The sequence below is a fragment of the Lathyrus oleraceus genome, chromosome 1, assembly GCF_024323335.1.
Source record: "Lathyrus oleraceus cultivar Zhongwan6 chromosome 1, CAAS_Psat_ZW6_1.0, whole genome shotgun sequence".
Classification (NCBI taxonomy): Eukaryota; Viridiplantae; Streptophyta; class Magnoliopsida; order Fabales; family Fabaceae; genus Lathyrus; species Lathyrus oleraceus.
The window spans coordinates 348,782,215-348,854,303 of record NC_066579.1 but is presented as its reverse complement, the minus strand read 5'-3'; the positions used below and the strand labels follow the sequence as shown (position 1 = coordinate 348,854,303).

Sequence of the window (72,089 nt, the reverse complement as noted above, 5' to 3'; positions counted from 1 at the left end):
ATTGAGGGGGAGTGAGTAGGAACTATGATCTTAGTGTAAGATTGAAATTGCATTGGGTAGGTATTAAGTGATAGGATTAAATAGTTGGTTTAAGGTCTGAATTAATACTAATAATAGTGGATTTCCTCCCTGGCTTGGTAGCCCCCAGACGTAGGTGTGTGTGACACCGAACTGGGTAAACAATTCCTTGTGTTATTTACTGCACTTACTTTTTAAGTTCTGCATAATTCTTGTTTGCGCAGAGTTGGATATCATAACATCCCGTGTGACATCGAAAGTCTGTTAACTAGAATTTCACTACACATACCTCTTGCTGAAGCTCACTAGTTAAAAGTATAGGATTTTAACAGGAAAATAACCCAAGAGACTCTCGTCGCCCCTAACATTGAGTTGAACAAGGTTTAATCCCTAGAGTTCACCCATGAGTCGAGTTGGATGTCGCCTATACTACGATACATGTAGGAGGACGAACTTCTGCAAGATTATGGGGAAGCAATGAAGGTGTGGAAGCAGGCCACAAAGCAAGCCCTTCAGGATGGAAAAATTTATAAGATGCGGATTTTGTTGATGAACTAAGAGAAATCGCCTATATCCGAGAATTCATCTCCAAGCATAAAACTTTCAAAAGCTACAATTCCAAAGTCATACGAAGGGAAATGTGAGACGACAACCTTATCTTAAAGCAAGTGGTTTTACCCGCATATTCTATAGGTTCCCCCATGGGGCATACAAGCGACAAGAATTTGAAAGACAACTTCTACCCAAAACTTGGAATGCTATTCATCTTAAATATTATAACATTTAGGTTTATGCAAATTTTAGGTGGATGATTGCCCGCCTGTGTTGAACCTTTGAATGTTTATGAACAAGGAATACATGTTTTATGATATTATGTGTTCTGGAATTCCATGTGAAGATCTTTTCCGTCCTAAAAGGCTATTTGAACATGTTGGACTTCCACAAGAAGATACTTGCCTCCTTTTAGTGAAATATATGTATGCTTGACTTTCAGAGGAAGATCCTTGCTGCCTCTTAAGGAAATATTTGAATGTTGGACTTCAACAAGAAGATCATTGCCATCTCTTAAGGAAATATTCAAATGCTAGACTTCTGTGTGAAGATCCTTGAGTTCTTTTAAGGAAATATGTGAATGCTAAACATCCACAGAAAGATCATTTCCGCCTCTTAAGGAAATATATGAATGTTGGACTTCTACAGGAAGGTCCATGCTACCTCTTAATGCAATATTCAAATTTTGGACTTCCAAAGGAAGATCCTTGCAACCTTTTAAGGAAATATATGAGTGCTACACTTCCACAAGAAGATCCTTGTCGCCCTTAAGGGTAATACAATCGTACTAACCATAAAGGACCATCCCATTTTAAAGTCTCACACAAGGGATGCAATTGGACTATAGCTCAAGAGACTTAACTTAAATTCATGTATGAGGGCTTGATATAGGTCCTTCCTGACAAGTCTAACACCTCGCCTAAAGGACTAAAAGTCCCATCATTAAAGCTCAACATAACCTTTCCTAAGAGAATAAGATTCCCATCGAACATGCCTATCTAAACACTCTACTTAAGGGACTTAGAGTTTCGTCGGGAGGGATCCTGCATAAAATATCTCTCATGGGACACGACTGAAGCCTAGCCTAAGGGAATTAAATTAAAGTCTTGTCTGAGAGCTTAATAAAATTCCAGACCAATAGGTCTAATGTATCTCCCAAGGGACTTGAAGTCCCATCATCCAGGCTTAACATAACTATCCTGAGGGACAAAGAGTCCAATCGAACATGTTTGTCTAAACTCCTCGCCTGATGGACTTGGAGTTTCCTCTGGAAGGACCCTACATAAAATCTCACCCAATGGATGCGACTAAAGTCTAGCCAAGATATTTAACTTAAATTCTTGTTTGAGATATTAATACAAGTCCCGCAAAAGAGGTTTAACACCTCGCCTGGGGAACTTGAAGTCTCATCAGTCAGGCTCAACTTAACCTCGCTTGAGGGACTAAGAGTCCCATTGAAAAGCCTATCTAAACTTCCCGCTCGAGGGACTTGTAGTTTCCTTGGGAGGGATCCTACCTAAAATCTCGCCCAACTAACATGACTGAAGTCTAGCCCAAGAGACTTAAATTAATGTCTTTTCTTAGGGCTAGACAGAAGTCTCGCCCAAGTGTTCTAATGCCTCGCTAAATGGACTTCAACTTTCATCAGCTAGGCTCAACATAACCTCGCTGGAGGGACTAAGATTCCCATCGAACAAGCCTATCTAAACTCTCCCCTAAGGGACATGGCGTTTCCTCGAGTTGGATCCTACATAAAATCTCGCCTGGGAGACGCGACTAAAGTCTAGTCTAAGAGACTTAACTTAAAGTCTTGTCCAAGGGTTATACATAAGTCTCTCCTAAGAGGTCTAAAGCCTCACTAGAGGGACTTGAATTCTCATCATCCCAGCCTCAACATAATCTCACCTGAGGGACTAAGATTCCCATCGAACACACCTATCTAAATTCCCCCTCTTAGGGACTTGAAGTTTCCTCGAGCGACACCCGCCCAAGGGGCGCGACTGAAGTCTAACCCAAGAGAATTAACTTAAAAGTATTGTCTGAGGGCTTGGTAAATGTCCTGCCCAAAAGGTCTAACGTCACGCCTGAGGGACTTGAGGTCTCATCATCCAAGATCAATATATAAATCAACTGGGAGACTTAGGGGCTAGTGGTGCCTCAACGCCCTGCAGTTTAAATGTACTTCTCCCATTGTCAAAGCCTTCGTTCTTGAGAGACAGTGTAGTGATTGTCGCATCTTGAAAAATACAATTCCTCGGGATGGTCGCGGAAAAATTTAGTTCGAAAAGAGTCTCCACCGAACTTTATTTATTCCAATGAAGGAATAGGAAAATATCGATAAAACCTTTAAAATAGAGAATAGTTGTCGTCACAACCATATTCGGGTTCAGGAATCGATTACGCAAGGGGAAGGTTTGAGCACCCCTCACGTCCGTTGTACTCAATGGAAACCTTTTAGTTTAATTTGTGATTTGAATGTTAACTTATGTTGTTTGTTTTCTTCGAGTGATAAAAATATTGAAAAGAGATGGATGGAAACCTCAAAAGAGGGAAAATGGAGGTATTTTATTAGTGTGCTCGCCAAGATCTCGCAATCTCGTGCCTACGTATCCTTATGGTGCAATAAGGAAATCAGAGCATTCGTAGTTCGGGGAACTACGGTTGGTTGTGTCTTTTGGTGAACAACTTGTTTAGACTGCGGTCTAAAGGCTAAATGTTGGCTTGTTTACTCTCGACGGAGGCTTAAGCACTAGTTTATTGTACGTGTTAGATGGGATTAAACAGTGTTCTTTCTGAAAAGAGTTTTGGTCACACGAGGGTGACAAGTTGAGTTAATATGTTGAATGTTTGGTTTGATTGGTTTCGATCGCATGTGGGCGAGGAAAGATAGATTTGATGTGTTAAGATATTTTGGTTGGATGATGATTACTCGGATAGTCGAGTAAGACAACTCATATCCTAATAGTCGATGAGAGGAATCGAAGGCTCTAGACCATCTCCCTTTTCATCCTTAACTGTAAAAGGATTTGATAATAGTTAAGGTGTTTTAAATGGATGACGAATACTTGGATAGTCGAGTAAGGCAACTCGTATCCTAATAGTCGAGGAGAGGAATCGAAGGCTCTAGACCATCTCCCTTTTCATCCTTAACTGTAAAAGGATTTGATAATAGTCAAGGTGTTTTAAATGGATGACGAATACTCGGATAGTCGAGTAAGGCAACTCGTATCCTAATAGTCGAGGAGAGGAATTGAAGGCTCTAGACCATCTCCTTTTCCATCCTTAATTGTAAAAGGATTTGATAATAGTTAAGGTGTTTTGAATGGATGACGAATACTCCGATAGTCGAGTAAGGCAACTCGTATCCTAATAGTCGAGGAGATGAATCGAAGGCTCTAGACCATCTCCCTTTTCATCCTTAATTGATTATGAAAATAAGTTTGTGTATGGTTGATGTGTTTTAAGATAAACGACAAATGATCAGATAATCGAGTAAGGCAACTCGTATCCAAGTATTTGAGGAGAGAAATTGAAGGCTCAAGACCATCTCCCTTTTCGTTTAGCTTATTATGAAAATTATTGATTTAATCGTGTTTAGAAGTTTTTAGAGAAATGAAAATTGTCTGACTAACCGAGTAAGAGAACTCGTATTCAAACAATCGAGGAGAGGAGTTGAAGACTCAAAACCATCCCCCTTTTCATTTCTAAATGGAATAGTATTTAATCGTGATTAGGTATTTTAATTTGATTTGAATAAAAATACATGATATTGGATCGAGGCTTTAAATTTGTGTTTGTGGATGAATTGAATTATAATTAGTGAATCAATCATCTACTCAATTAATTAAAATCGAATAGGTCTCATTGTAAGAAAGCCCAAGAGTAAACTATGTGAGGTTGATGGCGATGCTAAAAGCAATCGACTTACAAAAGTGTTGAAATTGACTTGATATTGAATCGAGAATTGTTTGGTATTGAATTGATGAGGAAATGGAATGAAACTGAATTTGTATTATGAAATGATAGTGGAAAATGATGGTGAAATAAGTCGGTCAATTTTTAATTAACAAAATTAATTTACACGCAATGATAATCAAACAATCAATAACATAGATTCATTACAAATTATAGGGGTACCATTAGTAAAACAAAAGTGCACCAAATACATAAAGAAAAAAAACGGGCCTATATTCCGAACATTCAAAATGACCCAAATCTAATTTTTTAACACCTACATACTACCATAAAAATAATAGTAATAATAATGATTCTAAATGATATTAATGTTTACTTTAAAAGAAGATTAAAAATATTCACATAAACATTATAATAAAGTAAGAACACAGGTTGACTTTTCTAAATTCCATCACACATTCGTTGGAAAAAGTTCTTCATAAAACCAAACACGACAACATCCATATTTCTACAAATGAAACAATAACACTTCCACAAGCTCATAAGGACGGCTCAGGTACTTGATAAAGAAAATATCACACTTAACAAATTCATAAAAAAAACGGTTCATTAATTCATTAATGAGACCTTTAAAAATTGTTTTTATATGTTCATTTGGTCACTATAAAGAAGGGATAGAACTTTAACTATCATTTTTAGATAAAATGCAGAGCCATTTTCTAAATAACATCATACACCAAAATTAAAACAAACATGTTTCTATTATTCAACAGCAGGATATTCATTCTTCACAATTTAGGATTTTATAACTTAATCACAACTTTTAGCTTATCATAAGAGGCACATAAATTATAAAAAATGTAAGAAACTCGATACCGTAAATGAAGCGGTGACCCAAAGAGAAGCAAGTCGTAGCTGCAACATGTACATCACAACATTAATCGAATCGACATCCTTCTGGTATCCCAAGCTGGTACAGAAATTAAACTCATCCTGCACAAAAATGGACAACACCCAAATGGAATAGAAAAAAGAAAACTTCTCAATTTCAACAACGAAAAAACAGAGTTGAGTTGGAAATGCAAGTTCATTTGTTGTTGTCGGCATGGTAATGGCGGAAGAACAATGTTGTACCAAACAAATCATTTTGCCGTTGTTGTTCTGAGTTTGTTGTTGTTGTTCAGAAACAATGATAAGCCAAATTAATGCAGTTGATGTTGCCGACCTCGCATTGTTGTTGTTTTATTGGAATGTGTCATGACAACCGATGAACAATGAAGCGGTGTTATGGATATTTGTGCAACCGGAGCGATAGTTCAAGTAGAATCAAGTCGTAGAAGTAGCACAATTGTTTAAACATCCAAATCTACATATCCACAACATTCCCAAAATGCGAGACCAAATCTGAGCTATGTTACGAAATCGAAAAAACACAATACTACTGCTACTTGGTGTCATTTTTGCATTGCTAGTGTTGTATGCATAGAAAGTGCAATTGAAATATTATCGTTTGCAACGACAGTCGAAAATGATGAGCGGTTGAAAGTTGATTCTTGGTTTGAAGAAAAGGACTCCAATGGAGAATTTTTTGGGTTTTATATGGTTAAGAATGAGTGAAAGTGAGATTGTGAGGCGACTGAATAATGAGGTATGTGGGTAATGGAAAACGAAGTGTTTTGTGAAGTTGGATTCAAGTGGTTGAGCTGATTTAAAAACAGATCCAGATTTGGTGCGGGATTGATCTTACATATTCGGTGGTGCGGTTGGTTAAAGGGAGAACTGAGGTTTTACTTATGGTGTAGTATGGAGGTTTTCTGGCGGCGATTTTTAGATCCGGTCGTGGGTCTGTTATTATGTTTGGTTATTTGCTCTGATGGGTATTTTTAACGGTTTGGAGGGAGTATCAAAGGTGACTGTAAGGATAGCTTAAATGGAGGTAGGCGGTGGTGAGTGTCGAAGATGGTACAGAGGCGGAGTGAAGGTGATGTTATTACATGGTGATTTTGTGGTTGCTGTTTGAAGAGAGGAAAACAAGTTTTTACCGGTTCATGTGAGGATCTCCCCCGTCTCTTTTTCCGAAAAAGGAGAGTTTTTAGTGAGGGATGCTTTTCCTCTCTCTCCTCTGAGGCGTGTTTGGATCATGGCTAAACCATTACTTTTCCTTTCCTCTAGTAGGACACGTGTCCCTTAATTATTGGAGAAAGAAATGATTTTTGGACTCTACGGATAATTCGAGAGAGGAATATGCAAGCTGGCGTGAGTTGTTACTTGTGGTCCATTTTGTTATTTTTATTTCATTCTTTTTTATTGGTGGGTAGGAATGCACATGGATAGCTAACATGGACCATTGATTATTTTGAATTGATGATCTGGATTGAATCAAAGAAGCACAAATAATTCAAAATGTAGAGTTTATCCCTTCTAGATGATTTAATTGATTTAAAACAATTTAAATCAATTTAATCAAATAAATTTCGCAACTTTCTAAATAAACATGATGGTTGACCAGACGAAGTCAACTGATCAAAACTGGGTCTCCCTAGACCCTATCTCCTACAATTTTCATCATATGAAAATGATTCCAAGAGCAAAGTTACTCTAAAGTACATTCCAAGCAACTTTCACGTTGAGTTCTAGAGCTAATTTTGCTTGGAAAGTCATTTTCTATGTTGAAACATTATAGGTCATTTTGTCTAAACTCTAATTTGAAAGTAAACTTCGCAAGGCCGTAACTTGCTCAATTTTTATGAGATTAAAGATTTCCAAGTTGCACAATCTAATTCAAAATGTCTACTTTAACGTTTATGTTTGGAGTGAGAGCTAAATCAACTTTTATGAGTATGTGATATGAGGATACATTATAGGTCATTTTTTACCAATACCATTGAACTAGTGATTTTCCTCAACTTCAAAAATGCATAACTCACTCATTATAAATCCAAATGATGCCAAATTGGTGATTATTTTGAAGGTCTTTGAAAGAGCTACAACTTTGATGAAGACATTTTTCTCATTTGGAGCTCACATAAAAAGTTAAGCAAGGTGGAATAATGAAGTGTGTGACTTGACACTTAGAAATATTTTCAACATGTTGAAATTTCCAAACTTCCACCACAAAATTCACCATGATACAAGTTCCAAATGGAAAAGTGTTCAACATAATACTTGTTCCTCTTGATCTAAGCTTTCCAAATAGTCCTAATTCATACAGTTTGGATAAAGTTTGATAGGGATGCACATGGTGTTAACAGGCCTGCATCAGTTGGCAAAATCAAATCTTCAAATGATCACATAACCTTGCCTTGTCATTCAAGCTTGATTCAAACCTCAGCACAATTGATTTTGGACCTAATTGCATTGCTTCATGGGCTTGCACACGGCCATGCAGGAATGAACATGGCATTGCTAAATTTGGACAAATTTTCAAGTGTGCAAATAAAATTCCATTTTGCTATAAATAGAGACCCTGTGTGCTCATTTTAAGGGATCTTGGCGCGCCAGCTTTGCCTCCACTCTTCAAACCCTCACATTTGAAAGGAAAACCTGATAATTTTCACTTGAAAATTGAGTTTGAATCTCATTGTTTGGAGATTCAAAAACTCCAGGATCCAAAGCTTTGTACCAATCCTAAGCCACTTCTGCAAGCTATTGGAGCAAGATCAAACACGAATTGAAGCAAGAGAGATCAAGTTCTGCACAACATTGAAGGTATTTTCCAGATTTTTTCTTCTCTTCGATTCTCACTCAGTTCTCATCAATTCTCTTGGATCTTTGGTTGTGTGAAGTCCTACCAATATAGGCAAGAAGATTGAGTTGCTGTGAGGTCAAATCGAAGCAACTCAGTTGACACAACTCAAAATTCAACTCCACATATCTCTCTATATATTTGTAGTTAAAATTGAGGTGATATTCGTGATCTACGCCATTTTATCTTTCATATCATGCCCTCTTTTTTCATTTTAGTCATGGTGATGATTGAACCAGTCCGACCAGGGTCATCGGAGAAGATGACCGACCTTTGGCTCTGGCAGTGATGTGGCACGGTTCAGAACCATTGATTTGGTTTAAAATGTTTTAATCATAAGCGTTGGTTTGGATGACCATTGTTGTGGCGCGCTGACTCAAGACCATCGTGGATTGCGCGTTTCAGACCACTTGATCTGTCACCTCAATTAATGAGGGAGATCAAGTGGTCCACATCTTTTTGATATTTGGATTTTAGTTTTTATTCCTTTAATTTTCATTAATTCATATTAATTTTAATATTGATCCAAAAAATATGAGAGTTTCACCAAAAAATTAAAATAAAATCCTATTTCATATTTTGAATTAAAATTATTTTTTGGATCATTATTAATATTTTTCATGATTTAATTGATTTTGTGAATATTTTTAATTGTTTAAAAACACTTTTAAGTTTCCAAAATTTCTGAAATTTTTTCTCCAAGGTCCTTTGACCTTGTTTGACCTATGATAAATCTCAAGGCCATTTCTTTGGTGTTTTGATGAGGTTTTAGGAAATTGACCAATCATATTTAATTTAATGTATTATTTTTAGTATTTTTAATTGAATAAATGTCAAATAAATTTTGTAGAGCCATTTTGTTTGACTTTGTAAGTTTGACTTGTGTTGTTGGGCCTTGGTCAAGGTTGATTTTGAAGGAGAATTGCGGTCCAAAACGCAGCGGAAATTAAAAAATTTCTCCTTTAGAGATCCTTACGAATGGTCATGATCAGTGATAGAATATTTACCTCTTGTGACGGTTGAATCCTTTGGTGCAGATCTCTTGTGACGATCAAACCCTTTGATGCAGATCTCTTGTGACGATCAAACCCTTTGATGCAGATCCACTAAACGATCACGAACGTTGAACGATGACAACGTCTCTACTCAGTCCACACGAACGGGTTCCTTCAATCTCAGTGCTAGCTGGTACGAATGAAGGCTTTGAGTGAGAGAGAGAGAGTGAGAGAGAAAACGAAAATAATGCAACCGCAAATTTTTGCTTCTACACAAGGGTTCTATTTATAGAACCACTTGTGTGGGCTTCAAGCTAAAAGCCCACTTAAGTGTATTTTGGCCCATATCTTATAATATGCCCAAAATCACTTAAGCCCATGGTACCTTACCATATTTCGTATTCTACTCAAGTACATCGTACCTTACGATGTTCTATAATTCACTTAAGGGCACCGTACCTTACGGTATTCCTTAGTTACTCTATCTCTCATCAATCCATCCTTTGTGTGTGACCCTGTAGGTTTTCGTGACGTTGGCAATTATACTAAATCACACATTTAATATAATAAACAGTGAGCGGTATCTAGCAACACATCACTGCTACCCAAGACACGAAAATGTCATGTGATCTGACAAAACCTTTCTGTGATAATAATTATGTGTATAATTACCCTTTTGCCCTTATGTCTATATTGAACACAAGGCATAGACCGTGTCATCCTTGTCCAGTTCAATATTGGGCCCGTAGACATTTATCCTGTTATGCAGGATAGGCAAATTCCATCTAGGTCACTCATGTCCCTCAGCATGCTTCGTGGAGTACCCATCAACTGTCTTTATGGTTATCCAGTTACGGACAACGTTGGATCAGCAATAAAGCACTCGACTCTACATCTAGGATCCATAGTGGTTTCAGGTCGAAGAGTGGAATACACTATTATCACCATGAGAATAACTTATGACACCTTGCATAACTTTCTATATAGTATTCTCATAGCGGGTCAATCCGGTATAAATATTACTCCTAATATTCATACCTATGTTTAAGACTTGATAACTCTTTATCCATGATCCATGAGATGTGATCATCAGTCTACAAACATAATAGTCTTAATGCTTTAATGTTATCCCACTTCACACTAAAGCTCGACTACGGATACTTTAGGAATAGTGCCCTTATGTTTAATGTGTTCTCATGATTAAGACACACTTAATACATTAAACGGACTATCTATTCCAGGGACTTTATTAATCGACCATAATAAAGAGAATGCCTTTTTATTATTCGATACAAGTACCAAAATGTATTGGCCTCTAGGGCTTACACCAACAGATTTGACTTTGTTAAGTTAAGGTCATTGGATTTAGGGGATTGATGGAATGTACATTCCATCTCCCAAAATGAATGAATGATCTTAATTTGGTAAAAGTCCTCCTTTTTCCAATTTGAGTTTGATCCATTTCCCCTCCCTCTTCATTGCATTCCCCTTCTTTATGCATTCATGTCATGGACCTATGATATCCCAATATCCTAAGGCTAGTTGATTGCAAAATCAACATAAGTATGGATGAGATTAGGCCCCCACTTTTGCATAATTCTCTTTGTGTGTGGTATGTTTCATAAGCATAGTCCATTATACTATGTCTCTAACATGCATTAACACCAAAATTCTATTGCCCAACCTCAAATAGTTGTGACTTCTACATAAGTCCAATTATGATTGCTTAACATAGCACTAAATTTTTGACACCAAAAGGCATAGTATTCTAGTTAGTGAGATTGTAAATCTCCCCCCTTTCATGGTATTGTATGGAAACTTGGCCTTTTTTCCTTCCTTTGGAAGATGTCTTGGTTCAAGGATTCATGCTTGTGATAAGTGGGTTGAGTGTTCTCCAAAGAATGACTTAAAAAAGCAAAAGCAATACTAACTTCTAACTCGTTAACAACTAACATTTAATTTCAAGTCATTTACTTTTAATGCACTTTATTTTTAAGCCTTATTCATTTGTCATTATTCATACCATTATAATTGATTATGTTAATGTCATTTTCATTTTGTCCACTTGGACCATATTTTGTGATATATTTTGTTTGTGTTTGTTTGTGTGGTCTTTGACTACTAATGTACATAATAAGAACAAAAACCTTAAAAAACTTCTTGTCTAGACTGTTGGTTTGATCTGAGACAATTGGACTTAGAATTTAGGCAACACTCCCTATGCAAAGGACTTGGCCAATGCCAAATTTTATGAAACCAAGTGCTTGTAATCTGAAACTTCATCTGATACATCCTTGAAATATCCATTTGAGTTCATCTGTAACATGATCATTGTGAAGTTGTTATTGTGAACCTGTGACTTGTGTATTGTGGAATTCATCTGCTACATGGGCAAATGGGAAGAAGATCATGGAGTTGCTAAGCTTGGATGTGGCTATATTTATTTGATGCCTTTCTCTTCAAGTTGATATCTTGTGCATTATTTGTTGCTTGATTCTAAAGTTCAAGGGAATTTGGGTTTCTATAATACATTCTTGTCTATTGGATTGCAGCCCATTGATCCGATCTTTTCAACTCTCGACTTTTAAATTTATGCTTTGGAATAGTCTCATCATCTCCTCCCCATTTATTTAATTTCAAAATCTCTCCCTCCTTTTAAAAAACTTCTTTGCTTGTGCTTGTTTTTTAAACTTAGACCATATTGCAAATTAGAAACTTCGGCCTTATGTCATTGCATTTTTAAAATTCTTTTCTTTATCAAACTCTTAAATAGACTTAACTATACTTGACTTAAAATTTTCAAAATCCAAAAAGAACTAACACTCATTCAAACCATTTTAGGCCTTTGTGCCTTTCAAACCTAATTTTTATTAAAAGCAATACATCCACTTTGAAATTTATACCACGAACTACGAGGTTTTGATCCCTCATTTTTATGTTGGTACGTAGGCACGTGTCCGAAGGTCTTGTCAAACACAATAAAGTATAATTAATTAATTCTTTTCTCATCCCCCCATTCTATTTGCTTGCAAACATCATTTGTACAAAAACGCATATGCACACAAGAAAGGGCTCCCTAGGATTACCTAGGACACTTTCGGTGCTAACACATTCCCTTTATGTAACCAACCCCCTTACCTGTAATCTCTGGAATTTTATTAGTTTTGATTTGAAAACTTCTTATTTGTGAGTTTTGTTTGTACTTTTCCCTTTTCCCTTGGAAACAATAAAAGCGCGGTGGCGACTCTTGTTATTTGATGCCTTTCTTATCCATAGCTTGATGATCATGAGTTTACCGCTACAGAAATTAAGTGGCAACTCTGCTGGGGAGTAGTATCCAGTGGGTTTAGCCTACTTTTTTATGTGTATATAATTGTGTATTTGATGTATGTATATTTGTTTGTGTGATATAATCTTCTTGTTGTGCTTGGTGATCTCTGAGTAGATAAGTTCTAACCCGAACTTGAGTGCAATTAAGATAGGAGGATGGTATAGTCATGTTTGACTTGTGTGGAGTAGTCTTTAATAAGTTGGCGTGAGATTCATCTACTCAGTGGAGACCCTTTTGGATTTGGAAATGTCACACAAGTATTTGTGGTTAGGCATTACTATCTCTAATTTGGGGTCCGAGAAGCTGAGGACCGTAGAACATTTAACCCCTCTTGGCCCATTTAGGACGTATTGCGGAGACTGTCCAAGTGTAGACTTGATCACAGTTGTTACACAATACTAAACTCAGACGAGATTCTCTTGAGAATATTATGGGTTGATGACTCAGTCATCCTAACCTGTAATATCCGATAGATGGAATTAAGACTCTGGGAACTTTTAAGAACATGATCTACAGGTTTTTTATCCTTAGTTCACTCCTTTGGGATGGTTCTTACCCAGATTCCATGCTCGTGACTCACAACAAACCCTTAATTCTTGGTTGATCCAATCAAGTCTTGTCAATATCAATGGAACTTAGGTGTTGATAAGGTGTAAACCATAATCCACCAAAAATGGATGATTGATCTTGACAATGACTTGATTCATCCCTTGACCTTTGTTTGTTTACCTTGTGTGTGATCCCTTATTTGTGATTGTTGCACTCATGCATTCATGCGCATCATAACATTCATCACACGAAAATTTCAAGGAACTGAGGTATTATTTGCAAATATTTTCAGACCATGGATTATGGATGAAGGAACACTAAGAAGTACACTTTTAGATGTTTGGACTTGAAAGAGTTAAGGAAACTAGAATCTTTTGTATTAGATCCCTTGGACTTCAAACAACGTCATGGGAAGCTTTTGTCCATCTTGTCTGCTGATGTGGTTGAAGGACTGTTGAGTGTGTTGGTGCAGTTCTATGATCCTTTCTACCGTTGCTTCACTTTTCCTGATTATCAGCTAGTGCCTACGTTAGAAGAGTATGCCCATCTCTTGGGAATACCCATTTCTAGAAAAGTGCCATTTAGTGGATTAGAAGAGATCCCTAGATCTCATCTTATAGCTGAAGCTCTTCATTTGAAGAAGTCTGAGATAGAGGCTCATTGGGTGAAGAAAGGAGGATTGTTTGAGTTGCCATCTGATTTTCTCATCAAGGAAGCTACTTCCTTTGCTCAAGCCGGTAGTGTGGACGCTTTTGAAGCTATCTTTCTGTTGCTCATCTATGGGTTGGCTTTGTTCCCTAACATTGAAGGTTTTGTCGATGTTAACGCCATTAGAATTTTCTTGATTGGGAATCCTGTGCCTACTTTGTTGGGTGATATGTACTTCTCTTTGCATCTAAGGAGTTATAAGGGTGGTGGAACTATTATCTGTTGCATTCCTCTTTTGTACAAGTGGTTTATTTCGCACTTGCCTCAGACACCTGTTTTTGTGGAGAACAAACAATGTCTACGGTGGTCTTAGAGACTTATGTCTCTCACCAATGATGATATAGTTTGGTATGATCATTCTTTGAGCAGTTTGGAGTTTGTTGATAGTTGTAGAGGAGTTGGAAGACGCACTCGCCAAGATGAAGCGCGAGAAGGATATGTGGGAAGAGCGTTTCCATGCTTTGAGCAAAAAGCATGAGGAGTTGCAGCTTGAGTCTAAGGACAAATATGCACTTATTGAGCTTCTTGAAGATCGAGTGACAAAGAGACAAAGAGAGCCAGAGGTTTCATCTTCCTCTAGTATGCCTCAGCCTTCCGTTGCTTGGAAAAAGATAGTTGACCAGCTTGTCCTCGAGAAGACTCAGATGAAGGCTTCTTTTGAGATCGAGATTCGACGCATTCTAAGGAAGTACGCGCCTACAGCCAGATCTTCCGGCGTTGTTGTTAGGGATCCTTAGGATGACTAGTCTCCTTTTATCTTGTATTTTTCATTTGGTTTCTGAAATTGTATTCAGTGTAATCCTTCCAATTATATAAATAAAAGAGATTTTTATGGTCATATCAAATTGTTGCGATTATTGTTATATATATATATATATATATATATATATATATATATATATATATATATATGTATATATATATATATATATATATATATATATATATATATATAATTTGCAAATAATATAGTAAGTTACTTGAAAATAAAAACAATCAAGCATTGTATTTCGTGCATCATTTGCATAAGCAGGTTTCTCTTTCGCCAGATGTCTCATTGGTGTTTCTTCTGTGCTTCAGCCAAGCTGACTCATCGATACAATAATCGCGCCAATCACTCCAGAATTATGGAACATCTTGAGCAAGAGAATAGAGACTTGAAAAAGGAGATCGCCCTCCTGACTGCCATGATGGAGTCGGTTCTAGCTGCACAGAGCCAATCTTCTCCAACGCCCGCAACTCCTCTTCCTCAAAGGATTGTCATTTCAGAGGTGGCTACCTCTACTGTTCCTACAACTGCTGCTCATTTCGCACCCAACATGCCTGCCGGATTCCCGTGGGGAACGCCGCCAAACTTTGTGCCTGAAGGATTTGCTCCTACATTTGCTTCTATGCCGACATCTAGCCCGGTCATGTCTGTGCCACCGCCTGTTGTGCATACTTTGCCTCGTGTGTAAGACACCATTTATCATTCCGAGCCATCTGAGGGCCCGAATGTGTATGAAAAAATGGATGAAAAGAAGGATCAATTTCTTGAGTTGCGCAAGGAGTTGAAAACTTTGAGAGGTAAGGACCTATTTGGGAAGAGTGCTGCTGAATTATGCTTGCTGCCGAATGTGAAGATTCCAGTGAAGTTCAAAGTGCCTGACGTTGAGAAATACAAAGGGAACACATGTCCGCTCAGCGATTTGGTGATGTATGCCCGTAAGATGTCTACCCAAACGGACAATGATCAGCTGTTGATCCACTACTTTCAAGATAGTCTGATCGGCGCTGCATTAAAATGGTATATGGGGTTGGATAGTGCAAGCAAGCACACTTTCAATGATTTGGGTGAAGCATTTATAAAGCAGTAAAAGTACAATGTTGATATGGCTCCCGACCGAGATTAGTTGAGATCATTGTCTCAGAAAGACAATGAGACGTGTAAGGAGTACGCTCCGAGATGGAGAGAACTCACTGCTCAGGTCAACCCTCCTTTAGAGGAAAAGGAGATGACCAATTTTTTTTTGAAGACCCTTAGCTCATTTTACTACGAGCAGATGATCGCCAGTGCCCCCAGTGATTTTTGCCGAAATGGTAAACATGGGGATGAGACTAGAAGAAGGTGTTTGAGAAGGACGGTTGTCTAGAGAGGAGGTATCGTCCAGCAAGAGGTACGGCAACAGTTTTGGTAAGAAGAAGGAAGCAAAAACTAATGCAGTTTCGAGTGGGAGGCAAAGGAGGCCTCAGATCAAAAGAAGCCAACCACCCCGTCAACATCATCATCAAGTATCTTCAGTAATTCCTGTATTTTCAGCAAGTCAATCAGCACCAATTCAACAACAACAACGTCAACAACAACAACCACAACAACAAACAAACACCTACAACAACAACAATACCAACAATCATCAGCAACTGAATTTTGAGAGGAAGAAAGTCTCTTTCGACCCTATTCCGATGACATATGCAGAGCTATTCCCATCATCGGTTCTTAAGAACCTGCTACAACCAAGAAATCCTCCGCAAATCCCTGAACCACTTCCATGGCGGTACAAGCCAGAACTCCGGTGTGCTTTTCATTAAGGAGCGCCTGGACATGATATTGAGAACTGTTACCCACTCAAAAATGAAGTTCAGAAGCTGGTAAAAAGTGGAATGGTGTCCTTTGAGGACCGTGCACCAATGTGAAAGCAAACCTACTACCTACCAATAGAAATTCATCTGTTAATATGGTGGACGGTTGTCCTGGGGAGTTCAAAGTATTCAACGTCTGATTCATTAGAAGATCCTTGGTGACAATGCACAAGGATATTTTCTTGGTGAGCGATTGTGAGCATGACCATGATGGTTGTGCTATCTGTAGTGTTAATTCTTGAGGTTATGAGATTGTGAAGAGGGACATCCAGCGGTTGATAGATGAAGGCTTAATCCATATTGTTCAATCCCGCCACATAGATGATGATGTCAATGTAATTCTGCCAGTATTCAAGACACTAGAGAGAGTGGTAATTTCATTTGATAGCAGCAGTAGTAACAATATCAACAAGAGATCGATATCGCCGTTAGTCATACGGTTGGAGGGTCCAGTCTCGTACGCATCCGATAAGGTTGTTCCTTATCAGTACAATCCAACTATGGTAAAGGATGGTCAAGAGGTTCAATTACCTACGACCAGTTCTGTCGTAAGCATTGCTGATGTTACCAAGGTGACTCACAGTGGTCGAGTGTTTGGGTCGGTGTTCCTAAAAGATGAAGAAGATGGTTCAGTTGGTAAGAAAGTAGAAGTGCCTGCAATAGATCCGATTAGTACTCCAAAGCGTCAGTCTGGTGAATCCAGCAATTTGAAGACTAACAACGGTGATGAGGTACTTCGGTTGATAAAGAGAAGTGAGTTCAATGTGGTGGAACAACTGCTCCAAACCCCCTCAAAGATTTTAGTATTGTCTCTGCTTATGAATTCAAAAGCACACAGAGAAGCACTTCAAAGAGTTCTTGAGCAAGCTTTTGTGGAACATGATGTTACGGTGGATCAGTTTGATCATATTGTAGCTAACATCACTTCCTATAATAATCTCAGTTTTTTTGATGAGGAACTCCCTAAGGAGGGTAGGAATCATAACTTGGCTTTACATATTTCCATGAATTGCAAAGATGACGATTTATCCAATGTGCTAGTTGACACCGGATCCTCGTTGAATGTGCTGCCAAAGTCAACATTATCAAAGATGTCATATCAAGGAGCGCCTATGAGATATAGTGGTGTAATCGTCAAAGCTTTTGATGGTTCGCGCAAGACTGTGATTGGCGAAGTAGACCTTCCAGTAAAAATAGGTCCGAGTGACTTCCAAATTACTTTTCAAGTAATGGATATCCACCCGGCCTACAGTTGTCTGTTGGGAAGGCCATGGATCCACAAGGCGGAAGTTGTTACCTCCACATTGCATCAGAAGCTCAAATTTGTCAAGAATGGGAAGCTTGTTATCGTTGGCAGGGAGAAGACGTTGTTGGTTAACCACCTATCATCTTTCTCTTATGTTGAAGCTGGGGATGAGGTTGGAACTCCGTTCCAAGCCTTATCTATTGCTGTTGAAAAGAGAGTTGGGGCACCTATGTCCTCATTCAAAGATGCAAGGAAGATTGTCGAAGAAGGAATTGTTGATCAGTGGGGACGAGTGGTAGAGGTCTCCGATAACAATAACATAACCGTTCTGGGTTTTCAGCAAGGTTCTTCAACTGCTAGATCAGAGGATATGCCACTCAGCTTTCGTAGCGGAGGGTTCATTCATGGCAATGAGCAACACTTAGCTGCTGTGCTAGAGGACGACGGAGAGGAAGACTGCACCAATTTTGTGATGCATGGAAAGGCTTGCAACAATTGGACTGCCGTTGATATTCCTATCATTGTGCATCGATTTAAGTAATTGCTTTTATTTGTTTTCAAAAATAATTCTCCTATGCCTAAGGGAAAAGTGAACATTGTTTGGGCATTTCAAATTGATCATTAATAAAATTCAATTCTATTCATCCCCATCTATGATGTTTTGTTTTTACTTTTTGCTTTATTCTGAAAATGGTAATCACAAAAAACATAAATAAATAATATAATTATCCATCTGCATAATATTTGGTCACAAATTCACTTCTCTAAAATCAAAATATCAAATCATTATGCAGGTTGGTTTCTAACCCCATTGAATATAATGATCATTCTCCTTCTCCAAATTTTGAATCCCCTGTGTTTGAGGCTGAAGAGGAAAATGACGAAGACATGAGTGATGATTTGTCTCGTCTTCTTGAGCATGAAGGAAAAGCCATTCAGCCATTCGAAGAGCAGATTGAGTTAGTCAACTTGGGTTCCGAGGATGATGTGAAAGAAGTCAAGATTGAGTCTCGACTATGTCCAGATGTTAAGAAGGGGTTGATTGATCTTCTTAGAGAATATTCAAATGTGTTTGCTTGGTCCTATCAAGACATGCCTTGTTTGGATTCTGAGATAGTGGAGCATAGATTGTCGTTGAAGCCAGAATGCCCGCCAGTCAAGCAGAAGTTGAGAAGAACACATCCTGATATGACAGTAAAAATCAAAGAAGAAGTGAAGAAGAAGTGATTATTACTCCTCAAGGCGCTCATTTTCCATTGACATCTAGATTGACTTTCAAGTGTATGAACAATATGGCAGAATATGAAGCTTGTATTATGGGGTTTGAAGAAGCCATCGATCTCAAAATCAAGCATTTAGATGTCTTTGGAGATTCAACTTTGGTGGTAAATCAAATCAAATGTGAATGGGAGACGAATCAACCCGGTTTGATAGCATATAGAGATTATGCGAGGAGGATTTCAACTTTCTTTACAAAGGTTGAGTTTCATCATATTCCTCGAGATGAAAACCGGATGGCAGATGCTCTTGCAACATTGGAATCAATGATTATAGTGAAGTATTGGAATGAGGTTCCCAATTTGACTGTGATATGTCTTGATAGGCCAGCTCATGTGTGTGTTGTTGAAGAGATCAAAGACGAGAAGTCGTGGTATTACGACATTAAGTGTTTCCTCCAAAATCAGATTTACCCGCCTGGGGCATCTTTGAAAGATGAGAAGACTTTGAGAAGATTATATGGCAACTTCTACGTGAATCGTGATGTTTTGTACAAGAGAAACTTTGATATGGTATTTCTCAAATGCGTGGATAGATACGAAGCAAACCGGTTGATGGCTGAAGTCCATGAAGGTTCCTTTGGTACTCATTCCAATGGACATGCAATGGCAAGGAAGATGTTGCGAGAAGGTTACTATTGGATGACAATGGAATCAGACTGTTGCAAGTTTGTGAAGAAATACCACAAGTGTCAAATATATGCGGATAAGATTCATGTTCCTCCGACACTGTTGAATGTTATTTCTTCCCCATGGCCCTTCTCCATGTGGGGAATTAGTATGATCGGCATGATTGAGCCCAAAGCTTCGAACGGACATCGTTTCATTTTAGTGGCAATCGATTACTTCACAAAATGGGTTTAAGCGGCATCATATGCAAATGTGACCAAGCAAGTCGTTGTAAGGTTTATCAAGAATCAGATCATATGTCGTTATGGTGTGCCAAGAAAGATCATTACTAATAATGGATCGAACTTGAATAACAATATGATGGAAGCTCTTTGCAAATACTTCAGGATAACATATCATAATTCTTCTCCCTATAGACCCAAGATGAATGGGGTTGTTGAAGCTGCAAACAAGAACATCAAGAAGATTATTCAAAAGATGGTTGTAATATATAAGGATTGGCATGAGATGCTCCCATTTTTGCTTTGCACGGGTATCATACATCCATCCGCACTTCAACAGGGGCAACCCCTTTCTCTCTTGTATATGGCATGGAAACAGTTCTCCCAGTAGAGGTGGAGATCCCCTCATTGTGTGTGCTCATGGAAGCCAAGTTGACAGAGGCTGAATGGTGCCAAACCAGGTGTCGCATTACGCGAAAAAACCGGCGGGAAAAGAAGAAACAACAGAGCCGCCACCGTGCGTTATTTATCCCAAAAGAGGGAAAGGAAACGCTCGAAGTAAACCTGGAAAAGACATGGTCTCGCGACCAAAGAGAATGGGATCGGGAGTCGGTTATGCGAAGGGAAGGTATTAGCACCCCTACGCATCCGTAGTACTCTACGGGATCCACGCACAATAGAAAGGAAAATGGTTGCTATAACACTGCTCAAAACACACACACACACACTGGCTGAAAGAGACACAAGAAAACAAACAAGACTGAAACTGACTCGGCAGGATATCGCATCCTGGGCCTACTTAGTCTATCAGGCATAGACATCAGAGTCGAAGTAGTTCGGGATGGGGAAACGACACATGCTCGCTAGGATATCGCATCCTATGCATACGTATCTTCTTAGACGAAAGAAGAATCAGAGCATTCGTAGCTCGGCTGACACGCACACGAACAAACACGGGCAAAGGCAAACGTGGAGCCCGAATGCCAATCACTGGACTTACATCAGCATCCGAACCAAACAAACCCACACTGGAACCCGAATGCCACTCGATGGTCTTACATCAGCTTCCAAGCACACAACAACACAACAAGTTAATAGGGAGTCGGGGACTCGAGCCTATAACTGTCAAGCACACACAAAAAAGAAAAAGGGCGCCCGGAGAGATCAGCTCATCTCCTGCCTACGTACCTCATCTGGTATGAGGATCAGGGCGACGTAGTTCCCCTACGCAGGGAAAAAAGAAGGACTAGCCTAACCAGATAACAGAGGGAGACACAACTCTAGGGAGACTACGACTCGAGCCTAGATGTTGTCATGCAAAATCAACCCTAAGTTAAGGTTTCTAGCTAAATGGCACAAGGGCCAACCTATCCTAGACACGACTTGCACAGGAAGCAAGCCACACCTAACCTAACTTGCACAGGAAGCAAGGGTCTCGATTGCAACTAGGGCAAGAGAAAGGGGAGGTCTCAATCGCAACGAGGGCGAGAGAAAAGAATTAGTGTTAGTTGTTAGTCAAACTCGACAAGACATCGCATCTCGTGCCTACGTATCTCATCTGGACATGAGAATCAGAGTTGCCGTAGTTCGGCCGGACTATTTCTGTTGGTTTGTGTCTTTTAAGTGGACAACGTCACTGCACAATCTACCTGATGCTCGACCTTGAGAGACTTACTCATCTGTAGTAGAAGGAGTTGACGTATCCTTAAGAGGGGATGATGTTTGTTTGTGTTTTATGAAAGCTCAAGCAAGAAAGGAAGTCCTATACGAAGGAACCGTGCTACCTTAATTGACATGCAAACGAGACTACGCGGAGTCTAACAAACCTAGGGGATACAATCACACCACACAGACATACACAAGCACATACAGCATAAAATAGACACACCAACAAGGGGCTCAAACATGGGTTAGGTTTTAGTCGAGGGGTCATATCAACCTCAACAAACAAACCTCTGGAACTGGGGTGAAGGGTGCTCTTAACCTTGCCATTGAGGGGCTAAGGTGAAGCAGATGAAAGGAGATGAGGGGTGTGCCTCATTGCTCTTATCCCTGGTCAGGGAGAGCATTTGACAAGAATGTGTGGGTTCAGAAAGTGGGAACCCTTCTACACATTTGATACTGACTCAACTGTACAATTGTACAAGATCTTGGGTTTGTATCTGCAATGCATCAACACAGTGGTGTGAGCAAAGCAGAAGACACACAGAATAGCAGGGGATAGGTTGCTTATCCCTTGGTTCTGCCAATTGCCTCTTCACTTAGGAGGACTTTCATATGTACAGGGACAAATTAAACATATACAAACATTGCCTCTTAAGGAGGACTTCAGACAGTTGCCTGGCCAAGTAACAGGCCAGGTCTTCCAGACTACATGAAGATTAAGGGATATACCTCAATGCAAATTGCTTATACAAGCAAAGCAAAGCAAAAAGTTCACAAGGAACTAAGCAACTAAAAGCACCTGAAATAGTCAAGCAGATGTTAGTATGCAACTCAAAAGTTTAAGCAAAAGGAAGTAGGAATGAACAGTTAAATCAACAGACAAATGTGCAAAAGCACAAGACCCAAATCATATGAGTCAAGCCACCTACAAAACAAAGGTTAGCTCATGATAAACAGATAAACCCAATCAACTTGCAAAAGTTTCTTTGAAGCACTTGTAGCTTAACCTGAAACATGAACTCAATTATAAGCCACAGGACCACTAGGACAAGCCTAGGGTCACAAATGAATGAGAAAGCCAAAACAGCAAGCAATATCCAATCACAATCAAATTCAAACATTTAAGAAGCAAACCCAATTGGTTTCAAGTTCATATCATGCATCATCATCATTTCATAGACAAAAGAAGTCAAAGCATGGCAAATGAGGGCTCATAAAAGTCAACAGAAAGACTTAGCTCAAAAGCAAACATAGACAATTCAAAAAATTACCAAATAATTCATGCTTAATTACAATCCACATAATGACATGCATATAAAATTTCAGCTCATTTGGATCATGGGAAGATAGTCAATGAAAATCATAAAGTCAAACAATTTCAAACATGCTCAAAGAAGTCAAACAAACATGTATCAACTTCAAAAAAATCATAACTCAATGATAACAGATGAGAAATGAATGGGATCAACACCATGGCAAAGCTTAAGATGTCTAGTATTCACATGTAAAATTTCATGATCATCCAATAAAGTATGAGGATTTCCCAAATGGAATGGCAAGAAGTGTCACACAAAGTCAACATTTGACTAGGCAGGGGAGAAAAATCTCAAACAGTTAGGAAATGGCATAATTAATTCCAAGAAAATTCACACATAAACTAGACATATGAGAGAAGATTCATGCAAAATTTCACATCAATTGGAGGTCAGGAAGCATGTCAACAAAAATCATGAAATTGCATATCATTGGTGTGACACAAATTGTCACACCCTACTTCAAAAATTCATATCCTGACAACCAGATAAGATAAAATCATGAACTCTACATCAAAATAACCATGGATGAGTGTAGATTAAGCACAAAAAGTTTCAGATCCAATGGGCAATGCATCACAATTTCACAATTGAATTGGTAAGATGTACAAAATATGCATACATGAGCAAAACCCTAATTCCATTTAAAACTCGACCATGCAAAAATTCTGGAAAAATCATGATAAAATACTAGACATCAATCAGAGCACAATGGAAAAATTTTCATGAATTTTGGATTTAATATGAAGATGCTATGATTTTTGTAAGATGTATAACCAAAATGAAATAAATATTGAACAATTAAAATGAATTAATTCAAATAATTGGGACCAATGGCATTATGGTAATTCGGGTGGAAATTAAATGAAACGGTGCGTATGGTTATGCAGCGCGGCAAGCGATGACTTGTTATGGCAATACAACAGTAGCATTTCTCATGCAGAAACACAGGACAGCAGCCAAACGCGTTTGAAAAAAAGAAATCTGGAAAAAATGAACTAGGGTTTGTGTACAGTAACGGCAGCATCTTGTTCTTCATCATCAACCAATCGTGAAAAACAATTTATCCCAGAAATGAACAATAGACATATCATTGTAACCAGCACGCAATGCATATCAACATGCTACCATCAAAATTCATTAACTCGAGCTAACCATCAAGAAATCATGCAAAACAATAATAACCAACAAACTTTAAATTCAGATTTCTCCCAGCACAGTTAACCATTTTCAATGATTCAAGGTTCACAATACTCAGCAAGGTAAGATCTACCAGAAACATCTCATGATTTTTGAAATAGAGAGGGTCGAAAACTTACTTGGATTTGAAGAAAAGAGTGAACCAGTGGTTATTTGGATGATGCAAGCTCAAACAGGTGCTCCTTATGCTTTGAAATGATGAATGGAGAAAGACTTGTAGCTTAAAGACCCTGGGAATAGCTCAGATTGAAAATCACCATTGATGAACTTGGAAAAAACAGAGCTCGAAATGAGCTTCCAGCTGGGGTTGGATGCTCCAAATAGCCTCCAAGTGATGGCTAGGTGATGAAACAATGAAGGTGGTTCGTGGTCTTTTTGAAGTTTTTGAGCAGAAATGCAAAGATGTGAAAATGTTGATTTTGAGAGAAAATGATTTTCTGTGTGTTTTCAGGCTGCAGCTCTAGGGTTTGAATGACAGAAAATGTGTCTTTATACTTCTGTTTAATGAGCTAAGTAAGAATGCTAAACATGATTATCTTAAATGAAGCCAATTGCACCTTTTGCTAATTTTCACCAAGTGCACATGGAGGTGTATGGTTCTGCCCGAGTTTGGGCCTTGGACAAGCTTCAAATATCAATTCAAACAAGTTCCAAATGGCCAAATGTGTTAAAAATGTCTAATTCAAAAAGTCAACTTTGCACCACACTTGAATTTAATTAAGACAAGTCCAAAAAGGCCATTTTGCATGGTGAGGTTTTGGTGAATGATGAATGCATTTTTGGAAAGAGGGGAACAAATAGAGTTTGTAGGAAAAAACCCCACCAAAATTGGCCAAGTGGTTCTTGAGATATGGCCCTTTGAAGTTCACAAATTTTTGAAATTGAATTGATCATATCTTGCCAACCATACATGGGAATTGAGAGTTCTTGGACTTTTTGGAAATGGGAGAACAAGATCTTCAACTTTCATGTTGGGCAAAAATTCATTTGAAGCTTGTATCATGATGTAAGCTTGGGATCAAGAAGTTTCCATTTTTGGCAGTTAAAAATTACAGGTCCAGTTTCTATTTTTGGAAATTTTCTGATTGGCTTCAAATTTTTCAATGATGTTGATTTCCATGATATATGAGGCCTATTGGGACATGAATAAGCTCTCTCAAACCAAATCCATCCATCAAAACCATAAAATCAACCACAGTTGACCAAGTTTGACTTTTTAGGGTTTTTGACTGATTGTACATGAACTGATGACTTCTGAACATCCCATCTTTGACCTAAACACTTCAAATGGACCTCCAAGTCATGTGAACAAATTGGACCAACCCTAGGGCCTTGGCTCAATGAAAAACACACTTGCTTGCTTGATTGACTGATCTCCTGATCAGTTTGACCTAATTTCTCTTGATTTGCTTGCACTTGAGGCAAATGGATCAATGCAATGCTATGCAGTGGACCGTGATATGCTATGACCTAATATGAGAATGTATGTACAATGATAGGTGCAAATTTGAGGTGCTACAGCTGCCCCTATTCAATCAGCTGGGAACCCGAATGGATGATAGCAACGGCTGTCAGACTTTCAGGGTAAACAGGGATTGAATCCCAAGAACCGTAGAATTTGCACAATGCAGGGATCCAATAATGGAAACGTCCACTGGGATCTGATACTTATTACTGGGTATTTTTGTTTTTTTGTTTTGTTTTCAAAGGACACGGCCACATCCAGACATCGCAACGACGATGAATGGGAAAAGAAATCACAACTAGATGCCAACGGACAACTAGGAAAAACTCAGCGTTCACCGGAACCAACGGAGAGGTAACCAGTCATTAATGAATGACTGGAAGGGATACAACCATACGTCAACAGACGAAATGGGAAAAACTCAACGTTTACCAAGACCAACGGAGAGGTAACCAGACATTAATGAATGACTGGAAGAGATATACAACCATACGTCAGCGGACGTAATGGGAGAAACTCAACGTTTACCAAGACCAACGGAGAGGTAAATCCACATGGGGACAGGTACAACTAGACGTCATAGGACGAATAGGAAAAACTCGACGTTTACCAAGACCAACGGAGAGGTAAATCCACATGGGGACAGGTACAACTAGACGTCATAGGACGAATAGGAAAAACTCGACGTTTCCCAAGACCAACGGAGAGGTAAATCCACATGGGGACAGGTACAACTAGACGTCATAGGACGAATAGGAAAAACTCGACGTTTACCAAGACCAACGGAGAGGTAAATCCACATGGGGACAGGTACAACTAGACGTCATAGGACGAATAGGAAAAACTCGACGTTTACCAAGACCAACGGAGAGGTAAATCCACATGGGGACAGGTACAACTAGACGTCATAGGACGAATAGGAAAAACTCGACGTTTATCGACACCAACGGAGAGGAGGAAAACTCAACCAGACATCATAGGACGAAACGGAGACTCACGTTTATCGACACCAACGGAGAGGAGGAAAACTCAACCAGACATCATAGGACGAAAGGGAGACTCACGTTTATCGACACCAACGGAGAGGAGGAAAACTCAACCAGACATCATAGGACGAAAGGGAGACTCACGTTTATCGACACCAACGGAGAGGAGGAAAACTCAACCAGACATCATAGGACGAAAGGGAGACTCACGTTTATCGACACCAACGGAGAGGAGGAAAACTCAACCAGACATCATAGGACGAAAGGGAGACTCACGTTTATCGACACCAACGGAGAGGAGGAAAACTCAACCAGACATCATAGGACGAAAGGGAGACTCACGTTTATCGACACCAACGGAGAGGAGGAAAACTCAACCAGACGTCATAGGACGAAAGGGAGACTCACGTTTATCGACACCAACGGAGAGGAGGAAAACTCAACCAGACGTCATAGGACGAAAGGGAGACTCACGTTTATCGACACCAACGGAGAGGAGGAAAACTCAACCAGACATCATAGGACGAAAGGGAGACTCACGTTTATCGACACCAACGGAGAGGAGGAAAACTCAACCAGACATCATAGGACGAAAGGGAGACTCACGTTTATCGACACCAACGGAGAGGAGGAAAACTCAACCAGACATCATAGGACGAAAGGGAGACTCACGTTTATCGACACCAACGGAGAGGAGGAAAACTCAACCAGACGTCATAGGACGAAAGGGAGACTCACGTTTATCGACACCAACGGAGAGGAGGAAAACTCAACCAGACGTCATAGGACGAAAGGGAGACTCACGTTTATCGACACCAACGGAGAGGAGGAAAACTTCACTGGGGAAGGGAGGGCGACGTTATGAACATCGAAAGAGGATGTTTACCGACATCAAAAGAAGACCAGACACTTACGCATGACTGGAAATCACCGAAGGATGGTGTTTACCGACACCAAAGAAGACCAGACACTTACGCATGACTGGAAATCACCGAAGGATGGTGTTTACCGACACCAAAGAAGACCAGGCACTTACGCATGACTGGAAATCACCGAAGGATAGTGTTTACCGACACCAAAGAAACAACACACGCGGGTGCTGACGGGATACTGACATCCACAAGATGACAGGGCAAGGCTGAACACTTGCAGGGGGTCTCACTGGGGATCAAGGTCACGACAGCGAGCAAACAGGAAGGAACACCAAGGATACCGGGTTGTAGGTATGAAACGGGTGACCGACCAAACGTGAATTGGTTTGTGTTCCAAAACACTCAACATCCTGAAGAGGGCTAGAAAAGCAGTCTTGTTAGAGGATGAACATTCGATTCCACAAGGAATACGAATCTTACTCTGCTGGAGATAACAATCGAAAGATTGACCAAAGAGTGCATGACATATATTATCTATAGCCGTCAAAACGTAGATAATACACTCGCATGGAAGATTATCCATAACCTGGTTGTAGGTTGTTAAATGAATAATCGACCGACAAGAAAGGCATCGGTACCAGGACTAGGTATGCAAAGATGACCAATCAAAAGAGGATAAAGTTGCTAACTCGGAGCAAGTATCCAAAGGGGAAAGAATATCAATACCGCAAACCGGATACTGATAACTGCAAAGAGGGGATTACATCTACTGGTCTGTAGGTAGAAAACCACGGAAAAGTAACCAGTCATCGATAGGATGAGCACACAGGGTTAATTTCAACAAGGGGATGAAAGTGGGATTTTACAACTACCAGCTTGTGGGTAGAAAACCACAAAGATAGGACTTACAACTATCGGTTAGTAGGTAGAGGCCAACAAACAGAATGAACCACAAAGGTTACCTCTGCTAGGGGGTGAAAGTGGGATTTTACAACTACCAGCTTGTAGGTAGAAAACCACAAAGATAGGACTTATAACTACCGGTTCGTAGGTAGAGGCCTACAAACAGAATGAACCACAAAGGTTACCTCTGCTAGGGGGTGAAAGTGGGATTTTACAACTACCAGCTTGTAGGTAGAAAACCACAAAGATAGGACTTACAACTACCGGTTTGTAGGTAGAGGCCCACAAACAGTCTGCTGAGAGACAGAGTGAGAAAAAGGATTTACAACTACCGGGTAGTGGGTAGAAGACCGTAAAGAGAGGACTTACAGCTACCGGTTCGTAGGTAGAGGCCAACAAATTCCGCTGAGGATAAGATGAATGAGTGCCGGTTAGTGAGCGACTATTCATTTATGCCCCAGGGAAGCACAAGAAACAGCCAACAGGAAGCCAATTTAGGATCGATCCAAAAAGGCAGACTGAATCAGGACTCATCCTAATGAGGAAAGAACTCAATAGGGAAAACCCATCCCAATGTGTGTTGGGAGGGAACGGAAACAACCGTCATCCACGAGGATGTATCTCAGTGGGGAAATGGCAGGAAAGGATAGACACTTTCTGCTTAAGGGGTTGGCTCTACATGGAGAGATCAGACGCACCCAACTCTGCTAGGAGGATCTACTGGAGAGATCTGTAAATAGCAGGAGACAACCATCAACAGATACATGGCAACAGCTGCATCATGAGTATCCGAATGCTATGATTATGCATGTATGCATTATGCATGATGAATGTATGATGAATGCTGACAAACAGACATGTAAACACACGCAGGTCCGGGAATCAACCGTCCGGAGAGAAAACCAAAGCCACCAGAGAGCAAAGAAAATCCACTGGGGACTGGGATATCAGGGAACATTTATCCTGCAGGGGAGGAAGGCCACCGGAGGCTTCCGGAGGGATCGTCAGTCACAACCGGAGAACAGAGTTCAACATACAGGCGTATGCGCCACAACAACTCGTGATGAAAATCTGAGATACCGAGAAGCAACCAGATCTCTGATGAGAAATACAAATGCATTGATAAAGCTCCTTACGCGAACAACTCCACTGGGGGATCTATCTGAGGGAATGCCGGATTACGGGGATGTCGATCCTCCAAATACTGAATCTTCCAAGAAAAGCACCCATGCTGGGGGGAGATGAAGACTGCTCTGCTGGAGAGGCGAAAGTTGAAGTCTTCAGTAAACACTCTGCTAGGGGAGCTGCCCCACAATAATGTCCGAAACAGCAAACTTGCTGGGGATGCCCCACGATAGGGCTCAAACAGCACTCTACCGGGGATGCCCCATAATAGAGCTAACAGGGATTTGGAGGAAGAATCTGTACTGCCGGGAACATGAAGATGAATAACTTCAAACGACACTGCATCGGGCAACTTCACTGAGGAGAGACCATACGAGGTTCTGCAGGACAAAGATACAGTCATGCTCGAGATACGAACAATTGTCTTACCTGTTGGTAATCATACCACCCCCGGGAGAGCACTGTGGGTCTCCTAAGTATTCTTCCATCATTGTGAATGTTCACTTTGTTTAAGAACATTTTTTTTTGAAAAATTTGTTTATTTTGAAAAACAATGATACTTTATCAATTAAAGCATGCAAAACATTTGTTGAGTTGAAACAAATAAGAGTGCAAATAATTGGATAAAAGCTCAAATTGATGTGATGGAATGGTAGTCTGCAAAGGGCGAGACTCCATAGATCTGTACAAGTTTGAAATCGGTGATATATATTGGAGAGGGCTATATTGAACATAATGACCTTTCCTCTACCATTCTGAATTTTCGATGTATTCGGAGCTTCAGTCGACGACGAATCGAGAATCCCTGACGGATGACAGATATAGAGCACAGTCTTGTCAAGATGCAGTTACTTGCCAAATCCCTAATTTTTGCCTAGATTGCCCCAGTGTGAGGTGATCAATCTAGCGGGATGCAAATTCTTTTTTTTTCAATGTCTCTAACTTTTGCCTGGATCGCCCTTTCGGGTTTTCAATCCACCGAGACGCTCCTTTTTGCCTAAGTCGCCCTTTGGGGTGTTCGACTTAGCGAGCTGTTCTGTTTTTTTCTTTTAGGCGAAGTATTTCTTGACTGCATCTGGGTTCACAGGACGAGTGAACTTCTCCATCCATTGTTGTAAGTGTCAAAACATTGCCTGAAGAGGTTGGACGTTCATAGCTTGGAGTCCACTTGCCCCTGGACTTGGGCACGAAAGACAAGACTTTCTTGAGCACAAGGTCCCTCGGAACACACGAGGCTTGACCCTCTTATCGCGTGCTTTCGTCACTCTCTGCTGATGTAACTGACCATGCTACATGGCAGTTGATCTCTTCTTTTCGATCGAATTCAGCATCAGTCTACTTGGGACTTTGAGGGTGCTATTTTTCTTTTGTTTTCTTTTGATTTTGCTTTTGATTTCTTTTGATTTCTTTTGATTTTGCACCCTCTCCTTCTTTGTTTTTTTTTTTTTTTGATTGACTTTTTTTTTTTTTTTTATATGCCCCAGTTGGCTGTTCTGCTGATTCTCGAGACGCAGCTGAGTGATCTTCTTTTCTCGCTCAAGAAGTCGGGAAATACCGTCAGGAATCCCTTTAACATCATCTTCTTCCGCTTCGAATACAGGGAATTCAAAATTGGGAGATGACGTCCGATCATTATGTTCAATGGGTTTGAGAAACAACCTGCATAAAGATTTTGAGATGAAAAGCTTTTTGAAAATCAAACAAGACAATCGTTATGCAGATGAAAAAATTGCTTTTATTCTTGTTTTTAGGGTTTTTTGTGATCACCAATTTCATGCAAAAAGCGAAAAGGGAAAACAAATGGAAAAACAAATGTTCAAACATGAATTTATTTGAATGAAAATATCATTGCACAAAATGTTGCCAACAATGTCATCACTTCTCCTTTTGGCATGGGAGAAGGGTTTTTAAACAAAGTGATTATTTCTCTGACTTATGAACAACTGTAGGAAAGCCCACAGTGACCCAATTGTGATAGATCCCACCGGGGATGACAACCGTCAGTATCTCTTGCATCAGCAGCTTCTGTTTTCTGAACAACCCTTCTGAAGAAAAAGTCGGCGCCAGCCCAGGACTTGTTATCTTCAAGCTTGATTAACACGGGGACCTAAATCCTCCAAGATCAGAATACCTGACCTCACAAGGTCTTGAACCTTCATCTTCAGCTAGAAACAACTATCCACATCATGACCAGGAGCACCCGAATGATACACACAATGCTGTTTAGGCCTATACTACCACCGAGGGTTGACAGGTATGGGCGGCGGGTCTCTGGGGGTAATCAAATTCCGCTCTATCAGAGATGGGATACAGTTCGGCGTAGGACATGGGGATTGGATCAAAAGTGATCTTCTTCCTCTCATTACTTGTACCAGCTTGATTATCAATGGGAGGCTGGTAAGCCTGCTGCTGAGGACGATGTTGTGGAGTCTGATATTGCTGAGTTGGCCTTCTCTGCTGCTGTTGAGTTGCTGGAATAGTCACAGCGGCCACTTGACGATTCTGTCCTCTGTTTGCACTCCTCCGACGGTGCACAGCATTTGTTTCACTCTCTCCCCTTTTGGGTGCCCCGGAGTATGTCTTCTTAGAACCGGAAGAACTTGAAGAGCCAGGATGGCGAATCGGAGCGCGGGTTGCTCTGACATTAACAGTCTCTGCAGCAAGAGGCTGTTCACTGATTCTGATCCCCTTCAATTCATCACCCACGACATGATCATCGACGAGAATAGTGACAGCAGCATTCTCATGAACGGGTACATCCACTGGTGGAGCACGGTGGACTGGTGGAATCACGGCTTCCAGTCTCTGGGCTAAGGCACGCAGCTCCTCTTGCCCCTGAACAACTCCTTGCATCATTGTCATGAACTGGGCCATGTTTGCCCTCATCTCAGCCAACTCTGTCTGAACCTGGTCCATAATCCTCTATTGATTCAATCTGGTTGAGTAACGATGCGGTCGGCGGTCAGCAAATCCTGTCTCAGTCAAGAACCGAAGTGAGAAGTCTCTCCCAAACATGTCTGCAATGCAAGGATGTGCATGATATGCATGATATGCATGATATGGGTACTATTTTGTCATGAATGATCCTGATAAAGGATATGCGTATGCGAGTTAACTTTTTTTCTTTTTTCATGCATTATTTTTTTTGAAAATAAACATGCTATGATGCAAATGATGCAACATGACTGGTCAGGCTGTGCGTCTCAAGGCACAGGGTCAAAGCTTCGGCTCGAACTCTGATCACAAACATCTGAAACCCAAAGTCAATCTGATCAACTGGCATCTGAACCCATGTCTGGAGAACTGAGTCACCATCTGAGCGAGTACCCTCAAATTCAGCCCAGGGATCCGAAATAAACGGAACCCTCTGATCAATACCAGGGTTAAACCTCCGGCGTCCAGAAATAAATGTCCATAACTCGTAGTCACCATCAGTACCAGGAGTCACCAACTGTACCTGTTAAGAAGATCATTCCCGCCCCACTCACGGGTGTCGTCTAGGCCAGGGTAAGGTCGAGAGAAACGCAGCATAAATAACCTTTCGCAGAATATCATCCTGTGCACACCCGATGTATGCACCGATAATATCCCACCAGGGTCTGAACTGCTCGTGATATCAATGTTCCGCTAAGTGGCGTACACCACCCGCTTCCCATGAATCACTCTATTCCTAGGTTTCCTAGATTTCACTCATAGCCTGGGTATTGGGCCTTTTACCTCGAGTAACTCCCACCCCAAACAGAGAAACACAGCCAGATGAACAGATGAATATGAATGCAAACATCAATGCAAACAATAAATGCAAATAATAAATGCACATATATACAATGAATGCAATAAATAACAGCACAAAGCAACCAAAGCCCTAACCTAGAGAGCGCTAGGAGAGACTCGCTCAGGGAAGATGGACCAGCAAGAGGTCAACTTCTCTATTATCCCCAGCAGAGTCGCCAGTTGTCGCATTACGCGAAAAAACCGGCGGGAAAAGAAGAAACAACAGAGCCGCCACCGTGCGTTATTTATCCCAAAAGAGGGAAAGGAAACGCTCGAAGTAAACCTGGAAAAGACATGGTCTCGCGACCAAAGAGAATGGGATCGGGAGTCGGTTATGCGAAGGGAAGGTATTAGCACCCCTACGCATCCGTAGTACTCTACGGGATCCACGCACAATAGAAAGGAAAATGGTTGCTATAACACTGCTCAAAACACACACACACACTGGCTGAAAGAGACACAAGAAAACAAATAAGACTGAAACTGACTCGGCAGGATATCGCATCCTGGGCCTACTTAGTCTATCAGGCATAGACATCAGAGTCGAAGTAGTTCGGGATGGGGAAACGACACATGCTCGCTAGGATATCGCATCCTATGCATACGTATCTTCTTAGACGAAAGAAGAATCAGAGCATTCGTAGCTCGGCTGACACGCACACGAACAAACACGGGCAAAGGCAAACGTGGAGCCCGAATGCCAATCACTGGACTTACATCAGCATCCGAACCAAACAAACCCACACTGGAACCCGAATGCCACTCGATGGTCTTACATCAGCTTCCAAGCACACAACAACACAACAAGTTAATAGGGAGTCGGGGACTCGAGCCTATAACTGTCAAGCACACACAAAAAAGAAAAAGGGCGCCCGGAGAGATCAGCTCATCTCCTGCCTACGTACCTCATCTGGTATGAGGATCAGGGCGACGTAGTTCCCCTACGCAGGGAAAAAAGAAGGACTAGCCTAACCAGATAACAGAGGGAGACACAACTCTAGGGAGACTACGACTCGAGCCTAGATGTTGTCATGCAAAATCAACCCTAAGTTAAGGTTTCTAGCTAAATGGCACAAGGGCCAACCTATCCTAGACACGACTTGCACAGGAAGCAAGCCACACCTAACCTAACTTGCACAGGAAGCAAGGGTCTCGATTGCAACTAGGGCAAGAGAAAGGGGAGGTCTCAATCGCAACGAGGGCGAGAGAAAAGAATTAGTGTTAGTTGTTAGTCAAACTCGACAAGACATCGCATCTCGTGCCTACGTATCTCATCTGGACATGAGAATCAGAGTTGCCGTAGTTCGGCCGGACTATTTCTGTTGGTTTGTGTCTTTTAAGTGGACAACGTCACTGCACAATCTACCTGATGCTCGACCTTGGGAGACTTACTCATCTGTAGTAGAAGGAGTTGGCGTATCCTTAAGAGGGGATGATGTTTGTTTGTGTTTTATGAAAGCTCAAGCAAGAAAGGAAGTCCTATACGAAGGAACCGCGCTACCTTAATTGACATGCAAACGAGACTACGCGGAGTCTAACAAACCTAGGGGATACAATCACACCACACAGACATACACAAGCACATACAGCATAAAATAGACACACCAACAAGGGGCTCAAACATGGGTTAGGTTTTAGTCGAGGGGTCATATCAACCTCAACAAACAAACCTCTGGAACTGGGGTGAAGGGTGCTCTTAACCTTGCCATTGAGGGGCTAAGGTGAAGCAGATGAAAGGAGATGAGGGGTGTGCCTCATTGCTCTTATCCCTGGTCAGGGAGAGCATTTGACAAGAATGTGTGGGTTCAGAAAGTGGGAACCCTTCTACACATTTGATACTGACTCAACTGTACAATTGTACAAGATCTTGGGTTTGTATCTGCAATGCATCAACACAGTGGTGTGAGCAAAGCAGAAGACACACAGAATAGCAGGGGATAGGTTGCTTATCCCTTGGTTCTGCCAATTGCCTCTTCACTTAGGAGGACTTTCATATGTACAGGGACAAATTAAACATACACAAACATTGCCTCTTAAGGAGGACTTCAGACAGTTGCCTGGCCAAGTAACAGGCCAGGTCTTCCAGACTACATGAAGATTAAGGGATATACCTCAATGCAAATTACTTATACAAGCAAAGCAAAGCAAAAAGTTCACAAGGAACTAAGCAACTAAAAGCACCTGAAATAGTCAAGCAGATGTTAGTATGCAACTCAAAAGTTTAAGCAAAAGGAAGTAGGAATGAACAGTTAAATCAACAGAAAAATGTGCAAAAGCACAAGACCCAAATCATATGAGTCAAGCCACCTACAAAACAAAGGTTAGCTCATGATAAACAGATAAACCCAATCAACTTGCAAAAGTTTCTTTGAAGCACTTGTAGCTTAACCTGAAACATGAACTCAATTATAAGCCACAGGACCACTAGGACAAGCCTAGGGTCACAAATGAATGAGAAAGCCAAAACAGCAAGCAATATCCAATCACAATCAAATTCAAACATTTAAGAAGCAAACCCAATTGGTTTCAAGTTCATATCATGCATCATCATCATTTCATAGACAAAAGAAGTCAAAGCATGGCAAATGAGGGCTCATAAAAGTCAACAGCAAGACTTAGCTCAAAAGCAAACATAGACAATTCAAAAAATTACCAAATAATTCATGCTTAATCACAATCTACATAATGACATGCATATAAAATTTCAGCTCATTTGGATCATGGGAAGATAGTCAATGAAAATCAGAAAGTCAAACAATTTCAAACATGCTCAAAGAAGTCAAACAAACATGTATCAACTTCAAAAAAATCATAACTCAATGATAACAGATGAGAAATGAATGGGATCAACACCATGGCAAAGCTTAAGATGTCTAGTATTCACATGTAAAATTTCATGATCATCCAATAAAGTATGAGGATTTCCCAAATGGAATGGCAAGAAGTGTCACACAAAGTCAACATTTGACTAGGCAGGGGAGAAAAATCTCAAACAGTTAGGAAATGGCATAATTAATTCCAAGAAAATTCACACATAAACTAGACATATGAGAGAAGATTCATGCAAAATTTCACATCAATTGGAGGTCAGGAAGCATGTCAACAAAAATCATGAAATTGCATATCATTGGTGTGACACAAATTGTCACACCCTGCTTCAAAAATTCATATCCTGACAACCAGAGAAGATAAAATCATGAACTCTACATCAGAATAACCATGGATGAGTGTAGATTAAGCACAAAAAATTTCAGATCCAATGGGCAATGCATCACAATTTCACAATTGAATTGGTAAGATGTACAAAATATGCATACATGAGCAAAACCCTAATTCCATTTAAAACTCGACCATGCAAAAATTCTGGAAAAATCATGATAAAATACTAGACATCAATCAGAGCACAATGGAAAAATTTTCATGAATTTTGGATTTAATATGAAGATGCTATGATTTTTGTAAGATGTATAACCAAAATGAAATAAATATTGAACAATTAAAATGAATTAATTCAAATAATTGGGACCAATGGCATTATGGTAATTCGGGTGGAAATTAAATGAAACGGTGCGTATGGTTATGCAGCGCGGCAAGCGATGACTTGTTATGGCAATACAACAGTAGCATTTCTCATGCAGAAACACAGGACAGCAGCCAAACGCGTTTGAAAAAAAGAAATCTAGAAAAAATGAACTAGGGTTTGTGTACAGTAACGGCAGCATCTTGTTCTTCATCATCAACCAATCGTGGAAAACAATTTATCCCAGAAATGAACAATAGACATATCATTGTAACCAGCACGCAATTCATATCAACATGCTACCATCAAAATTCATTAACTCGAGCTAACCATCAAGAAATCATGCAAAACAATAATAACCAACAAACTTTAAATTCAGATTTCTCCCAGCACAGTTAACCATTTTCAATGATTCAAGGTTCACAATACTCAGCAAGGTAAGATCTACCAGAAACATCTCATGATTTTTGAAATAGAGAGGGTCGAAAACTTACTTGGATTTGAAGAAAAGAGTGAACCAGTGGTTATTTGGATGATGCAAGCTCAAACAGGTGCTCCTTATGCTTTGAAATGATGAATGGAGAAAGACTTGTAGCTTAAAGACCCTGGGAATAGCTCAGATTGAAAATCACCATTGATGAACTTGGAAAAAACAGAGCTCGAAATGAGCTTCCAGCTGGGGTTGGATGCTCCAAATAGCCTCCAAGTGATGGCTAGGTGATGAAACAATGAAGGTGGTTCGTGGTCTTTTTGAAGTTTTTGAGCAGAAATGCAAAGATGTGAAAATGTTGATTTTGAGAGAAAATGATTTTCTGTGTGTTTTCAGGCTGCAGCTCTAGGGTTTGAATGACAGAAAATGTGTCTTTATACTTCTGTTTAATGAGCTAAGTAAGAATGCTAAACATGATTATCTTAAATGAAGCCAATTGCACCTTTTGCTAATTTTCACCAAGTGCACATGGAGGTGTATGGTTCTGCCCGAGTTTGGGCCTTGGACAAGCTTCAAATATCAATTCAAACAAGTTCCAAATGGCCAAATGTGTTAAAAATGTCTAATTCAAAAAGTCAACTTTGCACCACACTTGAATTTAATTAAGACAAGTCCAAAAAGGCCATTTTGCATGGTGAGGTTTTGGTGAATGATGAATGCATTTTTGGAAAGAGGGGAACAAATAGAGTTTGTAGGAAAAAACCCCACCAAAATTGGCCAAGTGGTTCATGAGATATGGCCCTTTGAAGTTCACAAATTTTTGAAATTGAATTAATCATATCTTGCCAACCATACATGGGAATTGAGAGTTCTTGGACTTTTTGGAAATGGGAGAACAAGATCTTCAACTTTCATGTTGGGAAAAAATTCATTTGAAGCTTGTATCATGATGTAAGCTTGGGATCAAGAAGTTTCCATTTTTGGCAGTTAAAAATTACAGGTCCAGTTTCTATTTTTGGAAATTTTCTGATTGGCTTCAAATTTTTCAATGATGTTGATTGCCATGATATATGAGGCCTATTGGGACATGAATAAGCTCTCTCAAACCAAATCCATCCATCAAAACCATAAAATCAACCACAGTTGACCAAGTTTGACTTTTTAGGGTTTTTGACTGATTGTACATGAACTGATGACTTCTGAACATCCCATCTTTGACCTAAACACTTCAAATGGACCTCCAAGTCATATGAACAAATTGGACCAACCCTAGGGCCTTGGCTCAATGAAAAACACACTTGCTTGCTTGATTGACTGATCTCCTGATCAGTTTGACCTAATTTCTCTTGATTTGCTTGCACTTGAGGCAAATGGATCAATGCAATGCTATGCAGTGGACCATGATATGCTATGACCTAATATGAGAATGTATGTACAATGATAGGTGCAAATTTGAGGTGCTACACCAGGTATGATCAGTTGAATTTGATAGAAGAGAAGAGATTGACTGCCATGTGTCATGGTCAGTTGTATCAACAGAGAATGACGAAAGCTTAAGGTCAGACCTCGCGTGTTCCGAGAGGGTGATCTTGTGCTAAAAAATATTCTATCTTTCAAACCAGATTCTAGGGGAAAATGGACTCCTAATTTTGAAGGCCCATATGTTGTTAAGAGAGCCTTTTCAGGCGGTGCTTTGATCCTTACAACTATGGTTGGTGAAGAGTTCACTTGTCATGTGAACGCCGATGCAGTCAAGAAATACTTCGCCTAAAAAGAAAAGAACAACTCGCTAAGTTGAAAACCCGAAAGGGCGACTTAGGCAAAAATGAGCGTCTCTGTGGATTGAAAACCCGAAAGGGCGATCCAGGCAAAATTAGAGACATAAAATAGAAAAGAATTATCCCGATGAATTGAGTACCCCACCTTGGGGAAATTTATGCAAAAGTTAGGGATTATCGCAAGTAACTGCATCCTGCTGATCTTCAATGTTGAAGTCGTTTTGAGTACAATGGTCGATGGTGATTCATGATGCTCAGTAGCAGTCGAGAGAACAGTAGATATCAAGAGTTGGTAGAAGGATTAGTGATCATTGTATTCAATGTAACCATTTTCCATGAAAATTACCATTTTTAACTTTGTAAAGATCTACGGAGTCTTGTCATTTATAGACTACCTTTCCAATAAATAAAGTTGAGCTTTTATCCAATTGTTTTCACTCTTATTTATTTTAGCCAAATAGTTTTAAATTTTATTATGATCATTTTTGAAATTAAAGTTTTAAATCAAAATCATTTTTTATAAACATATAAAAGCATGAATTGTAAGCAATCGATTTCATTTAAAGGAATATCAACAATGGTTCGAAAGCAGTAAGCCCTAAATGTGGAGCATTATTGGTTCTCCCCAAGCAGTATGCGCATTTCTCTTTCGTCCCCAGAAGTATAGATGCAGTGCTCAGTCGTTGTTGATTTCCCCGAGCAGTTTTTGTTCACTATTTCCCCAGTGGAGTAGCTAGCTAAGTTGATTGATCGGTCCCCCTGCGGAATTTAGTATGCATTCCCTGGCCGATTTTTGGCTCTCCAGCAAAGTGAGAATAGTGTCCTCATCAGTTCATGTAGGTGCGAAAGAACTTCGATTTCCCTACCAATCGTCGTCAGATTCGCTCTCAGTCAGAGTTTTCTCCTGGTTCCTAAGCAGTTGTTTGTGTTTATCCTCTGCATGGTTGTCTCCCATTTGATATGGTATTGACCTAAAATTCCCCGCCAAGTTGGTAGCAGTTTTCCTCACAAATCTCCTCCTTCCCCAGATATGGTTGAGCCTTTGGGATGTTGATCTCTCTTTCCTTCAGCAGTTATCTCCCTTTTTGTGGATTGACCAAGAATTGTATCGATGATTCAAATCTGCTACACCTTTGTATCCTTTGCGATCGTTTTGTCAGCATAATCATCATATATACATATACATATACACTCATATAATCTCATTATCGCATAATTATATTTGTTGATTCTTTCTTTTGATTATTATCCTCTGTTATGGCGGTACTTTATCCCCATACGAATTAGATGTCTATCCTACTTCACCATGCATCATCTAGTCTTAAGTGCCCCCTAAGCGCCCCATAATGGGAAACATGGGAAAAGATATTCCTTAGTCAGAGAAAAGTTAGGGTCAACTGACTGGTCCACATGTAGGATTCAACAATCCACTTTTGATTGAGTGAAAGATTATTAATCCTTGTAAACCCATAGGCATAAATTCCTTTATAAATACCTTTTCCCCAAGGGGATAAATGACATAGCATTAAACTCTTTGCATAATTTACTCAACATAAATAAAAACAGAGTCTTTCACATCACATAAGCTTTACCTTCTTTTAGATTTTATTAGTTTGTTTTCTTTTATTATTATTATTTTTTTTTTTTGGGTAAAGCATAGTCCCCTTGTTAATATTTTCATTTTCATTTTATATATCTATGAACTACAAAGAAGCACATGAGTGCCTACATAGGTGAGATTCTTATCTCTCTTTCTCTATAATGCCAAGATGCTCTTAATTCTATAAAAAAAATCACATTTTAATTTATTATGGCATATTTCCATTTACATTTTAACTATATTTTTGCTTTTAAATTTCAAATACATTTATTTTAATTTGTAATAAACCATATTTATCAATAACCAATTATTATTAATTATAACTAAACTTTAAAAAGAAAATTGCCTCTGTGTTAATACCATATTTGTTTCTATGAAATACATTTATTAGACATGATTAAAATTTATTTTAATCAACTTATTTTATAACCGAGTGAATAATAAGTGACACTTGATCTCATTAAATAAGGCCCAGCAAAGTGATTTTTAAGATACATAGATTGTAAAACCTTAAAGGATAAAAAGTGAATTGACACTAAGATATTGAATTTCCTCAAGTTTACAATATTATGTAGCCCACGTTCCTTCATATTTCATCTCCATTATTACATTTTTATACATTAAAGGTATTTAACAAATTCATTTACTCATCCATTTACAATTAATATATTATATTTTGATCTTAATGTGATTTGGCCATAGAACAGAGTCATTACTATAAGGGTTGTGAATTAACTGATCAAATTATCTATGTTTATTAATTCATTCAAAATTGAACATTTATTTATTGATTTTCTGATTAATTCATATTAAATTTAAAATAAAATTTAAACACTTGGATTCAAGTGATAAATGAATTCTTACTAAAGAATAAAGATTCAAAATATAAAATTTTTTGGTAAGAACAATATTGAAACAGGTCTATAACCTCTCAAAACGAACTCTAGATTATTAAAGTTTATTTCCCACAAAACTAAATGATAAAAACATAAAATTTTAAAATAAAGACAAACACTTTATAGATTATTGTAAATTTTATTAAGGAATAGAACAAATAAATTAAGAGTTTATTTAGCATTAACTGCAATTTTCATTCCAGCACCACAGTGAGTGCCAACACCACATAAGAAGAAGTTGGATCCCTTAACAAGTGTAATTTTATCCGCTCCAGATTTAAAAATTACTGATCCACTTAGAGGTTGAGCCACACATGAATTGAAATTAGTCTCGTTCACTTTCACCACGTTGTGCATGGGAGGAACGTAATTAAATACTGCATGCATGTAAAAAAAACAAAACATGTTTTAGTTTACGTTCATTTTTATACTATAATAAAAAACAATAGGGTAGGCTTAGTTGCTTACCAAGTGTATCTCCTGCTTTGAAAGTTTTTCCTGTAGGCCAGTTTTGAACACCAAAGGACCAACCTTTGGCATCACCAACAGTGAACGTTTCTGCATGAATCAAATTAGGATGAAACACAAACATAAACAATAGAATCATTGTAATAACGCTTGTGCTACCTACACTGCCTCTTCCCTCACCCATCTTTTAATTGATATAGTTAAATAATTTTGAATGCTCAATTGAGAGACACGAGGGATGGTTTTATAGCATAAATATGAAAATGACATTAATATATATTTTATTATAGTCTCTAATAAAATTTAAAGTTGTTCCTTACCAATTTTTTTTAAAAGTTTTTCTTTAGGTAACAAATTATCATATTTATTTCTTATTCAATATACTATCTCTAGCCTTCATTATAGGATGACAACTTTAAGGTAAATTTATAATATAGAAGAATTTTTAACTCCTATATATTATTTGACTTTTAAATATTTGTGAATGTAATTAATATTTTCACAACTTTCCATGAAGATTTACATATAAAAAATATTTATAAAAGTAAAACATTAATTGATTTCAAAAAATTATTATAAAAATATTTCTTAGTAAAACTAATATTATGTTTAAAATATATCTCAAAGTCTATACATAAATGAAATTCGTTACAATATTTCACACGGAACTTTAAAAAGTAGTAAAAAAAAAAAAAATTGTGTATTTTTGTCTAAAAAATCCATTTAAAGATTTAAGTAATTAAAATATAATATAAATCTGCCTCAATATACATCACACAGATTTGAAATGAGATTTCAAAAAAATTATAAAATATACAATAATTCTATAATTTGTTTAAATTTTGTCTCAAAGTCTTTACATTATTCTATATCATTTGAGATGAAATTTGTTCCTCCCCAAATTTTGTATGAAAATGTTAATTTTTTTAGTAATGGAAGTAATATTAAAATAATTTGACTATTGAAATGGGAGTGGTATTAAAATAATATGAATCTTAAAATTTCTTCATGTTGCATCTCTTCCACCATTTTGTTATTAAATTATTTTACCAATAAGAAGGAAAAAAATAGAATTTTTTCTATTTTTTTTTTATTTTTTTCTTCATTTTAATAAAATTTTATTTAATTATAATTCATTTTTAGAAAAATATAATAAAAATAAAACAAATTAATTGTTTACATCAAACATTTGGTAACCTGAATTCGAGGACACTAATATGTTAAACTTTAATACTTTAACAATTAAAGATCAACATTTTGGAGTTAACATTCATTATATATCATTTTATTTTTAATTTCTATTTTTTTTTAGTTTTACAAATTTGGTTTATATTGAAATTGATCTAAGATGTATACAATATTACTTTACGTATGTATGTTACTATTTAAAAAAAAAAATCATAATCTATTATCATAAAAAATTTATTGATATTAATAAATATATTTTTTTTAAAAGTAATTAATTCTTAGATACACATGAGATTCATATTTTTTTTTCTAACCTTCCAAGAGTTTCATCAAATCATAGAGGTTGTTCTGTGAGTAATTTGTAACCAATAAGAGATTGGTAACCAATACTACTCCTGACTTGGTTTTTCTTGGAGAACATGGATTGAACTTTCACAATTAATTAATTAATTAATTAATATACACTTGATAGAAAAAAAGACTGGATGGAGCAGGTTGTAATGTTGATTGGCTTGATTCTTGTTCTACTATTGTGTGCAATACCCTTACCAAATTAAAATCTGATAATTATCCTATCTCACTAACTTGTGATTTTGATGAGGTCAAGTTTATTTCCCAATTCAAATTCCTCAAAACGTATCCTTTGAATGAGGATTGCATTGATATCATAAAGAATACTTAGCTGGCTAATATATCTGGTTTCTCTATGTACATTCTTAACAAAAAAAAGTTAAGAATTCTTAAAATTAATTTAAAGGTTTGGAACAAAACTAAATTTAGAAATATGCATACCAAAGATTTTGAAGCTGAAAAGGTCATCACTAACATTCAAATTGAAATTAATAGAACTGACTTAACTGACTTTTTGCAGAAAAAGAGAAAAAGGAAGTTGATCTTGAGGTTGCCCTCAATGTGGAAGGCATTTTTTTAGAATGATAAATCTAGAATGGATTGGAATTCGCTTGGTGATAGAAACGCCAATTTTTTCACACTTATGCAAAAATCAGAAGAAAAACTAAACTCATTTCTTCTTTGAAAATTGACAATGCTAAAAGAATATAGGAAAATTATATAGATGAGCATTTTAAAAAGCTTTTTAGCAATTCTACTATTTTGTAGGATAATGGATTGGTAGATGAAACCATTCATAGGCTGATCAATGGTCATATTAATGTTATGCTAACTAATGCCCCTTCAGAGATGGAAATTCATAGTTCAGTCATGAGCCTTAATAGTGAATCTGCTCTAGGTTGTGGTGGATTTGAGGCCTTCTTTTATCAATACTATTGAGAGATAATCAAGGCTGATGTCATCAATTACATCACTCAGTTCTTTTTATCAGACTAGATTCTTCCTCATTTTAACTCTGATACTATTGTGTTGATCCCTAAAACTATTGAAGTTGACAACATCAATCATTTCAGACCTATTTCCCCGGCTAACTTCAAACACAAAATAATCACTAAAATTTTAGCTGACAGAATTGCTACTCTCCTTTCTTCTTTGAAATCTCCTTGGCAAAAAGGATTTTTAATGGTAGAAGCATTAAAGATAACATTTCTCTCACCTTTGAAGCTATTAGTCTTCTAAACAATAAAAGTTATGATGGAAATGTGGCTCTGAAAATTGATATCTCTAAAGCATTTGATACTTTGAGTTAGCAATTTCTCTTAAAGACTCTTGATGTTTTTGTGGCATGGCATGTCCTGAGTGAGGGCTGAATTGATAAGTGAAGTGTTAGGCTGAATAAGGGATGAAATATTTCGTCCCAAATTCACTCTCTCATTTTCGATAAGCCTCCTCTTGTGTGTGCACAAATCCTTCAAATTTTTTGCATATTCCGGGACCTGCTTAATCACATCAAGTAGTCGAATGTTCACTGTCACCATCCTGAATACATCCAAAGTCTCTCTCTCTCTCTCTCTTTATCTTCCTCATCAGTTTTCTTATTTTTCATAACTCTTTGTGAGAAAGTGATTGGTGGTACATACTCTTTTTCAGCCTCAACAACAACATAAGGTTCAGATGTTGCACTAACAATTATTTTATTTTATTTTTAGGCTGGTTCTGCAACTTTTTTAGATCTCAAGGAAATTGCACTCACATTGGGGCCTTTTGGATTCACTATTGTTTGAGCAGGTAGTTGGTTCAATCCTTGAGCTTGTTGCATGACATTCATTGAAGTGGCAAGATGTCCAATTTGTGTTTGTAAAGTCTGAACACAAGAATCTGTTCGTTATTAAAACTGAAGATTATTTACAGTCATTTGCTTAACAAGATCCTCAAGTGAAGGTCTGGAAGGTGTAGAGGTGGTTACTTGGGAAGGGTTTTGTGGTGGCAGTGGCAAGGGTAACATCAATTGTTTCACTAAAGAGGCAAGCTCATCAACTTTGATTTCTAGAGCTTTGTTGGACGAAGAAACCTAAATATCATTCACACATTTTGTTTGAACCACAAAATTATCCCTTGTTGTGAACTGTTGGAAGTTAAGTGACATGTTCTCAATTAAGGATTTGGCAGCAGTTGTAGTCTTATCAACAAGGGCTCAACTACGGGCATCGTCTAAAATGTTTCTTTCAATTGGTAGCAATCCCTCATAAAAGTATTGTATTAGCAATTGTTCAGAAATCTGGTGGTGAGGACAACTCGACACTAACTTCTTGAATCTCTCCCAATATTCGGATAATGATTCCATGTCAACTTGTCTAATACCACATATTTCTTTTTTGAGTGAAGAAGCTCTTAAAGCAGGGAAAAATCTTTCTAAGAAGCTTTTCTTCATATTATTCCAACTTGTAATAAAATTTGGCTCAAGATGATATAACTAATCTTTTGCAGCACCTTGTAGTGAGAATAGAAATGCTCTAAGATTGACATGATCTTCAGTAATTCCTTGAGGTCTTAATGGTGTAGAACACACAATCTGAAATTCTTTTAGATGTCTATGTGGATCCTCACATATAAGACCATTAAACCTTGGCAGCAAGTGTATTAAACTAGATTTCAATTCAAAAGGTACAATAACAACAAGATATTTGATAACATGAAACTATATCACATTTTTAGACTTGATTTAATTAAATTATATCGTTATTTGATTCAATTTATTTTATATTATTCGATATTACTCGGTATTTTCTTATTATTTATTTCAGGTATCATTATTTAAAGCACGTGTGAAAAAGAAAGAAAAGGGGTGCAAAAAGAAGATTTTCTAGGAAAAGCAGCGAGCTGAAGCACCAAAGCCCAGCCCACGCTTGGAACAAAAAAAAAGATTGTTGTCACGACCGCAACAAGCACGTGCCGATCGCCACGTCCTAAAACCTAGTGTTACGACCGTAACACATAGTGTGACGGACGTCACACATTCCATCCTATATTTTAGGCTTTACGTGCGTAACGGAGTGGACGGTTTCCCCTAAATTCTCTCCTGCACTCGTAGACATTTTGAACCACACTGAAGACCCATTCTAGGAAACAGTTATTTTGGGAGGTTAATATAAATAAACCTCACAAAAGCCAATTGACTCTCTCTTTTCTCCGTACAATTTTTCCAGCATCCTAATTTTTCAAGCAATTTATTTCCTTTCTTTTTTCTAGTTTAATTTCCGAAGCATACAATTTACTTTCTCACGATAGTTTCTACACCGGAAATTATTGTGTAATTTTTACTGGATCTAACCTTACGTTAGATCATAGTATTTTATTTCCTTGTTTTTACTTTCCTATCTGATCGAGAATTGTGAAGAACAAATCCAACCGACTTGTGGTGGAGTGTTCGAGCATCGAAGCTAGGAGATAAAATCCAGAATTCTAGTATTTTTCCAGGTTCATTAATTAATTGATTTATCGTTTTAATTTACATATGCTTTGCTCCGCTGTTTATATATGTTGTTTGTTTGATATGGCCGTATCTATGCATGATTATTGTTTATGCATGTTTATCATGTCTGGCTAATTAATTTAGATATCGGTATGTAGAGTAAGCAGAATAAAAGAATCTAAATTGAGTTGGTTTAAATTTATTTCAGAATATAGTCACTCTTTTTCTGGTCTCAATTTACAAAGTTAATACCAAGGTTTTGGTACGAGAGTAAAAGACATAAAGAAGTTAAAATCAATAGAACGACGGTTTGAGTTTTTAACTGGACAGTGTAAATTGAACATTAACTTTAAATCAGGGCGAAAGCAATTTTTAAGGTTAATTAAATTCTAATTATTTTCAAAAATTATTTTTAAAAGTTAAATGTGAGGACGAGAGTTAAACATTTAAGTTTAATCATATAATCTAAGTCAACAGAGCGAGAGTTTGAGACGAGGGCGTTTAAACGGTTAGTATTTTCCCAAAAGGAGTTTCCATAGATTCTATTATTTTCAAAAGTGATTTTAGATTTAACGAAATAGTGAGAGCATACATTAAAATATAAAGTCATAGTCTAATTCAACAGAGCGAGAGTTTGAGGAAAAGACTTTTAATTAATAGTGTTTACTGAAAAGACTTATTTTAAAATTAAGAAAAAGACCAACGAAGATTTGATTCCCTAATTACGACGAACTACATACTGATATCCATATTATTTGATATTTTATCTAGATCCAAATTTAGTTTTATTTTTTCTCCTAATCATTAAAGTATCATCCGCCTTAGCCTTACGCAGTAACCCTAGAAAAACGGTAGATCGATTCATTAAGTCCCTGTGGGATCGATATCTTTTAAAACTACACGATTAGACTGTGCGCTTGCAGTTAGTACCCCGATAGACTCATAAAGTCGCGATCGAGTTTTTGGCGCCGTTGCCGGGGACTTTTATTTAGTCGATATCGTAACTCTTCTGTTACGCTGTAGAGACTAAGGCAATTTTTATTTTTTCCCTTTTTCGTTGATTTGTATGCCACACACTCGCTCACAAGGTGAGCCGTACTACTTACGAATCAACGACGTTGAACGATATCTCCGATTATTACGACGAATTCGGGAGTATCGTGCTAGAAACAATCTTCCTCCAATCCAAATTCCTGATCTCAAAAATCCCCTTCCTTTGACGATACCAGCGATGGCCGAACCAGCTCGTGCTCTTCGAGATTACGCTGCTCCATCGTAGGATGAGCCGCATTCGAGTATTGCTCCACCCGCAATCAAAGCGAACAACTTCGAACTTAAACCTTCGCTGTTGCAGGCAGTGCAACAGAATCAATTTTCTGGAAATCCTACCGAGGATCCAAACCTTCATTTATCCGTATTTGTCCAATACGCTGACACTGTTAAAGCTAATGGTGTCACTTCAGAGGCAATTCGACTTCGTCTCTTTCCTTTCTCGTTAAGAGATAAAGCTAGAAGATGGCTTCAGTCTCTTCCTTCCAACTCAGTCACCACATGGAATGAGTTGAAGAAAGTCTTTCTTGCCCGATATTTTCCTCCAAGCAAAACAGCTATGTTGAGAGCCCAGATAAATGGATTTAAGCAAAAAGATAACGAATCTCTTTTCGAAGCATGGGAAAGATACAAGGACATGATGAGACTTTGCTTACACCATGGTTTAGAGGACTGGTTAGTAATTCACACCTTCTACAATGGTCTTTTGTACAACACAAGGTTAACAATAGACGCCGCCGCCGGTGGTGCGCTTATGGATAAACCTTACACCGACGTTTATCAACTTATCGAGAGCATGGCCCAAAATCATTATCAGTGGGGAAGCGACTGAACAGTGGTAGAAAAACCTCAAATGAAAGGTGGCATGTACGAGATAAGTAGCCTTGATCATGTCAATGCAAAAGTGGATGCTCTTGCCTAGAAAATTGAAAGTTTAAATGTATCACCTCCAGCCACCGTGGTTGCCGTAACTCAAAATTGCGAAGTCTGTGGAATTCAAGGTCACACTCCTACAGATTGTCAACTCCTAACAGGAATTCAAACAGATCAGGTGAACTATGTTCAAGGAAATCCTTACTCGCATACCTATAACTCAAACTGGAAGAATCATCCTAATTTTTCATACAAAAGTAACAACGCCTTATACGCACCAGGTCAAGCCCCCAGTCAAGCTCCAGTTGTACCACCTGGATATCAAAAGCCGACCCCATCTACACCTAACAATAACGTTCCTAGGAAATCCAACTTAGAAATCATGATGGAGAACTTCATAGCTTCTCAACAGCAAACCAATAAAGAGTTCTTAAACCAGAATGTACACACTAGCGAACAGATTAAACAACTAGCAAGTAAAGTAGATGCCCTGGCTACCCATAACAAAATGCTTGAAACACAAATCTCGCAAGTAGCTCAACAACAAGCGTCTACTGCTGCCCCAACTGGTACATTTCCTGGACAGCCACAACCTAATCCGAAAAGCCACGCTCATGCAATTATATTACGAAGTGGTACAGAGGTAGAAGGACCATCTGACCCAAGGATTGAGAACCAAAACTCTAAAAAGTCAACTGAGGAAGAAGGTAAACATAAGGAAAAGGAAGAGTGTAATAAGGAAACCGTAGAAAAAAAAAGAACCTTCTATACCTCCACCGCCTTACAAACCACCCATCCCTTATCCTCAAAGGCTAATTAAAACCAAAAACGCGGGCCAATTTAAAAAATTTGTTGACCTACTGAAACAATTAAACGTCACAATTCCTTTTACAGAAGCTATTACACAAATGCCCTCATATGCTAAGTTCTTAAAAGAAATTTTATCTAATTAAAGGAAACTTGAAGATAACGAAACCGTTACACTAACTGCTGAGTGTATCGCAATAATCCAAAATATGCCTCCTAAACTTAAAGATCCTGGTAGTTTTTCTATACCCTGTCATATAGGAAAATTTGTCATAGACAAAGCTTTATGCGATTTAGGAGCCGGTATCAGTGTTATGCCCTTGTCCATATGCAAGAAACTTGAAATGGGAGAATTAAGACCAACTAAAATGTCTGTGCAATTAGCAGATCGTTCCGTTAGATATCCCGTAGGAATTCTTGAAAACGTTCCCGTGCGCATAGGTCAATTCTACATTCCCACCAATTTTATAATTATGGACATAAGAGAAGACGAAGTTACCCCCATTATATTGGGAAGGCCCTTCTTAGCAACTGTCGGTGCTATCATAGACGTAGAACGAGGATGACTCACTTTCGAAGTAGGAGAAGAGAAAATTGAGTTTATTCTTTCCCAATTTTTGAAAGCACCTGCAATAGAAGACACATGTTACTTCATGGATATCATCGATGAATGCATAAAAGAAACAGAATTCGAAAATGACGATTTGTCCGACTATCATGTAGAAGACAGACTGAACCAATGTTTAGCAATAACATCAGATCCTACGCAATGCCTTAAGAAACCAACCCTCGACCTGAAAACACTTCCCAAAAATCTGAGATATGAATTCCTAGACCTAGAACTTGAACGACCAGTAATAGTCAATGCAGACCTAGGAAAACTTGAAACCGAAAAACTTCTACATATCTTAAGAAAATATCCAACCGCATTAGGATACAACATCACCGATCTTAAAGGGATAAGTCCTTCTATTTGTATGCACCGCATCATGCTAGAAGAAGACTGTAAAACTTCTAGGGAACATCAGAGGAGACTAAACCCGATCATGAGTGAGGTAGTGAAGAAGGAAGTAACGAAGTTATTAGAGGCAGGTATCATATATCCTATATCCGATAGCAAATGGGTTAGTCCTGTACACGTAGTACCAAAGAAAGGAGGTATAACAGTGATCGAAAATGAAAAAGGAGAAACTATAACCAAACGAATTGAATCGGGATGGAGAATGTGCATTGATTATAGAAAGCTAAACAAAGCAACCCGAAAAGATCATTTTCCTTTACCATTCATAGACCAGATGTTAGAACGACTAGCCAAGCATTCTCATTTATGCTATCTGGACGGTTACTCAGGTTTCTTTCAAATACCAATTCATCCTGATGACCAAGAAAAGACAACGTTCACATGTCCTTTTGGTACCTTCGTTTATCGACAAATGCCGTTTGGCTTGTGCAATGCTCCTGCAACTTTCCAAAGGTGCATGATGGCAATATTCGCCGATTTTCTCGAAAGCATCATGGAAGTCTTTATGGATGACTTTTCCGTATGCGGGCAAAGTTTCGAAGAATGTCTTGAAAACCTAGAAAGAGTTCTAGAACGATGTGTAAAAGTAAACCTAGTACTTAATTGGGAAAAATGTCACTTTATGGTACAAGAAGGAATTGTTTTAGGACACATCATATCAAATAGAGGAATTGAAGTAGACAAAGCCAAAATAGAAGTAATCGAAAACCTTCAACCTCCGAAAACTGTGAGGGAAATACGAAGCTTCTTAGGACATGCCGGCTTTTACCGACGATTCATTAAAGATTTCTCTAAAATAACTAAACCTTTAACCGAATTATTAATGAAAGACGCTGAATTCATCTTCGACAATAAATGTTTAGAAGCATTTCAAACACTTAAACAAGCATTGATCTCCGCGCCCATAATGCAGACCCCGGATTGGAATGAATCTTTCGAAATAATGTGTGACGCAAGTGACTACGCCGTAGGCGCTGTTTTAGGACAACGAAAGGATAAAAAACTTCACGTCATATATTATGCGAGTAGAACTCTAGATGAAGCGCAAATGAATTATGCCACGACCGAGAAAGAACTTTTAGCAGTAGTATTTGCACTAGATAAATTTCGTTCCTACTTGGTCGGAGCTAAAATAATCGTTTACACTGATCACGCTGCCATTAAGTACCTCTTAACAAAAAAAGACGCTAAACCTAGACTCCTAAGGTGGATCTTGTTGCTACAAGAATTTGATTTGGAAATCAAAGATAAAAAAGGAACTGAAAACGTAGTAACAGATCACCTCTCTAGACTCGAAAACCTGGAACCGGAAAGAACATCGATCAACGATGATTTCTCGTACGATAAACTTATAGCTATTTTGGAAGAAAATAGAGCTGACAAACAGGTAGAGACCACCTTGGTTGTATGTGTTACACCGTGGTACGCTGATTTTGTCAATTATTTAGCCGCCGGAGTGGTTCCACTTGATTTATCCTACCAACAAAAGAAACGATTCTTCCATGACATAAAACATTATTACTGGGACGACCCTTTACTTTTCAAAAGAGGCTCCGATGGTATTTTCCGTCGCTGTATACCTGAAGAAGAGGTAGAAAGTATAATCCAACATTGTCATTCCGCTCCTTATGGTGGACATGCAAGTACATCCAAAACCTGCTCTAAAATCCTACAAGCCGGTCTTTATTGGCCAAACATATGGAAGGATGTACATACCGCTGTCAAGAAATGTGATAGGTGTCAACGTACAGGAAACATATCTAGACGTGACGAAATGCCACAAAAAGGCATTTTGGAAGTAGAAATTTTCTATGTGTGGGGAATAGATTTCATGAGACCTTTTCCACCTTCTTTTGGTAACAAGTACATACTCGTAACGGTTGACTACGTATCAAAATGGATTGAGGCTATAGCTTCTCCAACAAACGACACACGAGTAGTAATTAAACTCTTTAAGAATATAATCTTTCCAAGATTTGGTGTCCCAAGAATAGTCATCAGTGACGGTGGATCTCATTTCATATCTAAAATACTCGAAAAATTATTGTTTAAGTATGGTGTAAAACATCGAGTAGCAACACCTTACCATCCTCAAACTAGTGGACAAGTGGAAGTGTCTAATAGAGAAATTAAACAGATATTGGAAAAAACTGTCACTACATCGAGGAAAGACTGGTCATCAAAATTACCCGAAGCTTTATGGGCATATCGAACCGCTTACAAAACTCCCATAGGAACAATCCCATTTAAGCTTATTTATGGTAAATCGTGTCACCTCCCGGTGGAGTTAGAACATAAGGCCTATTGGGCTATTAAAAATTTAAATTTAAACTATAAGGCCGCTGGTGAAAAGCGAATTCTAGATATAAATGAATTAGAGGAACTTAGACAAGATGCATACGAAAATGCCAAAATCTACAAGGAAAGAACGAAAAAAATGGCATGATAAACGTATATCAAGGAAAACTTTCAAACAAGGCGATGTAGTCCTATTGTTTAACTCTAGACTTAAGTTATTCCCAGGAAAACTACGCTCTAGGTGGTCTGGCCCTTTCAAAGTCACTAATGTCTTTTCTAGTGGGGTTGTAGAAATTAAAGGAAAATCTATTGAATCATTTATCGTAAACAGGCAGCGTCTAAAACATTATCATTATGCTGAAAACAATGAAGACTCACAAGTCCTGCACTTAGATGTATTGTCTCCAAAATTAATAGATTAACATTTAATAGTTTTCTGTCGAGCTTGCGACATTAAACAAAGCGCTTCGTGGGAGACAACCCACAAATTTTTATTTTTCTTTGATTATTCTTTTGATTTTATTCAGTTTTCATTCTTCATTTTCTTTATTTTATTAAATTTTTCTTCTTTTCTTCTTTCGGCATCTGGCCAAATCCTGACTAAAATTCTTGTTTTTCTTTTCTTTAGTTAACACTGACCTGATGGCACATATTGATCACATGGGTATTAATTTCCGAGGGAGAGCTCAGAGACAAAAATTTGAAGAACTTGCTGAGAGAGAGATGCACCCAAATTTTTATGCTGATGATTGTGCAATGACCGTACTTGGGCTAAGAGATAGTGTCCTATATCTGCTGAATCAAATAGGGTGGGAAACCACTCCTATTCAGAGACAATTTGTTACTTACCGGAGGCTAACTCTAGAATTCCTTAGCTCCCTGATTTATTTACCGAACCATGGAAAAGGAATAAACCGAGGTTTCATTCAATTCAGGATGTTCAATATGGAGTATCAGTATAACATTAGAGAATTTACTAACCTCTTAGGGTTCCCTACTTCTTTTGACACATTCACCATGAACCAAGAGGACCTCTTTGAATATCGAGAGCTTGAGCATTTTTGGGGAAGTTTGACGGGAAATGACGAACCTGAGGAACATGAGTTTCTTTTTGGAAACATACATAACCCAGCTTTTTGTTATTTCCACAAGATCCTAGCATACACTCTTTTTGGGAAAAGTTCAAACATTACCACAGTATCACGTGATGAACTTTTCATAATATTTTGTGCTTCCCATAATCGTCCAGTGAATGGTGCCACTTATATGTTGGCGAGTTTTGACCTCCTTATTCAAGATGACCGTGCACCGATTCAAATAGGGGGATTGATAACTATGATTACTAATGCTATTGGATTGCGCCAACCCATGCTTGATTTGAACCCTTTTTGCGGTATTCAGCCTATGAATATAAATTTCCTTTTCAACACTATGATTATAGGAAACCTTGGACCTGAAGAGTTTGAACTATTAATTAACAACCACGCTTTTTACCTATTCACCATGCCTAGCCCGATGACTAGTGTCCATAACCGAAATAATTGGCTCTACAACCTGGATGGAATGCCTTCTCCTGTTAGATCTATTGAAACCATCCAAGATTATGAGATTCTTGACAACCAGATTCCTAATGATGAGTCTGATCCGCAGACACCAACTGGTTACCATGATGCTGCCTCTCCACCTCATCATATCCCGTCCGCAGAATCGGCAGTACCTGATCTTAGACATCATATGCCCGAAACTGATTATAATACCGCTATTCAAGCTTTGATATCAGAACAAGATGCCATTAGAGAAGAGTTAACTATGATGGGACATGAATTTATGGAACACATGAGTAGAATGACAAATCAATTTCACGAGATGCTGCACCGTGTCAATTCCTTTGCTCCTCCGACGAGAGATTCTACAAGTGGCTAGAAGAATTGCAGTTAACTAGGTTTAGTCTTAGGAAATTTATAGTTTCGTTTGACAATATTTTTAATCTTAGGATTTTTCGCATGTTTTATTTTATCTTCAGTCAAATATTACATTATGTTTATTTTTATGAAGCTACTGGCATTATTGGTTAAATTAGATTTCATTTTGATTTATGCACTGTCTAAAATTACCAATGCTGATATATATTGTATGCTACTACTTACATGGCTTATTAGAGAAAAAAATGTGTATTCTATGGTGTAGTAAAGTAGCATCCATGACACAATTTATAAAGTCAAATTAGCATTGATATTTATGGTCATGGCAATTTAAAAAAAAAAATAATAATAATAAAAATAATAAAAAAATAATAAAAAAAAATATAATAATAATAATTAAACACGCATGCTGTCACGAACGTTTTGACCGTTGCATGATCAGAGGTGTGACGAGCGTAACGCATGCTGTCACGGTCGCAACACCCCCATGACGCCCGTCACGCATGCTGTCACGAACGTGACAACTTGCTTTCTCGTAAAATGTTTTTGACCGTTGTCATGACCGTTACTCCCTTAAACTCACCTATTTATCCCCATTTATTTTTTCCTCACCAACTTCTCCTCCCAATTTCAAAACTTTTCCTTTAAATACCTTCATATTTTTCTTCCTACACCACATCATTCCAAAAACCATTCTATACAAAAAAATTTCATCCCCTTTTCCTTTCTCCTTTTTTCTACCTACCAATCAAAATGGCGGAGAACCAACATCAAATGCAATTTGGAAATATTATTTTCCGAACTGAAGATAGTAACTATCAACGGGAGCAGTTTATTCGGTTTTAGCAACACGGTGTCACATCTACCAGGTACCCAGATTTCAATTGCTTACAAGAATTAGGATTACATCAAGGAGTGCAATGGCTGCTTAGGCTATCCGATTTAACTTTTCTGTGCATGCAAAATCACCCAACATACCCATCACTCACCTTGGAGTTTTTAAGCTCCTATTCATACACCACTCCAACCGGTGAGGACGAGTACTTAACCGGTGTCGCAAAATTCCGTATGTTCAACACTGAGTATGCACTATCTCAAGAACAGTTGAGTGCAATGCTACGTTTTCCTGAAGGAGACGACGTCCACCCAAGAATCCCTCCAAACTCAGAGTGGAACACGGTCGCATTCGAACTTTTTGGAAAAATATCCGGTGTGGTAACCACCAATTGGGATGCATTACTTGTTTCACACATACACAACCCCACTATCCGGTATTTTGTCCGTATTTTGCAAAACACCATCTTTGGAAGAGCCAACAACAGCAAAGTTAACGCGAAAGAATTATTCTTCCTACACTGCATCTTTTCAGCAAATACAAAGGTAAACGCCGCCTCTTTCTTACTTCACCATATTCGTACCCTTTGTGCTCGAGGAAATCAACCTTTTGTGATTGGAGGATTAATAACCACCATCGTACTCGGTTTAAATTTAGGGGACCGACTTCAGAATTTGCAATCTTTGCCACCCCTGTTTATGGATATCAGTTATTGTCACTCCTGCCGCTTAATCAAAAATAGGGTAGGCGGGAATTATTATCTTATGGTGAATAACCAAGAAATCCCAAGCGTCGTTTTGCCCAACATTGCACTCACTGATGTTACTAACCCCAACAGATTCATCTATGATTTGAATGCTCCCGAACCTACCATGCCTACACAAGCAAACCCGCCCCCAGACGAGTTTGATGAAATGGAGCAAGGTGATCAAGGTCCTGAACAACATTCGGTCCCACATAATCCTTCCGATAATGTAGCTGGTCCATCCTCCCGACGTCGTCGAAGAAGAAGGCCTGCAACAAATGATGACATCATGGATGCTATTGAACATCAAGACCACCGGCTTGATGCCATGCATGCGCAGAATAACGAAATAATGCAACTGATGCGCCAAATGCAACAACAACAACAACAAGAGAGGAATGCAATAACCGACCATAGGTTCACTGATTTGCTTAACAGGTTTGATGACTTGGCAGTACGCGAACGATCATCGGGTCCGAGAACAAGAGGACGCAGGCAGAATTGAGTTTGGGTACCATTTTTTCCTCTTTTTTCGCTTTTTTGAAACATTGGGGACAATGTTTTATTTAAGTGTAGGGGGGAAAACTTTGTTTCAGTCATGTTAAGATTTCCTATCAGTATGTTTATTTCCCTTTCAAGTATGTTATTTCCCTTTCAATAATAACAATTTTTTTCTTAAGTCAAGTCCCTAGTGTGAAAATTTTTATTCTCCTCAATTTTCTTGAGCCATAACAAAATTCAACATACTCAATAAGTATAAAGGTTACCTATTTTATAAAACTTGAGTGAAATTAAGACAAAATTATTACCGCCCCAACACTCTAAAAACCTCAGCATGTTAGATCAGTTTAAGTATCTATTATACCAATTCCTTGAACTTTTAGTTTTATAGTAACCCCGAGTAGTTTATACGAGAAGTCGGCACCATCTTAATAGCAAACTACGTGGAGAGCCGATGAATACAAGTGAATGATTCCCAAAATAACATATTAAAAATCAGGAAATGCACCAATTAAGTTAGGTGATCCTTACCCGATCATTTAATCCAAAGGTTGCGGACCCTACAAAAACATAGTATGAACGATCCATTGTGAGTTGGTTCAGCAGTTTCTGGTGCTGAACTTGGTAGGGCGGACTACGGTCCGATCCCCCACAATTTGCAATAGACTAAATAAAGAAGTTATCCAACTTATGTACCAGAATTTCTAACTAAAAAGGGATCAGAATCGCTAACCGGTCACTCCACTATGTGCGCGAAAAGATAAAGGGCTTAATGTGATTTCGCTCGAATGAAAACGGGTGAAATAAGAGTAAAAGAACTAGGCTGAGCTATAATAGCATGACTCGAACTGGTTTGCATAAGGTGGGGTTATCTAGTGTTGTTACGGTAGTTTTTGATGTTAAGATTAAACTCAGGTTATTTCTAAACGAGATTTACTTGCAACCTATTACGAGTTGATGTGTGTTTGGAAATTTCATCTAGCTAATTTTTTTTTTTAAAAAAAAAAAAAAAAAAATCGATTTCTACATTGTTTCTTGCTTGAGGACAAGCAAAAGTCTAAGTGTGGGGGAGTTTGATAACATGAAACTATATCACATTTTTAGACTTGATTTAATTAAATTATATCGTTATTTGATTCAATTTATTTTATATTATTCGATATTACTCGGTATTTTCTTATTATTTATTTCAGGTATCATTATTTAAAGCACGTGTGAAAAAGAAAGAATAGGGGTGCAAAAAGAAGATTTTCTAGGAAAAGTAGCGAGCTGAAGCACCAAAGCCCAGCCCACGCTTGGAACAAAAAAAAAAGATTGCTGTCACGACCGCAACAAGCACGTGCCGATCGCCACGTCCTAAAACCTAGTGTTACGACCGTAACACATAGTGTGACGGACGTCACACATTCCATCCTATATTTTAGGCTTTACGTGCATAACGGAGTGGACGGTTTCCCCTAAATTCTCTCCTGCACTCGTAGACGTTTTGAACCACACTGAAGACCCATTCTAGGAAACGGTTATTTTGGGAGGTTAATATAAATAAACCTCACAAAAGCCAATTGACTCTCTCTTTTCTCCGTACAATTTTTCCAGCATCCTAATTTTTCAAGCAATTTATTTCCTTTCTTTTTTCTAGTTTAATTTCCGAAGCATACAATTTACTTTCTCACGATAGTTTCTATACCGGAAATTATTGTGTAATTTTTACTGGATCTAACCTTACGTTAGATCATAGTATTTCATTTCCTTTTTTTTACTTTCCTATTGATCGAGAATTGTGAAGAACAAATCCAACCGACTTGTGGTGGAGTGTTCGAGCATCGAAGCTAGGAGATAAAATCCAGAATTCTAGTATTTTTCCAAGTTCATTAATTAATTGATTTATCGTTTTAATTTACATATGCTTTGCTCCGCTGTTTATATATGTTGTTTGTTTGATATGGCCGTATCTATGCATGATTATTGTTTATGCATGTTTATCATGTCTGGCTAATTAATTTAGATATCGGTATGTAGAGTAAGCGGAATAAAGGAATCTAAATTGAGTTGGTTTAAATTTATTTCAGAATATAGTCACTCTTTTTCTGGTCTCAATTTACAAAGTTAATACCAAGGTTTTTGTACGAGAGTAAAAGACATAAAGAAGTTAAAATCAATAGAACGGCGGTTTGAGTTTTTAACTGGACAGTGTAAATTGAACATTAACTTTAAATCAAGGCGAAAGCAATTTTTAAGGTTAATTAAATTCTAATTATTTTCAAAAATTATTTTTAAAAGTTAAATGTGAGGACGAGAGTTAAGCATTTAAGTTTAATCATATAATCTAAGTCAACAGAGCGAGAGTTTGAGACGAGGGCGTTTAAACGGTTAGTATTTTCCCAAAAGGAGTTTCCATAGATTCTATTATTTTCAAAAGTGATTTTAGATTGAACGAAATAGTGAGAGCGTACGTTAAAATATAAAGTCATAGTCTAATTCAACAGAGCGAGAGTTTGAGGAAAAGACTTTTAATTAATAGTGTCTACTGAAAAGACTTATTTTAAAATTAAGAAAAAGACCAACGAAGATTTGATTCCCTAATTACGACGAACTACATACTGATATCCATATTATTTGATATTTTATCTAGATCCAAATTTAGTTTTATTTTTTCCCATAATCATTAAAGTATCATCCGCCTTAGCTTTACGCAGTAACCCTAGAAAAATGGTAGATCGATTCATTAAGTCCCTGTGGGATCGATATCTTTTAAAACTACACGATTAGACTGTGCGCTTGCAGTTAGTACCCCGATAGACTCATAAAGTCGCGATCAATATTCAATACACAAAGCATTATAATTAACATTAGAGGCAAAAAGTTCTCTCAGAGTTCTTTGGTCATCAATGAAACAACAAATAGGAAAATATCGATAATGTCCTTATTAAGCAAAAACAATTAAAATATGGAAAAAAATAACTAAAATAAAATATAAAAAATACAAAAACACGAAAGTTAATCTAATAAAGTCAATTAAAAATTTTGGGAATTTTTTCGGAATTTTCTGAAACAACCAAAACAGAAAAAAAAATAGAAAAATAAGAAATTTCGGATCTTTAGGACGTCGTCCACTATTTAGTTTCTAAATAGAGGATTTCGATCCTTGATTTTTTCCTAATGAATCGAAAAAGAATAGAAATAATTTAAGACGATTTTCTTAAAAAATAGATATTTTTTTATGCTAAAACATGAAAATGCCAGAACGCAAGAACGTTGGAGTAAGAACGTTGAAACACAAGAACATGAAAATGCCATAACACAAGAACGTTAGAGCAAAAATGAGTAATTAAGAACGGTAGTGTAGGGAAGCGACACTCGAGTATCATATCGCAAGGACTCTTGATAAATTAACCAAATAAGAAAATGAAATAGGGGGTTTTGATTCGATTAAGAATAAGTGATTATAAAATGTGATTATAAAAAGTGATTATGAAATAAGTTGATCTATTGGTTTGGTTTCCTAACTTATCATTGATTAATATAATTTTCATGCCCTAAGAGGATTCTAACCCCCTTTCGATTACAATAACAATAACAAGTGTATCGATACTAATATATGATATGTGTTTCTAATTTCTGAATTAAGCAAACATATTCCGAATTAAGCAAACGAGTTAAGCACACACAAATAAAGCAAACGCGATTATGGAACATATATCAATCAAAATTAATTAACACATATTCTATAGAACTTTAATAAATCATACAAGACACAAAACAAAATATTGAAAGGGAAAAGACATTTGATTGAAAATTAGGAAAACTCAAAGTATCAGCGTAAATCGATTACAGTAGATCAACATTGTGAACTTTAGTTCTCCATGAAATCTTCTAAGAAATATTGTATCATCAAAATTCAGAATTGAATTCCCGTACCAGTGAAATACCTAATATGATAAAAGGAAAATTCGGACCCTTATGGGATTCGACCCGAAAATTACAAAAACCCGCCCAAACTAACTATTTTAATTAAGTTAGGAACTTCAACAAATTATTATACCCTTCTTCATTTCAAATCTGCTTTTGACTTCAACGTTAAAATTTTAGTTCTTTCTCTTAGCTTCCCAACGCATATTAGAACGCGTCAGTCCGACTCCTATATCTCAAGTTATGATCTGAATAGTGACAAGGTATCAAATAACTGTTTATGCTGAAAATAAAGTACGAAAAGAAAATAAAGCCAAAAATAAACTTAAATATAAAAAAAATACTAAAATAGTAAAAATAATAGAATAAATTAGAGAATTCCCTAAGTAGAATAATAGAATAATGTGCATCAAAATGCACTGATCATTCATACATGCTCTAGATTGGCTATAGAAGTTGTGTTTATGATTATTATGTTTATGTGAGGAGCCTTGATGATGGCTCTTTTATTTCTTGTTACTTTATATTTATGATATGTTGATTACTTCCAACCATTTACATGATACAAATGAGTTGAAGACCAAGTTAGGTAAGGAGTTTGATATAAAGGATATGGGTGATGAAAAGAAGATTCTTGAGATTGAAATTCACAGGGACAGAGGAGCTAATAAGTTATTGTTTTATCAAAAAAGTTATGTTGAAGATGTTTTGAGAAGATTTGACATGAGCAAAGCAAAGCATGTGAGTACTCCATTGGAGAATAATTTTAATCTCTCTTTGGAACAATGTTCGAAGACAGACTCAGAGATTGAATGTATGTCTAAGATTCTTTATGCCAATGCAGTTGGTTGTTTGATGCACAATATGGTTTGCACTAGACTAGATTTGGCACAAGCGTTTAGTCAAATGTACATGCCATCAAATATCTTTTCGTTAATAACATTTACAAACAGTCTCTTGAACCTTGTAATATTGGTAGGTATCACATCATCTTGCCACGAGGACCCTTTCTGATCACACCATCATCATCATCAGAACTATTTTCCTTCAACTTGTAGTGCGACTCTCCACACCTTGGGAACTCATTCATTTTTTCATACTCTTTAATGTATAATATGCAATCATTATGTCATGCATGTATTTTAACATAGTCCAAACTCATTGATCACACAATATCTTCTTGACCTCATAATTATGGTTCAATAACGTGTTACCTTCTAGTAGCATGTCTTTCAATAATTCAAGAAATTAAGTAAAAAATTTATCCGACCACCCACTTTTCTCCTTCAAATTAAACACTTTTAACACAATTGAAAATAGTGTAAAATTTTACAAGGACAATAAACAATTCATCTATTGTTATGAAGGTTTATTTTGGAGAATTCAAGAAAGTAACACACTCAATTCTCATCCTCATGAATTAACATATTGATTTTCATCCAATTGCGATCCATAGTTACGTACTTTTTGAAAATACAATAAAAGTCTTACAAAAATTAACACAACAACAACAACGACAACAACACAAATAACAACAACAACAGTAACAACATTAAACCCTAAGTCTAAAAAATAATAATAACATTAAACCATAAATATCTTAACAACAACAACAATAACAATAACAATAACATTACTAGTAAAATCATGGAAAAGTATTTATGTATCGAAAGCGTGATGAGAGAGTAAAGGAAATGAGTTGGTATGAGTTTCGAGATTCCTTATTCAAGATTTGATTGAGTTTCTTTATTCTAGTTTCATACAAGTTCCCTTCCTCCTTGGTTTACTTCGTTCGACTTGGAAGATGGAGTTTGGTTTGGTTTAGTGGAGAAGATGAAGAAGGTCCTCTAATCTCTAGGGTTCAAAAATTTTATAAGAAACAAAAATAATGAGAGTTAACATAATGATATTGAAAACTAAGAGTGCCTTTACTTTTTCTCTCGGTTGGCATTTAGAACCTATGGAATAACTAATTTGAAATTTAATAAATAAATAAATAACGTAAAATAAGGGCACCATTTAAAAAAAATTAAAAAAGAAAATATTATTTGTTAGGAATCGAAGTGTGTACCTTGGAAACTTTTCCCCTCGGTTGTTAGCGTAATTGAGAAAATAAATAACTTCTATTGCATAGAAAATAATTGTTATTTGTAAGAAATATCATATACAACTTCATACCATTGACTATTTTCTTTTTTAGATGAATTATCTTTTATGTATGATTAGGAATATATTTTTCAATGTTATCAACCACTACAAACAATATATTATTTAATGCTTTGTTTGATGATAACATTGAAAAATTATTCCTCAGAAAACAACAACAACAACACAACAACAACAAAACAAGAGTAACAATAATAGAAACAACAATAAAAATCAACAACAACTAGAACCACACAAAATAGAGTTTAATTTAGAGGATGAATATGGATACGTAAACGAAATATATACTTTACGGATAGAAATATGAATTAGGTTTAGAGAAAGAGTAAATACATAACATTTTTTTTTTAAAACAGGAGGTTTCACTTCTCCATCAACCCTTGTTCCTCTCATCTTTAGCAAAAATTGAAGCACTCTCTTTTCTATATCTCATTTTTATGCTTTTCCTTTCTTTATTATTTTTATTTTTTATTTAATTATAACATTTATGTATTTTATTAATTTATTCAATTTTATTGTTAGATATGTGTAATGTTTATCTCTTGTACATGTGTGTCTTTATAGATTGCATAATGCTAACAATTAAGTTAGTTTATATATATATATATATATATATATATATATATATATATATATATATATATATATATATATATATATATATATATATATTGCAAAAGATTCAATACAATGTTAAAACATTTTAATTTAACGCACTATTTTTGTTGTCAACCTTTTTTTTTTGTTTTAGTTCAACTTTTTAAGTTTAGATTCTTAACTAAGTTCTCAAGCGAATTTGATTGATAGCTATATTAAATTTAAAATTGAGGATAATACTTAGTTTTCAAAGTTGAGGACTATACTTAATTTTCTTTTTTTAAGTCATAAAAAATAGTTTTAACTAAAATATAAATACAAAAATCCACTCCTCTTTTTGATTAAGTTTTTTTTTAATTTTAAATGTTGATGACTATGTTAAATCTTATTTTAGTTTAGTAATTCTATTTTTTTATAAAACATAACTCAAAAATATTAATAATTATTTTATCAAATTCATCATTATAGTTTTACTGTAAACAAATTCTTCAAATAAAATTGAATTAAAAAAAAATGAATGTACATATCTTTTATCACTAATTATTCAGACAAATGTCATACCACTTATTTCTTCGAACATTTGTTTTCTTTTAAAAGATTACAACACGATTTGTTTCAAATCATTTCTTTCTTAAATAAATTAAATTTAAAAAAAAGATTAATTTGACATGCATCTCTTTTATTCTCAAAAGTTGTTAAATCGTTCACAAAATAAAATTAGCCACCAAATCAATAAATACAATTCTGTGACCGTAAAATTCAGCCTCAAAAAAACAATAATATTAAAAAAAAAATTAATAGTTTATTTCCTATCTAATTTTTAATTTTTTAGTTAAAGTTTCACATTTTTATTATTTTAAGAAAAAATATATGTATTTATATAAAATAAATTGGATCATATAATTTATTAATAAAAAAAATGTAATTTTAATGACAATAAGTTTAAAAGATATTTTATATAATATTTTAATTCGTATTTCATCTATAAAATATTAAATGAAAAGTGCATACATCTCAGACCAAAAGGTACTCGTTTTAATTCTAACATTCGGTCACTAGTAAAATCATGGAAACGTATTTACGTATCGAAAGCGCGATGAGAGTGTAAAAAAATTAGTTGGTATGAGTTTCGAGATTCCTTATTCAAGATTTGTTTGAGTTTCTTTATTCTAGTTTCATATAGGTTTGCTTCGTCCTTTGTTTACTTCATTCGACTTGGAAGATGAAGTTTGGTTTGGTTTAGTGGAGAAGATGAAGAAGATACTCTAATCTCTAGGGTTCAAAAATTTTAGAAGAAAAACAAACATAATGAGAGTTAACATAATGATATTGAAAACTATGAGGGCCTTTAGTTTTTCTCTCCGTTGGCATTTAGAACCTATGGAATATCTAATTTAAAATTTAATAAATAAATAGCGTAAAATAAGGATACCATTTAAAAAAATTTAAAAACATAAAACATTATTTGTTAGGAATCTAAGTGTGTACCTTAGAAACTATCCCCCTCGGTTATTAGCACAACTGAGAAAATAAATAACTTCTATTGCATACAAAATAATGGTGATTTGTAAGAAATATCATATACAACTTCATACCATTGACCATTTTCTTTTTTAGATGAATTAGTTTTTATGTATGATTAGGAATATATTTTTAAATATTATCAACCACTACAAGCAATCAATTATTGAAGGCTTTCTTTGATGATAACATTGAAAAATTAATCCTTATAAAACAACAACAACAACAACAACAACAACAACAACAACAAAACAAGAGTGACAACAATAAAAATCAACAACTAAAACCACACAAAATAGAGTTTGATTTAGAGGATGAATATGGACACGTAAATGAAAAATATAACTTGCAGGCAAAAATATGAGTTAGGTTTAAAGAAAGAGTAAATACATAACATTTTTTTTTATAAAACTAGGAGGTTTCTCTTCTCCATCAACCCTTGGTCCTCTCATTTCTAGCAAAATGTGAAGAGGTAGATAGAAAAATAAAAAACAAAGCGAGGAGATGAAACCACAACTAAATGAGAATGAGAAGAATAGATAGATATGTGACTCCGTTTTCGATGTTACTCCATCAAAACTAACTATCGTGAACCTTTGAGTTGATGTCTCTGTCTAACTATTTTTTATAGAGGTTTCCTTTCTTCTTCTTTTTTTTGGTTTTTTCCCATTTTATGCTTGTAGTATTTTTTTCTGAGAATGAAGCACTCCCTTTCCTATATCTCATTTTTATGTTTTTCCTTTCTTTATTATTGTAATTTTTTATTTAATTATGAATTTTATGTATTTTATTAATTTATTCTATTTTATTGTTGGGTATGTGTAATGTTTGTCTCTTTTACATGTGTGTCTTTATAGATTGCATAATGCTAACAATTAAGTTAGTTTATATATGTGTATCCTGTAACACCCCGTTTTTTTTTATAGATATTTTATTATATTTTAATTATTTGAGTTATGTATTTTGATGATTTATTTTATGGATGAGTGTTTGCGGGGTATGTATCATTGAGTTAGAGGTATAGAGAGATGATAGAAGTAAGTAGAATAATTTAGAATTGCTTTGATAATTAAAAATAATACTTTATTTATTTTTATTATATTAGTTAGTGAAGATAGAATAATTTGGACAAATATGAGAAATTAACAAAGTTAGTGGGAGGAAGGAATATGAGATAATTAAGCTTGGGTCAAGTTGGTTATTTAAAAAAGTTTATCCTAAAAATAAAAAGTTAAGAGAAACCTAGGTTTAGGGTGATTTCACAGTACGTGACATTTGAAGAAGAAAAAATGCAAAGAGGCAATAGGAAGGGTGATCAAGGGAAGAGAGTGAAAGTTTCAATTCATAATTTTTGCAAAGAATTCAGGTAAGGGTGAGAACTTGTTTCAATAGTAATGAGTATGGTAGAAGGGTGGAATGGAGGAACCTTTAACCTCCTTAGGGTTGTGTGTTTTGATTCATAACTTTGAATTGGGATGCTATAATGGTTTTTATATGATGATTATATGATGAATTTCATGTCCTTTATATGCGTGTATTTTTCTATTTTTATGATTGAACATATATCCACCATTGTTGCAATTTCGAAGGTTTTAGCCATAATCTTAAAAATGTGATTAAATGATTTAATTGTGTTAAAACTGTAAATTAACTTTAGATAATTAGAGTATTGCATGAGTTATAACTTTCTGAGTGTTTGGCTTTTTACGGAATCGAAATCGGAATTCCGGAAGACCTCCAACGATGAAAATCGCAGAAAATTCAGCATTCTATCTGTCACGATCGCGCTCAGCGCGAGAGTCTTTTTTGTGTTTTACGATCGAAATCATTTTGGCTATAAATTTTGATCCGTAAGTCTAAATCAAGTTTCGTTTGAAGCGTTGGATATCTGAAATAGAGGGCTATAACTTTGTTTCAGGGATAATATAAGTTTGGTGATTATTTCATGGAAGTTTGTGGGGTTAAAAAAGATGAAAAAAAATTATAATGGAAATTTTAGAAAAACAACTTTTTAGTAACGCCTTCATGCATGGTTCTGAACATAACTTTTAACTCGTGAATCATTTTGGGTTAGGGTTTGAAGCATTAGAAATTTGACTCTCAAAGATATAATGTGATGGTGATAAGTGAATTGATTGAGTATTATTCCTATGCCTACTGTGTTGGTGAAGTTTTTGTTCATACATTCGGTTGATGAATTATTGACACATCCCGGCGATTTTGGTAATTACTTTTATTTTGTAAGTCCGACTTTGATGCCGTTTGAAGCGTTAGAAAGCTAATGCTCAGACCTATAACATGGTAGTGATTGTTGAGATGTTTAAATAATATTCACATGCCTACTATGTTAATAAATGTATTGATTTATATGTTTGGTTGCTAAATCGTTGCATTATTGTAATATCATGGTGTGATAATTATGTTGTTATGTCGATGATGTTAAGATATTGACGAGTTACTGCTGTTTTGTTGATATTATTCATGTGTTAACATGAATTGGTTGTTGCATGATGAATGGTGTGATGCATAAATGATGAGATATGTGTGGGGATCCTTTAGGTGAACCTTGTTGTGTTAATGCATGTTATTTGAGAGTCATGCATCTTGGTGTACGTGCTTCGGCCCAATTTTGGTGAGCCTCGATTCTGTGGTGATGGATTGGGTGCGGGTAGCTAATTGTTATTACGAGGGATTAGTGAAGAGTTACCTATGTTGATGATAACGAGTTTTGGTGAGCCTCGATCCCATTGTGATGGATTAGGTGCGAGTACCTAATTCCTATTACGGGGGATTAGTGAAGCGTTACCTATGATGATGGTAGCAATTTTGGTGTGATCCGGTTCCAAGTGGGAATCGATCCTATGATGGGGATCATGGAGTGAGATGAACCTGAGTGTTCATATTTGGTACCACATGCATGTCGAGTCGGTGTTGAGTATATTGCATAAGTTTAGCATTTGTATTGGTTGTCGTTGATGTGTTGTTGGATGAGATGTTGTTGCATATTATGTTAATGATAATTTTGATGTGGTTTTGTATAATGTTAATGATAATTGAGATGTTGTCATATATGATGTTGATTATGATTTGGATGTAACAATGTGATATATTATTGTGCACGATTGTGTAGATGTTGTACGCTATTCTTCATTATATATCATTATTATTGAAATGACTTCTCACCCCTTTTGTTTGAATGTTGCCTTTACATGGGCATCGTGCAGATACTCAAGAGTAGTATTGCTGAAGTAAAGGGAAGGTAGCTCTTGGATTACTTCTTTATTTTATCGCTTTCACTAGTGGTACCTTGCTCTGATCATGTAACATTGGGTTGGGTTAAACGCTTATTTTATTCCTTATGTCTGATTATGTTGAAGTCATAAGCCTAATTTTGTTGTTGAGAATTCTTAAGATGTTGAGTTGATTGATTACAACTCTCTTATTTTGTTATTACAATTTAAGTTGAGACTAGATGTTACTACTTGCTTTATCTTCCATAATTGTGATGATAATTCCGCTACGATGATACTTTAAAATGGAAGTCAACGTGCGGTGAAAAGTTATGAATGTCTTATTATATGAATATGTAATACCGATCAGATGAGATGGATATCGTGTAAACATCCCAAGTATGATTAAGATAAGTTGGATGTCGTGTAAACATCCTTATTATAAATGTGTGTATTGAAATTTACAGTTGAAACCCGTTTTACGGAGCAGGTCGTATGTGTTATGAATGTGTGACACCTTACATGGTTTTATTTTATATTTAATTTACGCGTTAATTATGCGTGGGGTTTAGTGTGTTACATTAGTGGTATCAGAGCACGTCGGTCTGTCCGGCCAGGTTGTTTAATTATGTTCGTTCCCTAGTATGCGAAATGTGTGTGAGAACATTGTCGATGCTTGTTTTGTTTTTCATTTGCAGGTTGGGAATGAAACAAGTGGGGGAGAAGCATCTGCTTCTCTTGGATGTTCCAACTATATAGAGCTTGGACATCATGTTGTTACATACAAGAGTGTAGTGTTGGCTAGTTAACTTCTTTTGAAAATGTTATGCGTTTCCTGAACCCAAAGAGAGGTAGGATTCGAGGATGGTGTCGGTTAGCAAAATGGTGAGATCCTTGAGAGAATACGGTCAGGTGTTCTCGTGGGTCGCTTCCTTGTGTGGGGGAATGCGATGTTTTGGCCAGAGATGAGCCAGTGGTGTGTTGAGTATCGTGACGTGTTCCCTGAGGATGTGTACGATTTGTATTTTGTTGGAACAAGTTGACGTTATTCTTGGAATGAATTGGTTGGAGTTAAACAAAGTGTTTACCAATTTTTTTGATAAGTTGGTGCAATGTGTTCCTTCATATTTCATCACCATTATTAAAAAAAATTATATTAGACGTGTATTTGGATGAAGTATTTTAATGAGACAAAAAATACTTTTTAAAATAAATTTGAAATAAAATTTAACTAAACTTTATTCTTTGAATAAAAAAATATGAAGAATTATTAAAATTAGATAAACTTTTTAAAAAACACTAATATTTAATTTTTTTTTAATATTTTATTTCCTATCTAATTTTTAATTTTTTAGTTAAAGTTTCACATTTTTATTATTTTAAGAAAAAATATATTTATTTATATAAAATAAATAAGATCATATAATTTATTAATAAAAAAATGTAATTTTAATGACAATTAGTTTAAAAGATAGTTTATATAATATTTTAATTCCTATTTCATCTATAAAATATTAAATGAAAAGTACATACATCTCATACCAAAAGGTACTCGTTTTAATTCTAACTTTCGGTCACAAGTAAAATCATGGAAAAGTATTTCCGTATCGAAAGCGCGATGAGAGTGTAAAAAAATGAGTTGGTATGAGTTTCGAGATTCCTTATTCAAGATTTGTTTGAGTTACTTTATTCTAGTTTCATATAGGTTTCCTTCGTCCTTTTGTTTACTTCGTTCGACTTGGAAGATGGAGTTTGATTTGGTTTAGTGGAGAAGATGGAGAAGATCCTCTAATCTCTAGGGTTCAAAAAATTTAGAAGAAAAACAAAAATAATGAGAGTTAACATAATGATATTGAAAACTAAGAGCGCCTTTAGTTTTTCTCTCCGTTGGCATTTAGAACCTATGGAATATCTAATTTAAAATTTAATAAATAAATAGCGTAAAATAAGGATACCATTTAAAAAAAAATTAAAAACATAAAACATTATTTGTTGGGAATCTAAGCGCGTACCTTAGAAACTTTCTCCCTCGGTTATTAGCACAACTGAGAAAATAAATAACTTCTATTGCATACAAAATAATGCTGATTTGTAAGAAATATCATATACAACTTCATACCATTGACCATTTTCTTTTTTAGATGAATTAGCTTTTATGTATGATTAGGGTTATATTTTTAAATGTTATGAACCACTACAAGCAATCAATTATTGAAGGCTTTCTTTGATGATAACATTGAAAAATTAATCCTCATAAAACAATAACAACAACAACAACACAATAACAACAACAACAACAATACAATAACAACACCACCAACAACAACAAAACAAGAGTGACAACAATAGAAATAACAAATAAATATCAACAACAACTAAAACCACACAAAATAGAGTTTGATTTAGAGGATGAATATGGGCACGTAAATGAAAAATATAGTTTGCAGGCAGAAATATGAGTTAGGTTTAAAGAAAGAGTAAATATATAACATTTTTTTATAAAACTAGGAGGTTTCTCTTCTCCACCAACCCTTGGTCCTCTCATTTCTAGCAAAATGTGAAGAGGTAGATAGAAAAATAAAAAACAAAGCGAGGAGATGAAACCACAACTAAATGAGAATGAGAAGAATAGATAGATATGTGACTCCGTTTTCGATGTTACTCCAACAAAACTAACTATCGTGAACATTTGAGTTGATGTCTCTGTCAAATTATTTTCTATAGAGGTTTCCTTTCTTCTTATTTTTTTTTGTTCTTTCCCATTTTATGCTTGCTGTATTTTTTCCCTTGAGAATGAAGCACTCCCTTTCCTATATCTCATTTTTATGCCTTTCCTTTCTTTATTATTGTAATTTTTTATTTAATTATGAATTTTATTAATTTATTCTATTTTATTGTTGGGTATGTGTAATGTTTGTCTCTTTTACATGCGCGTCTTTATAGATTGCATAATGCTAATATTAAGTTAGTTTATATATGTGTATCATGTAACACCCCGTTTTTTTATTAGATATTTTATTATATTTTAATTGTTTGAGTTATGTATTTTGATGATTTATTTTATGGATGAGTGTTTGCAGGGTATGTATCATTGAGTTAGAGGTATAGAGCGAGGATAGAAGTAAGTAGAATAATTTAGAATTGTTTTGATAATTAAAAATAATGTTTTATTTATTTTTATTATATTAGTTAGTGAAGATAGAATAATTTGGACAATTATGAGAAATTAACAAAGTTAGTGGGAGGAAGGAATATGAGATAATTAAGTTTGGGTCAAGTTGGTTATTTGGAAAAGTTTATCCTAAAAATAAAAAGTTAAGAGAAACCTAGGTTTAGGGAGATTTTCACAGTACATGGCATTTGAAAAAAAAAAGCAAAGAGGCAATAGGAAAGGTGATCAAGGGAAGAGAGTGAAAGTTTCAATTCAGAATTTTTGCAAGGAATTCAGGTAAGGGTGATAACTTGTTCCAATAGTAATGAGTATGGTAGAAGGGTAGAATGGAGGAAGCTTTAACCTCCTTAGGATTGTATGTTTTGATTCATAATTTTGAATTGGGTTGCTATGATGGTTGTTATATGATGATTATATGATAAATTTCATGTCCTTTATGTGCGTGTATTTTTCTATTTTTATGATTGAACATATACCCACCATTGTTGCAATTTTGAAGGTTTTAGCCATAATCTTAAAATTGTGATTAAATGATTTAATTGTGTTAAAACTGTAAATTAACTTTATATAATTAGAGTATTGTATGATTTGTAATTTTCTGAGCGTTTGCCTTTTTACGGAATCGAAATC

At 36.6% G+C, this 72,089-nt stretch overlaps 1 protein-coding gene and 1 non-coding gene across 2 annotated transcripts; both read right to left on the bottom strand.

Moving 5' to 3' along the window:
* Positions 1 to 41,504: 41,504 nt before the first annotated feature.
* On the bottom strand, positions 41,505 to 41,985 carry LOC127106307 (basic blue protein). Its single transcript, XM_051043623.1, has 2 exons — positions 41,802 to 41,985; positions 41,505 to 41,710 (listed from the first exon to the last, which is right to left on the bottom strand). Exons 1-2 carry the CDS (start codon positions 41,983 to 41,985, stop codon positions 41,505 to 41,507), a joined length of 390 nt encoding a protein of 129 aa, XP_050899580.1.
* A 6,436-nt stretch (positions 41,986 to 48,421) lies between these two features.
* LOC127116569 (small nucleolar RNA R71) lies at positions 48,422 to 48,528 on the bottom strand. The gene has a single exon (XR_007801392.1). It is a non-coding gene; the product is annotated as a small nucleolar RNA R71 (small nucleolar RNA).
* Positions 48,529 to 72,089: the final 23,561 nt, after the last annotated feature.

Bases quoted from the DNA above. Each gene is read 5' to 3' on its own strand.
- LOC127106307 (XM_051043623.1), bottom strand. From the start codon at position 41,985: ATGGGTGAGGGAAGAGGCAGTGTAGGTAGCACAAGCGTTATTACAATG. The intron at 41,711-41,801 runs GTAAGCAACTAA...ACATGCATGCAG, and splicing joins CAAAGCAGGAGATACACTTG to TATTTAATTACGTTCCTCCC.